We start from the raw sequence: 71,929 nt of genomic DNA, 5'->3' as shown, positions 1-71,929 counted from the left end.
CTGAGTTTCCTGTGGGCTAAGGTTCCAGACCCTATCCATTTTCAAGTATTCTACTTATTTGTATAGGATTAAAAGTTGTCTTTTTTCCCTTAGAAATGCTCTTGATTTAGTACACAGAAAGGTCTGTTCATCATCCTCCCTTTGACCATTGCTACAATACCAGATTTTTGGTGTCCACCCTTATTCAAAGATACTTCAAAGAATAAAGTACTCTATTCTAATTTTTTTTTGAAGTTGAATAAAGGGAAAAAATTAGCCCACAACAGCAGGCATTGTCTAAAAAAAAAAAAAAAAAAAAAGTAAATGAATTCTTGCATGACTTAGGAAGTCATTTGAAGGAACCATAACCTTATTACTAACTTACCTTTAAAAATAGATCGATGGCAGGGGTATTTTTTCAAAAAAACAGCAGTGTCGAAGCTTTTTCTCAAGCATCCTATGGTTGTGTTTCTTTGTCACCATCACAGCTGTCGCTCTCGGTTAAAAAATCTTGCCTTCTTAACATTCAGCAGCATTATTTGGTTATTGATAAGTGCTTGTTGAATGAAAGAAGAGATGGTCAATTTAATAACAAGTTATGAAAAATTTTGAGAGCCATTTTCTTGGGCCCCGGAGTTTCTATATGTATTCCAGCCTCTGTGGCTCTAAGGTCTCTGACTGAAGAACTCTCTGTTTCAGCTTTGTCCATCCCTTTTCCTGAAGTACAAACACTACTTAAACAACCTCACTCCTTGGTCTCTCATTTCCAGGCAGTGCTTCAAGGAGATCGCCACAGGTTCCAGGGAAGATTCTTTGTTAATAATATTCATTTTAGTATTCTAAATTGTATGCTTTTAATGTACTCATCAATAATCTAAAGATATGAGTTTTTGTGGTACACACACACATTCACACACACAGTGATCAGTCACCTGTAAACATCCTTTTCCCCCCCTATCTCCTATGCTTATTTGAAACCATTTCATCCCCTTCCTTCCCCTGGGCTGTCAGAAAACAGGATGGTCACTTGTGAGTGTTAGAACATCCTCTCTCTTCCAAGCCATCTGATCCCAAAAAACGTGGGACAAAGCTGGAAAATCCTTGTATTTTACTGACCATAAGTGATTGTCCCTGTGCATTCTTTGATTACTCTCATGCTGTATATGCTATTTACTTTTTAAAAATTGTATATAGGTTGGTAAACATGATTGCCTGAGATATTTGTATATAACTTAGGATTTGTAGCTTTTATTCTTCAGAATTCTTATGGCATGTTAATGACAGTGTCCTACCCTGGGCAGCTGAATAAGATCATTGTGTGGTTAGGGTTAGCTTAGACACACATAATGTCACTTCTTCCCAGCCCACCACTGTTACTTCACAGTGACCCACTGCCCCCAGGAGAAGCATCCTCGTGGATCGGGGCTCCTGCCGTCCTTTCCACAGAGTACAAAACAACTTGATGAGCCCAATAATGAAATAAAAAGTGAACCCAGTCCTGTTGTTACATGTGGAATGTGTTTTCTGTTTACATTTTCATTTTTTTTTAATTAGAGTTAAATATCCATAACATGAAATTTACCATTTAACCATTTTTAAAATGTGTGGCATGAAGTATATTCACACTGTTGTGCAACCATCACCACCATCCATCTCCAGAACTTTTTCATCTTCCCCAGCTGAAGCTCTATACCCACTAAACACTAGCTCTCCACTCCCCTAATTTATTTTTCTTCTTTCCAGTTTTATTGAGATGTAATTGACATACAGCACTGTATGGTTTCAGGTGTACAGCATAGTGCTTTGGCTTTACATACGTCATGAAACGATTACCACAGAAAGTTTAGTGGACATTCATCATCTCATATAGATATAAAAGAAAAGAAAAAATATGTTTTCCTTGTGATGAGAACTCTTAGGGTTTACTCTCTTAACAACTTTCATATATAACGTACAGCAGTGTTCATTATATTTATCACGTTGTACGTTACATCCCTAGGACTTATTAATCTTATAACTGGAAGTTGGTACCTTTTAACCACCTTCCTCCAATTCCCCCTCCTCCCACCCCTGCCTCTGGTAACCAGAAATCTGATCTCTTTTTCTAGGAGTTTGGTTAGGTTTGTTTTTCGTTTTTTGTTTTTTGAAGTATAATTGATCTACAACACTATGTTAGTTCCTATGTTAGTACACAACATAGTGATTCAATATTTCTATACATTACAAAATGATCACCACCTGTTTGTTTATTTTTAATACATAGGGAAAGCAAGGAAATGCGAGCACACCAGGCTAAGATTTCTATGGAAAATAGCAAAGCCATCAGCCAAGATAAATCTATCAAGAATAAAGCAGAACGGGAAAGGTGAGTCAGAACGCTCACTGCCGGAATATAACATTGACTTGAAGACACAGACTCGACAATATTTCTGTGTGTATACACATACTCACATTTGAGATATAAAAAAAACCTGTGAGTTCTGGTTTAGAATCCTGCTATTATAACTTCTAGAAGATGTATTATTATTGCTGTAAAACATCTTCTGATTGTTTACTACCACTAGTAAAACAGATTTACATTCAATATATATGTGCTAATTTACAAACAAAATTATATAAAATATGGCATAAACAAAATTATATAAAATATGGCAAGATATCCTTCCCACATCCCATTGGGTCATCCTTAAGCATCTCATCTGCTCAGGTGTTAAGCCCATTCTGAATGGACTTACAGTCTATATAACAGCATGTAGGATAGTCTTCTTCCCTTGACTGGCCTTGTGCTGTCCTTGACACCAGGCATCATCTCAAACCACCCCCCCCCCAACACACACACAGGTTTTCTGGTTCATCCTTGTCTTAGAATGGGTTTCTAGAAACAAAGACAGGAATTTGCTTGCATATGATTTACTGAGGAAAGGATCTTCAGCGAAGGGGAGAGGAGGAAGCAGGAGGGAGCCAGGGCAGGGGATAAGTAAGGATATGGTCTCGGCTAGAGTTCCTCTTCAGCCTGATCCCAAGCTCTGGATTGTAAACTGTACCATGCATGATCTGTCCCTTTGAACCACAGGTGTCTGGCTTTTGTACTTCTATGTTAATCAGTCATTGGCCACATAGAGTTGGGGGAAGGTTTGTGTAACCTCCAGAGAAGATCCCAGGTGCAAGCCTTTTAACCAAAACTGGTAAAGGGGATCTGAGAGGGCATCAGTAGTCATAGTATCCAAGAGAGGGAGTTAGCAGCACTTGATTCCCAGTGATCCCAAAAAGCATCTTCACCTGTGATGCTCATGGCTGCCCTGAAAGCCTCTAAGAACACAGATGCTGGTTGCTCCAGGACTGAGAGCTAGGTTCATACAGCAGTGGTCAAGCATGGCAGGATTGCGTCTCTTGGAGAAATAGACTTGGATAGAATGTGGCTGCCAGCTGAGTTCACCACCCACACAAAGGCTGTGTTTTATGCTCAACAAAATTCAGAGCAAAGTGAAGATTAGCTTTGGGGATTAAAACGTGAGCATGAAGTTTAGGGCTTCACGTCATTCAGCTGTTGACCATAGGCTGAGCTGTTAGGAGACTTTGCAGCTACAAGCAAAGTACCCCTGTTTCAATTCCCCTGTCTACACGGGTTTTTTTGGATGCTTGGTTGATACCTGATGTTTCCTCCTTGTCTTGAACACAGCAGTAACTGCTGTCCAACTACTTCAATACTGTTGATTTTTAAAATGCATCTCATTTATTAACCATAATTAAAGTTAAACCATCCAGTGTATTTTTATGCTGAAGTTTTGTTGGATTAAATATGGTTTGGAATTAACTGGCCAGCAATAGGATCTGGAATTCCACAGTAATTTGACCTGGAAATGAATTGCCTTTTCAACACTTTGGCCAAGAAATTTCCCAGTAAACATGGAGTGTCATTTGTGTCTCTCTAGGGAGATTATTACTCAATTTAATCAATGCTCATTTACACCATCATTTTGGGGTAGTTATCTGGTTCTTGTTTATTTTAACAAAGTGCCACCCTCTGGACGTTATTCTCAGACAAGGAACTTTGCTTAATGGCCTTGTGTACATGGAAATGACATTGTCCACTTTAGCTGAAAAACACAAAATATTCATGCCATGATGAAACCTCGTTAAACTATTTTAGACTGTCCAAACTGAAATATAGAATTCAACATGATAAATGTGCTAATTATTAAATAGCTCTTTATCATATTTTTTCAATTATGTTGCAAAATGGACTTTAACCCAGTTGAGATCAAGTTATCTTAAATTATGAGTTACTGATAACCAGAAAAGTTTTTTATTTAATTTCCTTATTTTGACTTATTATACTTATTTATTATAACTCACTACCCAGTGGTTAGGTGACTCTCAAACATCTACAAATGGCTGGTCTCTTGAAAAATAATTTCTCTATGCCAAATGGTTACCTTTTTAAACACATGCTGTGTGTATCCACCTTATCAAACTACTGAGAAATAAAATTAAAAATTTATAATCAGAGAGCTAAGAAAGACATGCAGAAGCTGAAAAATACTTCTATTCTTGGGTCAAAGAAGACATTTCAACATAAATGACATGATATTTATAACTGAATGACAACATAAACACTGTTGATCAATGTGTCAGTTAGCTGAAGTACACAGGAAGAGAAATAATCAGCAAAATAAAGAGGCAACCTACCAGATGCGTGAAAATGTTTGCAAACATATATCAGGTAAGGGAATAATATCCAAAATATATAAGCAAATCAACAAATCAATAACAAAAAACAAATAACCTGATTTTAAAAGTGGGCAGAGGACCTGAATAGACTTTTTCTAAAGAAGACATGCAAATGGCCAACAGTATATGAAAAGATGTTCAACACTACTAATCGTCAGGGAATGCAAATCAAAACCACAATAAGATATCACCTCACATCTGTTAGAATGGCAATTATCAAAAAGACAAGAGATAATAAGTGTTGGCAAGGATGTGGAGAAAAGGGGACCCTTGTGTACTCTTGGTGGGATTGTAGATTGGTGGTGCAACCACTATGGAGAACAGTATGGAGGAAGTTCCTCAAAACATTAAAAATAGAACTACCATATGATCCAGCAATTCCACTTCTGGGTATATATCTGAAGGAAATGAAAACACTATCTAGAAGAGATGCCTACATCCCCATGTTCATCACAGTATTATTCGCAATAGCCAAGACATAGAAACAACCTAAGTGTCTATGAACAGATGAATGGTTAAAGAAAATTTGAGATGTCTGTTCAATGAAATATTATTTAGCCATAAAAAGAAGGAAATCCTGCCATTTGGGACAACATGGATGAACTTTGAGAACATTATCCTAAGTGAACTAAATTGGACAGAGAAAAATACTGTATATTTGTGGAGTCTAAAAAAAAGCCAAATTCATAGAAACAGGGTGGAATGGTGATTGCCAGGGGCTGACAGTAGGGGAGTCAATGGGGAGACATTGATTAAAAGATACAAACTTGCAATTATAAGATTAATAAGTTTTAGGCATCTAATTTCAGCATGGTGACTGTAGCTCACACTGTATATAACTTGAAAGTTGCTAAGAGAGTAGATCTTTTTTTTTTTAACATCTTTATTGGAGTATAATTGCTTTACATTGCTGTGTTAGTTGCTGCTGTATAACAAAGTGAATTAGCTATACGTATACATATATCCCCATATACCCTCCGTCTTGCGTCTCCCTCCCACCCTCCCTATCTCACCCCTCTGGGTGGTCACAAAGCACCGAGCTGATCTCCCTGTGCTATGCGGCTGCTTCCCACTAGCTATCTGTTTTATATTTGGTAGTGTATACATGTCAGTGCTACTCTCTCCCTTTGTCCCAGCTTACCCTTCCCCTTCCCCGTGTCCTCAAGTCCATTCTCTATGTCTGTGTCTTTATTCCTTTCCTGCCCCTAGATCTTAAAGTGATATTTACAGTGAAAATTATAGCCTAGATGCATATATTTTTTTTAAGAAATGAAAATTAATAAGAAAATGCTCAAAGAAGACATAAAATTAGAAAAATAAACTGAATCCAAAGATGTCAGATGGGAAGAAATAAAAATTTAAGAAGCAAAAAATATTAAAATAGAAAACAAAAAGCAATGGAAGTAAAAAAAGTGAAAAAAGCAAAAGTGAAAGCTTGTTATTTGAAAAAAAAAAAAAAAATCAGTGAACCTCCAGCAAGACTGATAAAGAAGAAAGAGATACCACAAATTAGTAATATTGGGGATGAAAAGGGAAATAACTACAAATACAGTAAATATTTTTGAAAACCAAGACTACTATAAACAATACTACTAATGAATTTGAAAACCTAGATGGAATGGACAATTGCTTAGAAAAACTAAAATATCTAAAACTGACTGTAAAAGAAAGAGAAGACCTGAATAGACATATAACTATTATAGAAATTCAATCAGTTATACGTCTATTCAGTCATGGAAAACACTTTACCTCACCAATAATCAGGGGAAATGTGAGTTAAAACAACAGCATGATGCCATTTCAAAAAACCAGCAATTGACAGAAAAGGAAATGTCTGATAGTAACAAGAGTAGGCAAAGATATGGAGAAAGGGTAACACCCAGACACCATGGGTGGGAGTGCAAACTGGGACAGGTACTTTGGAGTAAAGATGAAGTTGTTCACTCCCTACCAACCTGCAAGTCTCGGTTTACACCCTGGAGAAACCTATGCTCATATGCACAAGAGGATATGTCCTACACTTCATTTATTTAGCCAACAGATGGTGTGCCAAGCATTTCAGGACCCTATGCACCAAACCATTGTGCATTGTTGGGAAATAACCTACTTTCTGTTAATGGCAAAATGAAAATACTGTAATCTACTCATAAATGGAAAAATCCATGCAGCAGATGAAAATAATGGAATCGTTTGAAACATAGCTGTATCTCTTAATCATAAGGCTAAGTTTCAAGTTATAGAAAGAAACCCAGAGTATGTTAGCATTTAGGTTAATTTGGAAACCATACAAAACAGTATATGTGTAGTCCAGAAGCATCAGCATCACCTGGGAGCTTATTAGAAATGCAGAATCTCAGGTCCACCCCAGACCCACTGAATCAGACCCTCTGGGGGTGGGTTCAGAAATCCGTGTTTTTGATAGTATCTCCATGTGATTTGTGTGCATGTGAAAGTTTGAGAAACATTTGTGTATATTACATACGGATACATCCATATGTAATAAAAATATTAAAACACGGATAGGAAGGTCCACACCAAATTCAGAATAGTGGTTACCTCTGGAGAGAGAGAAAGGAGGGAAGTGGAGTGAGGAAGAATACAAAGGGGGGTTTATTTATATCTGCAATGCTTTATTTCCTTTAAAAATATGAGACAAGCATGGTAAAACATAATGTTGACTAATCTGAGTGATGGGTACACAGATGTTTTTTTGTCTTTTTCTCTGTACATTGTACATTTCAAAATTCCTCAATAAAAATTAGGAAAAGGAAGTGATAATCCCATCCAAATAATTAAATGGAATATGATCCTTTCTTATTTAATATCATGTAATCCCAACCAACGTCATACCAACTGTTGTTTGTACCTGTTGCTTTTAGGCGGGTCAGGGAGTTAAACAGCAGCAACACTAAAAAGTTTCTGGAAGAAAGAAAGCGAGTAAGTATTTTATAATTTTCTTGACACTTTTCCTTTAAAAAACTATAAACAGTAGCTCATGCTTAGAAATCAGACTACTAGCTAATTTGCTTAATTTGATTTTTCTGTACGTTAAACATTCTAGCTTCTCTTCTCCGCTCCCTGAAAGCTAAATTAATCTCTCACTAAAATCTTTAAGGTAATTATTTGTGCCATTTTATACAGAAAATGAAGCCAGATTTTAATCGTGCACAAGTACTCTTTTGTTTTCTAAGATTTTGGCAGGAACTATCTTGCCAGTAAAAATTACGGGTTTAAACTCTCCCAGTTTTCAGGCTATTTTTCTTTTTTCTTTTTTCTTTATTTTTTTTATATCCGTCCCTTACATTGCAAACTACCAACCTTCATCCATAAGTTTTAAGATTACAACCCAAAGTTGATCAGATTTTTTTTTTGCAGCTCGCAATGAAGCAGTCCAAAGAAATGGACCAGTTGAAAAAAGTCCAACTTGAGCACCTTGAATTCCTAGAGAAACAGAACGAGCAGGTATTTCACCTAAAAAGCATAAAAAGTTGTAGGCAGCCAACCAGCTTCGGGAGGCAAATGCCGTGGGCCAGAGTCACCCTTCTGCTAAAGCCCGTGGCCTGAGTAGTGGCACAGAAAGATAGCTAGAAAAATTTGGTGCCTACTGTACTTTCCCCATTTCATCCACCAAGAACAAAAAGTATTCTTTTTAGGAGTGGGAGAGGAATGTGGCTGTGGGGAGAAAAGAATCAAAAGTCATGTTTTGATTAGATTATGGGGATTCTAAGAATGACATTACTGAGAGGAGGAGAAAACAGGTTACAAATTGTTTCTTCATTTTCACGTAGAGTTTTATCACTTGTACCCTAGAGACAAGTGAGGTTGTATTTAAAAGCAAATGAGAGAGACCACCTACTTTCAACCTCAATCTAAAAATGAAGTTATAAAACCTTCTTAGGCCTTACAAGTGAAACCTAGAGGCATGAGCCACCATAACTCTACAAACCACTGAAAGTGAGTGGATACCATACTCTTGGTGCTAAACGCTAAATATACACAAATAAAAATAAACACAAAAAATATACACAAATAAAAAGAGTTATCCAAAATCCAACTATTTAGTAGCTATCAGGCATATACCAACACCAGGATAAATGTGTGTTTACCTCGAGCAGTACAGATAGATGGGCTATAGCCCATCGGCCATCCACACTCTCATTTCAATTTGATGGAAATACCTCTAGCTTATGTGGCAAAATGACCCTCAGCAGCAGTTAAAATTTCAGTCTGTCTCAGTCCAAATACATCTCTTTAGGTGTAGCTGGTTTGGAATTTTCTAGATAATTTACTTCAGTATAGAAGCTGTAAAGAGGTTTTGCTGAAATACGTACGTGTACTACATTATTCTTTCCTATTTCCTTTCATATATAAAGTAATCCTATTTAAGGTATATTTTTAAAGAGTAAACGGCTTCCGTTGAAGAACACCTAAGTGGAAATTACACTGAAAACTACCTTTGAGAAAGTAAAACAAAACCATAAAATCTTTTTTCTTTTCTTTTTTTTTTTTTTTTTTTTGTATTGCAATTGGGTAACAAATAAATCCAACTTCTGGTTTCAGATTCTTTACTTTTTGGTTGATAGAAGTTTTACTCATGGGCATACTTCTGAGTTATGTTTCCCATTTCCTTTCCAGCTAAATGCTTCTATTCATGAACAGTCCACAGATCCCTAAGGGGGACAATAAGTGTTTATTGTCCCATGGTCCAACTCATTTGACCAACTCATAGATACATCACCTTCTGGTACAAGTTACTAATGATTTTGCTCCTAAAGCATTTCTCAGAAAGTGCTCCTGGCAGGGGGAAATGGGACAATGGGTAAGGGTAGAGCCACCATCTCCAAAACAATAGAATCCACTTTAGTGAATCAGGACTGGGTGGGGATAAGGATGCCTTAGAAGAAGGCACAATGGAGGTGAGATGCAGTTATGTTTCAGTTAGCTAAATTAAGAAACTACTTAGAAATCATTGTGTTGCTTGGCAACAAGTTTGACTAAAGAATATAAATGTGCTAAAAATTACTCATCACTACAATAGTGGTGTATATCAGAGCTAGAGAATACAGTTACCTAGTGTTTTTAGTTTGAGAGCTAAAGTGCATAATTTAAAAATCACTTTGGGCTTTTATCCTAATACACGTGTAACTCAAATCACACCAGAGTTCTTGCATTGAAATACTGGATTAGTGATAACTGTATTGATTGGATCATATTGGGAGAATGTGACTTTCTGTTCCAAAAATTCATATAATGCCTTTCAATGGGTCACAGGTAATGTCTACCACCCACACCTGATACTTTGAGTCACAGAAGCTTAGGAAAGAACATGAGAAGGCTTGAGATTTGATGAAGATTTTATGAGATTCCATGAAAAGAAATTCAAGATATAGTGACACTTCCAGCAAATGCAGAATGTGGACTTGAATTTCTTTGTTAAGCTTTGCTTTACAAATATGGCCTATTCTATAGCAAATTCAATCTCAGGTATTTCTGGTATACTTTTTTTTTTTGGAATTTAAAGGTCAGAGACCTCTCAATTCAGTTACTCGGTGTGTTTCAACACTGTCATAGACACAGGGCAAAAGACATAGTGACTCTGTTTCTTCCCTCATAATAGGCGAGGTCTGGAACCATTTGGAGAGCTCCCTTTATAACCAATATTTCATTGGCAGAAAACAGTTTCCTGTCTCCAGGCAATCCCAAACTTGTATAACAATCTCCCAAACTACTGTTAAACCCCAAGACTTATTTCTGTTTCTAAGCCAAAAATAAATGAATTTTAACATTCTCCCATAATATCTCCCTTTAAGGTTTCTTACCTGCTTCCCTGTGACCCTAATCACCTAAATTCTCCCAGTCACTCCCAAAGAAAAGCCTGGAATCAATCTACTTCATTAGCTAGACAGTGTTGAGGGCATTGGTAGAAACAACTCAAGTTTTAATATATTTGGGTCCTGACTCTGGATCCTGACTTCATATGGCCTTTTAAAGCCTCCTAATGGCCATGTCTACTTGGTCAGCCAGTTATTCATTTAAAACTCCAAAGGGTTTTTGCTGCTGTTTCCCATCGACCTCCCAGCCACACAGGAGCTCATCCATCTTGACATGCACCATTTCAAACATGAAATGCTCCATTACTGTCACACCCAAGTTTTAAAAATTGATTTTTGCCATCAATCCTATCATTTAATAAAGAGAGGTGAGGGGGTCTTGCTCAAGGGGGGGTTCCCCCACTCACTGCCCCACAAGAGAAGCACAGTCTGGGCTAATAGGCATCGGTCGTTTGTTTTGTTCTTTTTTTTTCTGTTGAGATCAACTTGGGGGAAGTTTGTCACTGACAGTTGTATACATGTTTTACTCTTAGCTTTTTGCTTTTCTGTATATGGTTTTGCATTCATTTTTCAAAGTCACTTCAGTATTCATTTATTTTCTTTGTTTTGTATGTATGACTCAATTTTGACATTACTATTTTTGTACAAACAGCTTTTGAAATCCTGTCATGCAGTGTCCCAAACGCAAGGTAGGACTGAAAACTCTGATAAGCAAGACATTGCCTTCCTGCTCAACTACATCCGTATTCTTGGTGCTTTGATGATTCACATCTGCTCATGACTAGTTAAGATCGCAAGGGTTTGATTTAAAAGTTTGACTATTTGATGCTTGGATTTCTGATGTAATATTCAAACCAAAATGGCCAACATCTTGAGAGAATTATTTCTGATGGAGTTTTAGTAGCCTTTCCAGTTGCAGACCTGGGAAACTCAAGTCATGCTAATGAAGATGTACCCAGGCATCAAAAACAGTGATATATGGTTGTTGTTTGGACAGACCACAGCTAAGACTGGGTCACAGAGTCAGATCTTTCACAAACATTAATATGACTGCCATTAATTTTTAAAGCACCCCGGTAAAAATTCATTGGTGGTTTTTAATGACAAAGAGTTATGGTCTGCCTGCAGAAACATTATACAATGACTCTTGGCATGCTTTGTGTTAGACCCAATCTACCAGGGACCTTAATCACCCCTTATAAGTGACCATATAATTTATTGTTTGAACAAGATAGTTTTGAAAGTAAAAGGGGAAGCTGTTCATAATAGCCAAGACCATGGGCATTAATTGGAACCGTCCCTGACAATTGGGCATGAATGGTCACCCTGCTCATACGAGAAGTTGGCTCTTGGAATCCTTTTTTAGTGTTAATATAATCCTTCTTTCTAAACAGTGTTCAATATTGTCTTTAAATGCTAGAGGGGGAGAAGCATAGGGAATCCTTTATTACTACTTAGTGAATATAAAAGTATTTAATTTCCAGTGCTGATAATGTTTCACTGTCATCTCTTATGAATACTGTTTGTGTCATAGTTTCATGTTTGTATATTTTTCTCCATTTCTTCATTTCTCTATTAGAGCATTGTTATATTTCAGGCATAAAAAAAATCTGGGGAGGGGGAACCGTCCATCCCAAATGTAAGCAGAAAGTTATCATCTTTGATGTTATTATATCCATCCTCACCAAAATGAAATTTAAAGCCACAATATAAAAATAACGACAAGAAGGAAATCATTCTATGGTCTGTGGGTTAAACTAATTTTGTAGCAGGACTTCATTTGGGACACTTAGATGCTCATAGTATGATCTGCAGAGTTGACCAAATTCTCCCACTGACCTTCCATTTGGTTGGAATACCTAAGTAGACATGAATAGTAACATCAGAGCTCATGAGAGTCCTCCTCTTGAGTTATATCTTTCTATATCCATGTTTCCATTCTTAAATGCCCTTTATTTCAAAATGATGTGTCACTAAAAGAGGACAGGGTGCTTTATTGTTCCTCTGAAAGATCCGTGTATTGGGTTGGAAAAAAGCATATGGTTGGAAAGTAAAATATAAAATGAACCAATTGATTTTCCCTATTTTGCCAGGCAATGATTTGTCATCAGAACCTGTCCCCATATGACGCCTTTCCACCTCCCAAATCAGCTGGTTGTCTTCTTGACAGTCTTAATTCATGAAATTGAGTTCACCGTGGCTTACTTCCTGGGGTGGACCATAAAAAATGAATTACTCCAGAGAAGTGAGAGCCTATAAGGATAGTTTTTGGACAATAGCATTCCAGGAACCCTACATATTCCTGTAACGTTCTTTTTGCAGCATACTCCAACCAAACCAATGTGATATGCTCCCACCTGAACTTCCCCATCAGTGAAATTCTTAGGCAACTACTTTTAATTAAATTTCAGGCTATTTGGGGAATAAATCGTGCATAAGCAATGCTTATTCTAAAAGTGATCAAATTATCTACACACAGTCAAGGCATGTCAATCTGTAGAAACGAAATCAAACAGTTAGACATGACATAATCTATGAGTAACAGGCGTAGCCTCTTCTCAAGTTGTCTTCCTGGTACTGTGTGGACTAGTCCTTCTCAGACTTTAACGTGCATAAAAATTTCCTGGGGATCTTATTAAAATGCAGATTCTGGATCAGTAGGTCTGGGGTGGAGTCCAAGATCCCGCATTTCTCACAAGATCCCAGGCGATGCTGATGCTGCTGGTCCATGGACCACACTTTAAGTAGCCAGGACATAGTGACAAGCATCAAATTTACGGGAGAAGAGAGGCTGGGTTTTGCTCTATGGCTTCAGGAGAGGATTTCAACATGTAAGGTCACGTTTCTGATGTTACAGGCGAAGGAGATGCAGCAGATGGTGAAATTGGAAGCCGAGATGGACCGCAGACCAGCAACAGTTGTGTGAAACTGCAGGATGCAAACTGAAACCGCAGAACCACCACATCAAAAGAGCACTCCCAAAGTTCTGAACACAAATTCCGCAGAAGAAAGCTGATGTCTTTTGCGTTTCCTTTATGTGTAGACAAGATGTCACCTGAAACCACAGAGACTTACGTACTTCTCTTAAATGTTTTGAATACTGAATTTCCTTGGCCAACCAAAAGTAGCTACAAATCCCCAAAAATTACGATTCCAATAAGGCAGAGTTTACCCATTGATCATACCACTTAAACATGTTTGCTATAAAGTACCATCACAAATAAATGAGCTTGGTGTTAACACCTCTGCTTTGTGATGCATTAGGACATGTTTGAGCAACAGCAAAAATAGTGTATTAGCCATGTGACAGTAAGTGCATGCGCTAGGGGGAAAAAAAATCTCTGTCTACAAATTTATCAGCAGAAGTGGTGATCTGCTAGACAAATAATTTGGGGGAATTTTTCTACATCTAAGTTACCTCATCAGTAAGTGCCATGTCTCCACCATGCCATAAGAAGCTAACTTCCTGTAACAGTTGTAGAAATTATTAGAACAATAGAAAAAAATAAAAAAAGAACAGTGTCCCTGTGGCAAAACCCATCAGTGCTCAAAAGGAGAACTCCGTCAGGCACCTTTAAGAAAGTTGACATCTGACATTGCTTTCTAAGAATTGCTTCTGCCAATTCCAGATTATTACAGCTCACTCTTACACCATAAAGATTGTGAAGTGGTTATTGGCAAACGTTTGTAAATGTGACCGTGTATAAAGTATTTATACTCCTAATTCTCACTGTCAGAGAGCAAAATCATCTAAGTATTGCCACATGACAAGATTAGTAAACAGGAATACTAGAACTATGTTTGCATGATACACAAGCACCAATTACGACTAATCCGTACACGGTTAACTAATGCAAATAAATACCGGTTAAGTAAATGTATGGCACAGAATATAATTTGACTCTCAAGACTTTTAGCATAATGAAGAAGTCTATATATATGTGTATATGAATTATGTGGGCATTCTTGATACTTCAAGTTCTAGTTTCAAAAAAAATACATAACTAATTTAATTTTACACAAAAATATTTATGCAGATTTTCAGAATTTCATATCAGGAAATAACCTTTTTATGTCTGTTAAATATCAAAACAATTTGCTACAGTGTTAATCTGCATGGTCTTTAAGCCTGTTGTAGTTGTGTTGCAGAGAGTGCATGAAGAAGTCCCCCCTGGGAATGGAGCCATGCCCCAAAGCCCAGAGGAGTGCATGGAAACCGTAATCTAGAGCTAATCAGATTACTGATTATAGGGCACAAACCACCGACTGAATTGTTGTATATGCTTGTACAGATTGATTCTGTGTGTTCCTCTGAATAAAGCAGAGAAAATTATGTTACCATCAATATTGAAATTAAACTTCCAACTTCTCTAATAAAAAAATGAAAACACATCTAACACCCGTCAGAGTATTTGCTCCCAAGGATGCTTTCCAGTGTACTTTTCCTGTTTCATAAAAGATCCCTTCATTGAAGGGGGCTTATGCATGACCCAACACATTTTGCTCCTGACACAAAACAGGCTGATTCTAGTTGACTCCCAATGTAAAGTACTTGTTTTTTCTTTTTCTCATATTTATCCTTTGAACTGGCTTCTGTGAAATTCTCTGGTTCCAAATTTCCTTATCTGTAAGACAGTGGAGTTAGTTAGACTATGTATCTTTCAACACTAACATCCCATGAAAAATGATGGCTATTAAAATGGTACCACATTTGGATGACCAGTTTTCAGAGATTCCAAATGCCTCCCTCATCAAATCAAATAGCTTCTTCCCAGCGCTCAGCTGAGCTCACCATTCTGTAGCACTTGACTGAATCCATCACTCCCCTGCTCTTTGCTTCTGAGAGAGAAGCAGAAAAAGTAGGCGCAAACTCCTACTTTTCCCATTTTTCTGATTATTTCTTCTCTGGCTTTTCATCCTCCTACACTGCCATAAATATTTCTGTGGTCCAGCTTAAATCCAGAGCCAGTTTTTTTCTTTAACCCAGATTACTTTCAGTATTTGAGACATCTTACTCCCTGAAAGGATCCATTGTAATAGGATGAAAATGTACGCACAGCTCAAATGTACAACAAAAAGATGTGTTTATTTTCCATTGTAAGTTCATATTGCACTCAAATCCTGCATTCTCACTTATTATGAAGGAAAAAAAATCTTGCCAATTACAGTTACTCAGTCTCTTCCAACTTAAAAATAAAAAACAAATGCCTATTTCAGAGGCATATTAAATTACTTCAAAGTCAAACCCCCAGTTAGAGTTCCCTCCCCATTAAGGAGGTCTCCCTGCTTCTTTCCCCAGGTGGCCTCTTGTGTGTCCTTCTGACAATGGGGAGGAGCATCTGGTCTCCTCTGTTGGGTGGTCCTAACTGCCTGCAAGGTGGGCCCTTCCATCCCAGTGTCTCAAGGTTTCTGCTCTGAGGAGTTTTCACCCGGGGCTCAGTTTTTCCAACATTCTTCAGGGATACACAGAAACTTCTGGATTTTGTTGGGAGTGGGAACCAGAGGTGCTAGCTCAGGTCCATCCATTTAAATACCTCCTTTGGCCATTGTCAGCTGCTAACGCCATGCTGTTCCAATACCACGGGGGTTTCTCCAGGAGGCTTGTAATTTTCTAGAGCTATGCCACAAGAAGCAAGAAGCAAGCCTATAGAGGTTCTACTACATCTTCCTTCAGCCACCTCCAGGACTTTTTGTCCCAATCTGGGGATCAAGGCACTTGACTCAATTCTTACCTTTCTCCCTCCTATCAGCCCTGAAAGGATATTCAGCCGCTCATGGATGATTGATTGGAATGCTCATACTGGACTGGACTTCTTCCCTAAGTAGATTGTTCTTCCCCTTTTGGGGGGATAAAAGCCTTCATGGAAAAAAAAGCAGATTGACAAGATAGGGAAACCCATCGGGAAGTACCATATTTCATCAAACCCAAGACATCTTTGATTAGAACATGCCCATTACTATTTTATATTCCACAAAGAATGAAAGCATGCTGCCAGTTAAACTATGACACACCATCCAGTGATTATAAGACACATCTCAATTTCAGGGATGTTAAAATGTAGAAAATATGTGAAGCTTGGAATCCATGAAATATATAGTATTTCAAAAAATACTGTACAAGCTACTCAAATCCCAAGTCTTAATGGGGGTCGGGGGAGACTTCTTAGTTTTAAAGATAGAGCACAAGAGAAACCTTATATCAGAAAACCTAAACTAAAGGGCACTTACACTATTGGGTTTGAACTTTAGCAGTGAGCTTCCTGGAAAGCAGTTCAAAAGTGGAAAGAAATCTATTTCTCACCATCAATTCGAAGAATGTTCTTTATGTGTATTTTCCCTTAGCTGTTTCATTCAGTCACATGCCTTCAATTTCTACTTCTCTGCACATAATTCTTACTTTCCCTAAGCTCTGGTTCTTCCTCTTAGATTTTCAAACAAGTGGCCCACATGCACATTGTATGTAATTAATCAAAAAAGAGACCATCCCTCCATCTGTCCTCCCTGTTTAACAGTCCATAACAGGCGCTAAACCTTGGGTGCTTCCACACTCTATCTGTTTATAAAACGCATGAATTCTACCCTGTCTTGGAAGTTGCCTTCTCCCTTACAACTTTTCTCATTCTTCAACACCCAGAATTTTTAGTAACTTCCTACTGAATTTCTTTGCCCCTCAAATCTCTTCTACATCTAGGTTAATTTTCCCCAACAGCAGCTCTGATCATATTACTATCTGGCTGGTAAAGCCTGATTTCCTATCCACTACCTAAAGAATAATGTTGAGATTACTGATATCAGCATTCAGCTTTGGCCCCAGCCTGCACCCTCACTTAGCCAATCTGGATTATCACTATTCTCCGTTCACACACGTAGCACACCTCCTTTCTAGCCACATCACATGATGATGTTCTATCAATTCTTAAAAGCAACCTCCAAAAATGCCACCTCCAAAACTTCCCTCATTCCCCCAAGCAAGAAATCATCTGCCCTTCTGAATGTATCCATTTATACTTTTCTTTTTAAATTAATTAATTAATTTATTTATTTATTTTTATTTTTTTTTTTGGCTGTGTTGGGTCTTCGTTTCGGCGCGAGGGCCTTCTCCAGTTGCGGCAAGTGGGGGCCACTCTTCATTGCGGTGCGCGGGCCTCTCACTATCGTGGCCTCTCTTGTTGCGGAGCACAGGCTCCAGACGCGCAGGCTCAGTAGTTGTGGCTCACAGGCCCAGTCGCTCCGTGGCATGTGGGATCTTCCCAGACCAGGGCTCGAACCCGTGTCCCCCGCATTGGCAGGCAGATTCTCAACCACTGCGCCACCAGGGAAGCCCTCCATTTATACTTTAAAAGTTGTTTAAGCATAGACTTTTCCACCAGCCCAGACTAATTTCTTTTCAGGCTTTGTTTATTTGATTTGCAGAGACCAGGTAGTCAGGAACTACCTAATGACCATTTAAGTTGTTTTCTATGAATGAAGGGTTTGTAACTATCTGTTTGGCCTCTTGTGCAATGTCTTTCAATGAAAGGCGAAAGTAAGTTTCCTTCCCAATTTCAAGAAAAACAATTCTCCTCAGTTCATATTGTTAGCATCCTTTCAAAGCAGTAGGACTCTTACAATAGTTAACAGGCAACGTGGCTCTATCAACACTGTGTGATTACGGAAAGTGAAGAGGGAACACCCTGCATTATTTCAGTGCTGAGGTTGTCTTAGAGATGCCTCATTCCAAGCCCTCAATAGCTTCTCTTTATCATCACATGTGAAAGTTTAGCAGAAGACCACTCTTCCGTACAACTTTCCCTTGATGCTTGGCATTTAACAGAATCCCAAGCACAACTTTAATGTCATAATAAATCCTGGGTAGTGCCTCTGGGATGAATTTTTATGAGCCATCTTCTTTAATAATATATCATGAAAAACGTTCTGCTCCATAGGTTAGAATAATGCAAAAATATTAGGAAGGGAGCAGGGAGATGATTAAAAATAGCAGTATTATTGCTTTTACATTAAAAGAAAAAATAGGTGGCAGCACTTTACTTGATTAACGAAGCAATGCCTCTTCCTCTCCTCTCCTCATGATATTTCCTTGGAAATTTGGGGCAAGGGACAGTCCCCAAGCTACTTCGCCCTGGAAATTTTTGAGACTACTTAAAGTCTCCACCAAGATAAAATTTGGAAAACTTTTCCAAAGGAGGCCAGTTTAATATTGTATACCTAATCATTCGCACCATGACCCAATAGCTTTAGGTGAGTCAAATGTATTTAAAACATAACAAGGGAGATAAAAGAATTTGACCCTTGATTGTTTCTAAACTTATATAACTTGAATGAGGAAATGTTATACTTATTGCTCAAAATACTTATTGTTTACCCTTTTCAAGCAATATATATGCTTAATTTTCTCACACACAGCTTTTAAACTCTACCTTTTGCTTCTCCGTAGAAAAAACTTGCTGTTTGTGTTAGAGAGTGGTGCTCATAATGCAGCATATTGAACCATATAGACTATGACTAAATTACGAATTCTTATATACCTTGACTGACACATGAATGGTTGTAGTGGACACATTCTCAGCATTGAACTAACTTTATTCATCGATCAAATATTTATTAGGAGCCCACTGTAGTCCTCTACATGTGCAAATATTGGATTGGCCAAAAAGTTCGTTCAGGTTTTCCATAAGATGTTGCAGAAAACCCTGAACGATATTTTTGGCCAATCCAATAGTTTTTAACTAGTAATATACTATTTTTTAAATTATCTGTAATTATAGTTTTAGGCCATGCCAGTATGACAGATGGGTTGCATTAATGGCCCCAATTTGTCATGCCTTCCTGTATCCCTGCCTTTGGTAGCACCCTGCTGCACTGACTTTGGGCTTGGTCATGTAATTTGCTTCCGCCACTGGGATGGCAGCAAACTTGTCAAAGCAGAGGCGCATTTTTGTTTCTTCCCTTGGATCTCTTCCACTGTCATGAGAACGAATGCAGGCTGGCCTGCTGGTGGTGGGGGAGACGCACAGAGAGTTGAGTCATCTTGTCTACCTTACTAGCTGACAGCTGATGGTGAGCTTGCATCTAAGACCAGCCAAACTTTTCCCAAACCGGTAGAACCACCCAGCCAGCCTACAAACTCATGAGAAACAGTAAACAGATGTTATTTGGGGTTAGTCTGTTATGTGGCAATAGTTAATACATCCAAGTCTTGGGAATATGAAGATGATAAAAAAGTGTCATCTCAGAATTCCAGAGACTGCACATAAATAAAGCCACTGTAATCACTGATGTGAGTGGGACATAGTTTTCTCTTCCACTGAACCATGCCATCTATTAAGCTGCCATGTTTGGTGTCTCACATCTCATTGTGTCTGGATCTATTTTCTTTTGGAACGTTCTGAGGGTCTGTTGTTCACTTCTTCTAACTTGGACTGCTGATGCTTTCAACCTTGTCATTTGACATACACCTCTTTCTTCTTCTTTTACTTCCCCCTCCTTCTTTTCTTATTTTTTGTTGTTTGTTTTTAAACCTTCTTTTTCTTTCGTTTGGGCTCCTCGGTCAATAAAATTATATCATGTGAACAACCCTAGCTACTGATATTCATTAGTTGTTTTTAGATATGTTGTCTGAGTTATGAATCCTAAAGTTTCCAGAAAAATGGAAGACATTCAGGTAAATGGGGAGCTACTTTACTACATAACCTTGTCCATAAAATAAAGGAAACAGGTTTTTTTTTAATTTAATAGTCTAGCAATGGAATTGTATAGTATTGGGAAATTACATGGATTTTTAAAGCAACATTTTAAAAGAAAGATATAGAAGAATAGATTATATATTAATAGGAAAATTATGAAATAATTTGTTAAATGATATATACTGAAATAAAAATATTTTCTATCGCTTTGAAATCTATTAAGCTAAACATCCACCTGCTTATCTTATGTTTCAGCAATTCCGCTCCAAGAGAAATGAGTGCATATGTTCACCAAAAAATATGTTCTTCACTCATAATAGTAAAAGACTAGAAACAATTCAAATGTGCACCAATAGGAGAATGGATCAGTAACATCTGGTATATCTGATGCACAGTGGAACGCACAAAAGTGCTCACATTGTGATTCCATGTATATGAAACTCAAGAAGAGGTAATCCCAATCTTGAAGGCCAGGATAGTGGTTCCTGTGGGAACCTTCTGGAATGATGGGAATAGTCTCTACAACTAGTTCTTAAAGTGTGCATCAAGGACCTCTTTGTGGACCAGTGTGTCCCCAAGAGCCCTTCAGAGGGTCTGGCAGGTCATCTTGTATCAAACCCATCTCTGTGGGAAACCAAATTTTCTTCATATACTTCAATGAAAACGGCAAATCACAACAGACTGAATGAAGAAAAAGACACCAGAACTCAGATAACTTCTATGAAGCCCGACATTAAAGAGATTTGCAATAACGTAAAACAATGTCACCCTTCCCACCAATATTTAGAAAACATAGTTATTTTTATTGAAATATGCTATTTTAATAATACATTAGTTATATCTTAACATATGATGGCTTTATTATTTTTACTTTGACTTTTCTCTGTTTCCCTTTCTAACATGGTAATATTGACATTTAATTGACATAAATAAAAATCCTTTGAGTTTCTTAAAAATTTAAAGGGGTCTGAGACCAAATGGTAAAGTTAAATCTTACATGTTTATAGCATTTAACAATCTCTCATTTAATTGCCATGTTACAGGCAAATCAAGAACATTATCACCATTGCACAGATGGAGAAATTATTGAATCCAAGGTCACAAAGCCACATAATGGGAGATTAAGGAATAAAATACATTTATTCTCCAGCTTCCAAATTCCTCTTGCCTACAGAATCACCACCCTGTAACAGAGATCATCATATCTTATACCTAAAAAGCATGATCACAATACCACCTGACATTTTACAATTACAATTAACAAAGCGTTGCCACAGACACAATGTCATTTAATTGTCATGGCAACCTATTACTGTGGGTTTTATCATCTTTTCTTCAAATGAGAAAATGATTGAGTGAGTCCCACAGCACAGTGTATAGCACAATAAAGAACAAATAATAAGCTCTCTGCTTTGGTGCTATTATAAATTAATTTATGTATACAACCACAAGGGGTGCTCTGGGAAAAATGCAAAGGATATTTCCCTGACCTAGAAGGATTTATTTGTTGATAATACATCAAAGCTTGATAAATCCAATAAATCCAATGCATTCCTAACCTTAATTAGATTCAAATAATATCAATCAAAAAGGAGCTTAGCTGCATAAAAAAATCTAAACAGGATTTTTCTTTGAAAGTCTAGCCTACAAGCCAGCAAACTATGCCCCTGGCCAAACTGGTCAAATCCAGTCTGCTACCTGATTTTGGATGATCTACGAGCTAAGAATGCTTTTACATTTCTAAGTGGTTGGGGGAAAAAATTAAAGAAAACCATTTTTGACTTGCAAAAATTATATGAAATGAAAATTTCTGGGTCCATAAATAAAGTTGTATTGGAACACAGCCACACTTGTCAATTTATGTATGACCTATGGCTGCTCTCATGCTACATACAACAGCAAGGTTAAACAGAGACTGCATAGCCCACAAAGTCTACAAGAGTTACCATCTTCTCCTTTACAGAGGAAATTTGCCAGCCCTTGATGTAGCCCACTGGAGCTGAGTAAACAAGAGGGAAGGGGATTGAAGTACCCCAGAGTTGAGGAGCAGAGTGGTGAAAACACAGCTCTCTAGCTTTTGGAGAAGAGAAGCAATAAAGGGCCCTTGGAGCCCCCAAAGAACAGGCTTTTTGAAACCTAGGGTCTGGGCAGGGGCAGAACCTCAGATGGGAAGGCTACCTGACTGCTTTGCCAGCCTTTATAGAAGGAAAGGAGCTAACAAGAAAGATGGCTGCCTTGGACATGTAGCCCAGTCCATGTTGGCTGGGACAAGAAACAATGGCAGCAGTGCCCTCTGGGACTGAGGAGTGGGTGCCTCCCTCACTCCTCAGGGTCTCCCAGTGTCTTTGCATTGTTCAAAAGAAGGGGAAAAAGGCAATTAGGTGATGCTGGATGTCTCAACTTGTGGTCTCCAAAAAGTAGGCCCTCAGACAAGAATTTGGGTACAAGTATTCTATTTTGGAGGTGATCTCAGGAAACATAATAAGAGATTGGAGTGGGGGTGGATAGAACACTAGCAGTATAATAATGGTCACTGTTACTGCTGTGGGCAACTGGGGCTCCATCCCGCTGGGGACTCTGTGATGGAGAGAGTGTAGCACTCCTCTCAGGATTGTCCCACCATGGGTGAAGACAAGGCTATTCATCCTCTAACTTTCTCGTCTTGTTGGGTGAGAGTTGTTCCTGAGGGTAGTAACTCCTCACAATTCCAGCCTGCCCCTTGTGAGCTGAGCAAGTTCCAGGGGCCAGAGAAAGCCCTCAGGAAAAAGCCACGGGTTCTTGAGGCAGGAGGCACGAACACCACCATGTCCTTAAGCTGCCGGGGGCCACAGAGGAATAAATGGACACCAAGAGTATCTGCTGCACTGGACTTCCCCTCAACCTTGGAAAGTTTATGGGATTGGGGGAGGACATTCAGATTAGAATTGTTTTGATTTTAAAAAATAAAGAAATGGTACTTCCAGCTGCCAGAGTGTGCCAGATGCCCACGTATGTGTCTTAACTTTATTATGAGACAGCAAAGTCCTCAATGTCATGCAAAAGATGAGTCTTGACCTTTGCTTAATGGATTAGTCAATCAAGAAAAAATATTAAGAAGGTTTTGCTTTGTCTTTTCTCTTTCACTGCCTGTATTCTGGTATGGAGGCGACTGCTGAGAAATGTAAACAACAATAATAACGATGAAAGTCATGAATAGCCTGCAATATGTTATTCTTAAATGATCAACGTTGATCACCAAAACCGGTGAGAACTAATCAGCACTGGATCTAATCTCGAATGTTTTAACAAATAGGACAAAAAACATGACAGGTACACAGATGCTATCATATGCACTATATTTTAGTAGCAACAGATCTCTAGAGATATGAGTGGGTGTGTCGTGAGGGGTATTTTTTGTTTTGTTTTGTTTCGTCTTATGATTTAAAAATAAATACAAAAGATGACAGTGTGTCCAGTTGGAATGGAATCCAGCCAGCCTTCCAGATTTCAAAGGGTTTATAATGGAAGCAACAGCCCATAAGTGGGTCACGAACAGTCTCATCCATTGATCACCCCAGGTCTGCGGCATGTGCATGCCAGGTGCCAAGGAAGCCATGAGACTGTCTCAAAGACGGTGTGCTTTTCTAAATTTACTTTTCAGTGTGAAAGACTACTATTTGGGTTCACTAATATTTTGCATTTGTATGAGAAGGTGGACCTTGCACAAGAGGGCGGGGCAAAGCAACACAGCCCTCCCTCGAAGTAGCAAAAATGATCCCTAGTAATCAGACTCACAAGTTTATATGTCTGGCAGTTCCTCCTCATTGATCCCCACATAAACCTGCCATTGGGTATATAATAGGCATTTCAAAGTTAGCTCATTCAAAACAGAATTCCTGTTGTTGTTTTTTTTAACCCACTTTTCAGTTACTAATGATATCTCCACCTTCTCAGGCTCAGGTTAAAATTCTAAGAATAATTTTTGATTATCTCTTTTTCTCATCCACTTGGTCTAATCAATAAGTATTATTGGCTCTTTCTGCAAGCTATTTCTGGAATGGAACTACTTCTCAACACTACTGGGAAAACCACCCTGGTTGTAGCCTCCATCACCCCTCACTTTGACAACTGTCACAGCCTCCTGGTTTCATTTCCATTCACTCTTGAGCCCCTACAGCCCTTTCTCCACACATTAGCAGAGTGAGCCTCTTGAAGTGTAAATCAGATGGTGTAACTCATCTGCTTAAAATCCTCTAATTCTTCCCTCTGCATTAAAAATAAAAGCCATATTTCTTTCCTGAGCCTATATACCTTCCCATGATCTGGCCCCTGCTAGTTCATTTATCTATGGTTGCATAACAAACCATCCCAAAACAATGCTTGAAACAACAACAGTGTATTATTCCTCATGATGTTCAGCAGAACAGCTGGCCAGTTCTGCTCCATTTGGTATTGGCTGAGGTCACTTGTATGGCTGCGTTTGGTTGGGAACCCAACTGAGGCTGAAATGTCTAATATGCTTTACTCACATGTCTGGTGCCTCAGCCAGGATGGCTACCTGGGCCTCTCCCTCTCCCCATGGTCTCTCAGCATTTAGTGGTCAAGTTCAAGCTTCTTTTCCTGGAAGCTGAATCTCCAGAGTACATCAGAGGAAGTTGCCAGTATTTTTTAAAGCCTAAGCCAAAACACACAACATCACTTTCACCACATTCTACTGATCAAAGCAAGTCACAAGGGTAGCCCAGACTCAAGGGAGAAGAAGATAGACCTGCCTCTTGATCAGAGGGATATAAATGTTCAACAATGGGAAGAATTTGGGGCAACCATCTTTGAAATAATCTTCCACACCTTCCTATCTCTCCAGACAACCACTCTGCACTTTTTTCAGTCTGCCCAAGCCACACTGGACATCTTTGTCTTTGTAATAGATGCTGAGATAGAGACTGCTGTCATTCTTTCTAATATCCTTCTGCCCATCTTCTTCAGAAATAGAACTTATGAATTTGAGCAAGGTGCATGACTTCCCAGAATAAATATTGCATTTCCCAGGTTCCTTTGAAGCAAGGTAGGACCACGTGATTACATCCTTGGCAACGGAATGTCAGGAGCCCAGGGGAAGTTTTAGTGCATCTTCTTAAAAGACAACAGTTGTCTCTCCTTTGACCTTGACCCATTTTCTTCCTGTGTCTTTTGCTCCTTACTGGTTGGACTATGAGGGGTCATTGAGAATGAAGGCCTTTCCAGGTTGGAGAAGTCTGAATCTCTGAGACCATGGAACAGCCTACCAACCCTGGAGCAATGGCTCCTGGACTTTTCTTTGAGAAAAATATACTGCTATCTTGTTTAAGTCACTGTTATTTTGGGTTTTCCATTCTTCACAGCCAAATGTAATCCTTAATTAGCTCCCAGCAAAGGGATCAGCTAGAGCAAAGGGCCTGAGGCAGCAGCATGTCCAGAATGTGAGCAGAGTGAAGGGGGTAAGGGATTGTAGAAGATGTAACAGTTGCCACAACATAGACAGCCTTACAGGTTTGGCTTTTTCATCTGAATGAAAGAGGAAACCACTGCAGAGTTTGGAGGAAGGAGTGACTGACATGGTCTTATCTACACTGTGGAATCACTCTTGACTGCATGTGAAGAAAAAGCCACAAGAGGGCCAAGGAAGAAACAGAAGACTAACTAGAAGTTTTTTAACTAGATAAGAGGAGCAAAAACCAGGGTGAGAGCAATAAGGATGATGAGAAGTTGTCAGATCATGGATCTGGTTTAAAGGGAAGGATGGCAGGATTTTCTGATGAATTAGTTGTGGGGCATGAGGGGATGGGAGAAGTCAGTGGTGGTTTAGAAGCTCTTGGTCTGAACAACTGGAATTTCTGCTAACTGTAACGGCTGAAAAGAAGCAGGGTTTTGGGAGGTGGAGGCAGGGGATAAATGAGAAGTTTGGTTTTGGACATTGTATTAATCAAGGTTATCCAGAGAAACAGAACCAATAGAATGTGTGTAGAGAGAGATTTATTTTAAGGAACTGGCTCATGTGATTATGGACGCTGGCAAGTCTGCATTCTGCAGAGCAGGCTGGCAGGTGGGACATCCAAGAAAGAGTTGATTTTGCTGCTCAAGTCTGAAGGCAGTCTGAAGGTAGACTCCTTCCTTTCTTGGAGGACCTCAGTCTTTTCTCTTAAGTGCCTCAACTGATTGGATGAGGATCACCCACATTAATGAAGGGTAACCTATTTACTCAAAGTCTACTGATTTAAAAGTTGATCACATTTTAAAAATACCTCCACAGCAACATCTAACCTGGTTTTGACCAAAAATCTGGGCACCATAGCCTAGCCAAGTTGCTACATAAAATTAACAATCATGGACTTGTTAAGTTGGAAATATCTTTATATATCCCAGTGGAGATACTAAGCAGTTGATTTATTTGAGGGGAGAATTTTGGATAATCAACATATGCAGTTCATTTAAAGAGACAAGACTAAATGATTTAATCAAGTTCAGGAAGAGAAGAGAAGAGGTTTGAGAACTGGGCATTCTAACTTTAAGAGTTAAGACAATACTACTCAGTCATTAAAAAACAATAATATCTTGCCATTCGTAACAGCATGGATGGACCTTGAGGGTATTGTGCTAAGTGAAATAAGTCAGACAGAGAAAAACAAATACCATATGATTTCATTCATATGTGGAAAACATACAAAACACCATTGACACAAAAACAAACACAGATGCAGAGAACAGCGTAGTGGTTACCAGAAAGGGGGAGGGGGACAAAATGGGTAAAGGGGATCAACTGTATGGTGATAGATTGAAACCAAATTTTTAGTGGTGAGCCTGCTGTAGTGTATTCAGAAATATGATGTTGTAGAAATACAATGTTGTACACATGAAACATATAATGTTATAAACCAATGTTACCTAGATTTAAAATAAAAAGGAGTAAGGACAGGTGAGGAGGAACCACAAAAGGGAACTGGGAAGTAGCCAGTGATCCATTAGAGTCACCAGGAGAGCCAAGGAACAAAGTGCTTCCAAGATGAGGAAAAGATCACTGTGTCAAAGAATCTAGGAATTCATCTTTGGATTTGGCAACTTGGAAATCATGAATAACCTCATGTATGAGTTAAGGTTTAACCAGAGAAGCAGAACTGGTAGGCAATATATATTAAGAGATTTATAGCAAAGAATTGGCTAATGTAATTGTGGAGCTTGGCTAGGTAGGCCACCAGGTAGGACAAGCTGGAACTCTCAGCCATGGGCAGAGGCTGCAGGAGAGAAGAAATTAACACATCCCCTCTGGAGGCCAGCCAGAACCAGGAAGTATTTGCAACAACTTCTTGGTTTTTTACTCTACCTCCTCACCTCCCCCACCCTTTGTGCTATAAAAGAAACTAGCATCCAAACCCAGGCAAGGTGGTTCTTTGGGACACTAGTCCACCATCTTCTTGGTCTGCTGGCTTTCCGAATAAAGTCACTATTCCTTGCCCCAATAATTCATCTCTCAGATTTACTGGCTTGTCGTGCAGTGAGCAGTACGAGCTTGGACTTGGTAACAGTCCCAGTGCCTTGGTCTCACCTTTACTGATGGGGATGTAAAAGCTGGAAGCATGGGGGTTTGCTCCAGCATTTAATTCTTACAGACCTTGGTTTCCTCATGGGAATGACAATTTGGCTAGAGAAATTCTTCCTTCCAGCTGTGTGACCCCATGATTCTAAATCAGCCTTTAAAACAGTTCCATAACTTTTGTTTGGCATAAACATTTGGTTCTCAGAACATTTACTTTTTTAAACTCCTTGGCCTTTGTCAAAATCACATTTAACCCCATCTTGGCCTCTTCCCATGACAAGACTGAAAGAACAAACCTAGTACATTTTGTCTACCCCAGGCTCCTCTAAGGAAAGAGAGAGCAGCCTTAGATAGAAAATGTGTTTACTTTCCCCTGGGCTTATGTAGCTATATAAAAGTTTCTTTATTCTATTTCATTCACATCTTAGAAAGCTATATTCAGGAAATTAAAAGCCCCTTGCTGTCCTCTCCTCACCCCCAATCACCTCTAAGCCTTGTGTCAGCTTACGTCATCCCTCCAAGGCTGAGCCCACAATATACACGAGCTGAAATGCTGATCCCCTCTCTAACCATCCAACCTCATCTCCCTAGACCAGCGGTTCTTAAAGTGTGGTCCCTGGACCTGCAGCATCAGGATCACCTAGGAACCCAGTAGAAACACAATTCTCTTGCTGCTGCCCAGACCTACTGAATCAGAATCCCTGTCCCTTCCCCAAGGTGATCCTGATGCATGCTGAAGTTTGAGAATCACAGCTTCAGACATAACATCCGGTTCTCCTAACTTTTCATACTCATATCCCTGGGCCTCGATGCTGTTCCTTCTGCTTGGAAAATTGCCCCTTACAGTGCCTGCCTCTCACTCCCTCTAGACCATCTTGGCCATCATCTCCCCGGGAGGCCTCCCACCAGGAGAAGGGACATACACCCCTCTCAGCTTGCAAAGAAAATTTCCTACCACCTTCTATTTAAGCATTTATTATATTGTTTAATAACTATTTACTGGATCTCTGGTCTCATTCCTGAAGACATGAATTTTATCCTCCACATTCAACAAAATTTTAAATGTCTGTTATATTTCATGGAGTATTCAAGACCATGAGGAATTAGAAGTTTAAAAAAAAGATTGAAATCTTTTTCTCTACTGAAAGGGGCCAGACAAATAACATAAATGAATGCACTTTATAGTATTATAGTGTTCATTCTAAGCCAGGTATGGCTTTTTTTTTTTTTAATTTATTTATTTATTTATTTATTTTTGGGTGTGTTGGGTCTTCGTTTCTGTGCGAGGGCTTTCTCCAGTTCCAGCGAGCGGGGTCCACTCTTCATCGCGGTGCGCGGGCCTCTCACTGTCGCGGCCTCTCTTGTTGCGGAGCACGGGCTCCAGACGTGCAGGCTCAGTAGTCGTGGCTCACAGGCCTAGCCGCTCTGCGGCATGTGGGATCTCCCCAGACCAGGGCTCGAACCCGCGTCCCCTGCACTGGCAGGCAGACTCTCAACCACTACGCCACCAGGGAAGCCCCTGGTATGGCTTTTTTTTCTCCCACTTTTAGTATTCTGAAGTCAAAATGAGTCTTAGTTGATGCCATATCATGGCTTAATGGGCAGCATTTTTTCCTTCCTTAGTAGTACATAAAATAATGGTGTGTCTTACAATAAGGTGGCACCTTAGATTTGATGAAATACAGAAAGGTTAAAAACATGATATGTTATAAAGGGGGAAAAAAATCAAACAAGAAGAAAGGATGGGGAATGTAACTATGAGGGCAGAGAGGGTATCTTTAGAAATAGGATGCCCAGGGAAGATCTCATTGAGAAGATGACATGTGAAGACAGACTTGAGGGAGGTGGGGATATGGAGGGGGTAGGAAAAGGCTTCCAGGCAGAAGGAACAGCAGGGGCAAAGTTCTAAGGACAGGAAAATGCCTGGTGTCTCAATCTATTTAGAACAGAGCTTAGAATAGTGTCTGATAAATACCCATAAACATTTGTTTATATTGATATAACGAACCTCAACCATTGGTAATGTATGGATACCTGTAGACATGATGATTACAAAATATTTTAACTTCATGCACATGTGGGCAATAGTGACTCCTGGAAATAACAAAGCCTTAACAAGTAGGTGTGAATTCGGGAAAGGAAACCTTACTTTGCATTGGTGGTGTTCCAAACCTTGTGATAGGTGTTTGGGAGACATATAAAAATACAGACGTAGGGCTTCTCTGGTGGCACAGTGGTTGAGAATCTGCCTGTCAATGCAGGAGACACGGGTTCGAGCCCTGGCCTGGGAAGATCCCACATGCCGCAGAGCAACTAGGCCTGTGAGCCACAACTACTGAGCCTGCGCATCTGGAGCCTGTGCTTCGCAACAAGAGAGGCCGTGATAGTGAGAGGCCCGCACATCGTGATGAAGAGTGGCCCTTGCTCGCCGCAACTAGAGAAAGCCCTCGCACAGAAATGAAGACCCAACACAACCAAAAAAAAAAAAAAAAAAAAAAAAAAATACAGACATATTAAATGTGACCCTTGGGCTTCCCTGTGTAGCACAGTGGATAAGAATCCTCCTGCCAACGCAGAGGACATGGGTTTGAGCCCTGGTCCGGAAAGATCCCACAGGCCGTGGAGCAACTAAGCCCATGCGCCACAACTACTGAGCCTGTGCTCTAGAGCCCGCAAGCCGCAAGTACTGAAGCTCGCATGCCACAACTACTGAAGCCCACGCGCCTAGAACCTGTGCTCCACAACAAGAGAAGCCACCACAATGAGAAGCCTGCGCACCAGAACGAAGAGTAACCCCCACTCAATGCAACTAGAGAAAGCCTGGGAGCAGCAGTGAAGATGCAACACAGCCAAAAAAATAATAATAAAATAATTAATTAATTTTTAAAAATGTGACCCTTGCCCTCAAGGAGTCCTCCACTAGCAGGGAAAACAGAAAAATAACCACAAAATAATGCTATTAAGGTATAGTCAGAGGAGTGTGAAATGTGTTGTTATAGCCACTTAAGAAGGAACAATATCTGTGTTCATTCATACTCCCATCAAGGTCTATTTCATATTTCATGCTCTTGGAGGGAAGTTAAGACCAGCCTTTTAGCAGCACTTGGGTTGAACTATTTGCTGTGAGAAGTACATCTACCATACTGTTTGTAGACCCTGACCTTTTATCAAGTCTCCAATGTCAAAGTACTATAGATTGCAGGACATTCTTACAAAACGAGATCCAAAAAATGGGCTGCTACTGTAAAAGTTATGTGTCCTGCTACCAATGTTGTTTAAAAATAATAATGCATCAAAAAGCTTGAATGCTAGAACAAGCTGTCCAACAAATGCAAATTGCCACTCTGGTCCGACTTGTGATACCTACTAATCCATGAAATGGATCTCCTCCTCTCCCATCTTTTAAGAGGTAAGGGATTCGGGCTGATTCACAGCTGCCTTTAAGTGCACCTGAGTCAGGGACCCAAGGCCTGTGGTGCTGGCTTCTCTCTCTCTCAGTTCTGATCTTCTCCATGTTACCAGAAAGTCTGTTTCCTCATGGTGGAAGTTGAAGTTTTCACCTTCTAGTAGCGCCAGAACTTACATCCTCTTAGCCAAGTCCAGTCCAAGAATACCTTTCCTGCAAGCCCTGGGAAACACCTCATCCTGCCTCATAAGGTCAGATATTGATCCCTAAATCAAGGATCAACAGCAGATTCAATATTGCAAGAGTTCTATGGTCAGAGAACTGGACATAGGGTTTCCTCCAAGGGAAACAGGGTATAGTTATAGGAAGTAGAAGTGGATGCTGGGGGTGGGTGGAGCAAAGCAAGACATGTCCACTAAACTTTCTTTCAAAGCATGAACCGGATTGATCATCACACCAGTTAGGGTGATGGCCCCATACCTCACAGCTCCCAAATGACTCCTACCCTAGTATCCCTTCTTCCTTCTCCTTAAAACCCCTGTGTCCCATCTACACACAAAGAAACACCATACAAAGACAAAACTATTTGGACATTCTGGCTTTTGTGCATCTCTGGGCCATTTCTAAGGGAACAATGAAATTCATGTCTTCTACTTTCCAGTTGAAAGAATTATCTAGACCTGCATCATGTACTACAGAAGCCGCCAGACATTTGTGGCTCTTAAGCAGTTGAAATGTGGCTATTGCAGGTTAAAATGACCAGAATTCAAAGATTTAATACAAAATGTTCAATAGATAATCACTTTTTGTTACTGATTAAATGTTGAAATATTAATATGCTGAATATATTAGGTTAAATAAAATTTATTATTAACATGAATTTTACCCATTTCTTCTTACTTTTTAAGAATGTGCTACCAAACTCATTAAAACAGAGAATAAAATGGTGTTACCAGAGGCTGGAGGAATAGGAAAGATATCGTTTAAGGGTACAAACTTGCAACTGTTAGGTAAATGTCTCGTTGATCTAATGGAATATGTAGTGAATATAGACAACAATATTGTATTATAATCATAAAACTTGCGAAGAGACTAGATCTTAACTATCTCCACCAAAAAGAAAAAAAAAAGAAAGAAAGAAATGATAATTGTGTGATAGAGGTGCTATCACTACAATAGCAATCATATTACAATATTACATATTACAATAAATTATCAAATCAACATGCTCTACTCCTTAAATGTGCACCATGTTATATGTCAGATATATTTCAATAAAAATATATACATAAAAATAAATAAATAAAATGTGGCTACCAGAATATTTAAAATTACAATTGTGATTTGCTTTTCATTTCTATTGGACAGTGCTGCTGTTGAGATTTCTGTGATGCTCTGAGCAGACCATTACTGTGGTTCTCAAAGAGGTTTCCTTTGACCAGAAGCATCCACACTACTGGGGGGCTTGTCATATATGCAATTACTCTGCCCCTTCCCAAACCTACAGAAGCAGCATCTCTGGGCAGGGCCCTTCCTCTGTGTCTTAACAAGCCCTCCAGGTATCTTAATTCTGTGGCTGCCTTGGCAAGACACGGAACTAGAAGCACACTTCAGTAGTGTTTCTAGAACTAATGGCTTAGGAATGGACCCATCTTTGCATAGGGTCAAGTTTACTAAATTGCTAAGCAATTAAAAGTATTGGTTTTCACGTTGAAAATGTTGAAAAATAACATGAATATTTAAGCAAAAACAAGCTCTACAAGAGGACTGCTTGTGGCAGGCAGGAAAAGGAGTGAGATAAGTTTTCTGCCATTCTGGGTTAAAACAAGATAGAGGGACTTGGCTTATAAGTGAACATTTATTGACTTTGATTCTAAACATTTGATTCTAAATCTGCACCACACCCTTTGTGGAAGGCATTATTAACTCCATTTTACAGGTAAGGAAATTGAGGCACAGAGAGATTAATTAGCTGCCTCAAGGCCACACTTGCTGGAGCCAGAATGAATCGGGCTACAGAGCCCAGGGGCCTTAACTGTCTTGCATAGAGCCCAGACCTATCTCAGCTAATCTGTAAAGTGGGTACTTCTATGCTAGTTATTCCTGGCTGCTGTTAAAATCATCTGAGGAGGGGCTTCCCTGGTGGCGCAGTGGTTGAGAGTCTGCCTGCCAATGCAGGGGACACGGGTTCGAGCCCTGGTCTGGGAAGATCCCATATGCCGCGGAGCAACTAGGCCCGTGAGCCACAACTACTGAGCCTGCGCGTCTGGAGCCTGTGCTCCACAATAGGAGAGGCCGCGACAGTGAGAGGCCCGCGCACCGCGATGAAGAGTGGCCCCCGCTTGCCGCAACTGGAGAAAGCCCTCACACAGAAACGAAGACCCAACACAGCCAAAAATAAATAAATAAATAAATAAATATTAAAAAAAAAAAATCATCTGAGGACACTTAAAACCATATTCCTGCCTGGACTCCCCCAACTACAGATTCCAATTTCACTGGTCTGAAGTGGCTCCAGGGGTGCTTAAGAGTTCCCCAGGACCTCAGACACAACTCCCATTTGACAGATGATGGAGATGAGGCTAGGAGACAAAAGGTGGAAGAACTGGGCAGTGGCTAAACTGAGGTTCTATAAATTAGGCTTCTCCAGCTTAGATGTTCGTAAGCCCCCTAGACCCCCTTTTTCAAAGGAGCTTCTGATGCAGGAGGCCTGGGTGGGGCCTGAGATTCTGCAGTAGCCAGGTGAGGGTGACGTTACTGGTCCATGGACCACACTTCAGTCTCTGGGCAGTGCACTGTCCAGACGCCCTGACCCTTGTGATGCTTTCCTGGCTCCCCAGAGAGTGGCCACTTTCCCAGAAAGCAGCTGGGGAGTGGGTGGGTTACTTTGCCCAGGTGCACACCCGGCTGGGGACTCCTTGAGATCCCAGGCCTGATCCTCTCAGGCCTCTCCAAGGCCCAGCCTAGGATGAATGCTTCCAAGTAGAGTCAGAGTTCAAGTTCCCGGAGACCTGGGGGAAGATTCTGGATTCCCGGAAGCTGAAAAAGAAAACCCCACACTTACGGCCTAGAAACAGGAACCCCAGTGTCTGACCCTTCTTTGGTTCAGCTGTCCTCTCATCTGAGCTCAGCCTCTGGCTCCCTCCTGGGTTTCTCTCCTCCTCCCAGCTCCTTCCTGAGTTGAGGGCGAGGTGCTGGGACAGGGACCAGCAACCTTGCCCACCCCAGGGGCACACAGGGCTTTGTTGTACTCGCTGGAGTGTCCAACCGCCCCGGAAGCGAGCGTTCCAATGTGCATTTTCCCACCCACCTTTCTACAGCATTCCTCACCGCTGCCTGACTCTCAAGGCCAGTCCCCTGTCTCCCTCCAAGTTTCCCAGAGAGGCGGACCTTAGATGGACCCAGAATGGAGGCTTCCCCACCCCCTCCACACTGCGGCTTTCATGACCTGTTCCCCCATCCACAGCCCTTTCCGGGGACTGGACTGAAGGCCAAGTCCTGCTCTCCTCAGCTTCCCGCGGAAAAGGATGCTGCCAGCACGGTGCAAGGGGACACCTGGAGCTCTGACAACCGCCACTGCACTGGCAGCCCCGCGGTCCTCGGAGGCCGGGGCCAAGGTGCTTGTGTCCAGAACAGAAAACCGGAGGAGGGATAACTTCGCGTTGGGGGAGGGAGGGTATTGGGGGTCTTTCTCTGAGATACGTATCACACACACACACACACACACACACACACACGCCTATGCGCCCGTGCGGCTGGCTGGGTCCCTACGTCCCCCCGCTCCCCCCGGCCAGCCCGGCCAGCCCAGGTTCCGGCCCATCAAGTCAGGAAATGAGATGATCCATCAGCTGGCCCTGAGTGCCGGCCCGAGGCGTTCCCCATCTGTGCACCTCCCCACAAAGTCACTGGCGATGAAGCGCGTAGCGGCGGGCGGTACCCAGGCTCCTGACCTCCGGGTGACAGGGGTTGGGGTGCGTTGCTCGCGGTGGCTTCAGCGCCCTAAGCTCGAAAGCCCGTGTGACTTGAGTTGTGACTCCGGAGACTGGACGAGGCGGGGCTACCCCCTCTACAGACCCTGCTGTTTTGCTGACAAGCAACAAAAAAGGCGGTGTGGGGGGAGAATTAGAAACACAAAGAACATCCGGGGGCGGGGATGGGGGCGCGGCAGTGAGATAGATTTGGGCCTAGACCGCACGTGCAGGTGCCACCGGGGCTGCTGGGCCGGGGACATCTCTGGCAGACAGACCTGGGGCAGCAGAGGCCTGCACGCACAAATTTGCTTTTGAGCTAAAAAGTAACCATGGAGCCGTCATGGAGAAAAACCCCGAGCGTTACTGGGTTTTTTTTAGTGTTAGAATGCGAGATTTAGTGTTATTTGAATCTTGGATTTAATGTTATTTTTGTTTCAAAGGGAATATCGGGAGGGTCCCCACAGTGTTTCTCAGGGGTGGGGCCTCCCAGAGTCCGTATCTGGTCTTGTCACCGGAGAAGAGCAGAGCCGCAGGTCCCCGGCTCCGCGTTCTGCCAGCTGCGTGGCACCGCACCCCCGGGGGCGCGGGATCAGTCTCGGAAACTGGGGCTTTCCGCAGAGAGGCGGCCCCTGGTTTGTCCCTGGACTTTTTCTCTCATTTGCGACCTAGAGTACAGAATAACCTCCGCTCCCGCTCCCAGCCCCAGATTGGAAAACAAAAACAAACAAACAAACAAAAAATCTCTCATCCTAACCTCACAGGCCTGGGCCTCCAGCAGCCCGGGGCGCCCCGAGGGGGCAGAAGACTCGTGCGTGGGAGGAGGAGAGCATTTCGGTCCCACTTCTCCACCAGGTCAGGAGTCTCACTTAGCGACCAGGGACCCTAGCAGAAGGCCCCAGGGGGTCAGTCCACCCTCCCACCGTCCTGTCCCCGGGCCCGGACCCGCCCGGTTCCCAGGCCGCCAGCCCCGCAGGCAGAGCCGTTTCCCCCTGAGTGCGCGCCCTCTGAGCCTCTTCGGCCACCTCAGCCTCGATCTCCTCTCGGCAGAGTCTCAAAACCTTGCCCACGTCTCAGAGCGGTCCAAGGACCGCGCGCCGCGAGGATGCCCGAGCGCCCCTGGCCCTGCGGCGCAGCGTCCTCCCGACTTCTGCCCTGGAAGCTGGACCTCTGGGGCCCATCGGGGGCATTTTCCTCCGATGCGGATGCCACCCTGGAGGGTTAGAAAGGAAAAGAAAAAAGAAGAGAAAAGAAGAGACGCGAAGCCTCTGCAACCTGGCCCCTTCCCCCTCCTCTGTGTAACACCGCCCCCCCGGCTCAAACCCCCTCCCGCCGGCTTTCCTCCGGGCGGGGAGGGACCCGAGAGGCGCGAGGCCGGCAGAGCGCCGGGGTCTCACCGCCCAACCTCCCCGCCCCAGCGTGGGGTTTGCCAACGCTTCCCGGCCTTGGAAGCTCCAAAGAAAGTCGCGGGGAGCCAGAGAACACTCTCTGCCAGGAACTTACTTCCTCCCTTTCTAGTCCTAATTCCCCTCGACACCAGAACACAAAAGAGCCCGGAGCTTCTGTCCAGCAGCCGAGGCCCGAACCCGCCCAACTCCAGCACCCTCGGAATTGATCCTTCTTACCCGGCTTTGGAGACGGCTTGGACCACACATCTGCAAGATTCCTCTCTCACCTCCACACCGGGAGCAGCTTCGCGAACGTAAGGTGAAGTCCAATCCGGGTGCCTGGCGCCGACGTCTTCCCCTGCTGAGGTCGCCGCGAACTCCGCGTGCGGGCCGCGGGGCGCACCGCCGCAGCGCGCATCTCTTGTCTCTCTGGCAGAAGCAGACAGGTCTGGAGTCCGCAGCCCCAGCCCCGCCAAGCTCCAGACCGCGAGCAACCGGGCCCATGTGCCTCGGTGTCACCCAAAGGTAACGCCGAGGGCCGCAAACCGTGAGTCTAGATCTGTGCAGGCTTCTTGCACGTTGGGATAGAAAGCTTGAGTAATGGAAATCCTCAGCGGTTTTTTTTGTTTGTTTGTTTGTTTTGGTTTTTTGGTTTTGCTTTTGTTTTTTTGTTTTTCCTAGAAAGAATTGCTCAGATCACTTCCTAACTAAGGTCACCCATAGAAGCGGGGCATGCAGTCCTGGAAGGATCCTGTAGGAAAGGCATGCTGAAGACCAGAGAGGTGAAGCCATTCCTCCCAGAAGTTTTTGTTAGTGGAGTAATAAAGCTAACATATTGCTTCCTAGATTCCCACAACAGTCGTCTTTCCAATACACTGAAGACTCTTTCCTCTTTCCCTTTCTTGGTTACCAGAGCGAGCGTCTTGCAATGGTTTCAAATAAACAGCCATAGAAACATCCCAAACTTACAACATCAGAACACCCCAGGGCAACTCCGGGGCTCCAGGTCTGCACCAGCAAAGCTTCCAAGCTCAGCTGACTGGCCGCCCCACTCTCACCCTCCCCCTCATGGCAATTAATATAAATTTCCCTTAGTTCCAACACATCTTCAGGTGAATATGCAGAAAACTGCAAATAGAGAACTTAAAGAGTAGTTAACTAGGAATAAGGAACCCCTGTGATACACGATAAAAGAAATTTTAAAGAAGTGCATTATCTCAGAACTCACATAGCAAACTGTTGTAAATGAGCCACAGCTTGTCTAACCTTAAGCCCACTGGGATAGCTGTTAGCATTTCTTGGAGAAAAAAACTTCTTAAAGGACTTTTAAAAATTCTCAATTGACTCTTGTCTTTTACAGAAAAGTCCCGGTTCCCCCGTGTTAAGACTTTCCTCACAGCCAGGAAAGCCAAGAGGACTGATTGTACTCAGTAGCCTAAAATTTTACACATTGAAGCTAGCGGTAGCTATCATAAACTGTTTTAAAAACAGTTAACTAATTACTGGCTCAAGAGAGAAAAATAATTCCTTTGCTCTTGAACCTTTCAGGAATGATTACCTGGCGTCACCATCTGCTTATTCGGGTATTTTTTAAGAGAGACTTTGTCCCCTGCATTCCCTCCTATGTGAAGGCATTTATCCTAAATGAGCTCATAAAAGGACATTTTCTAAGAACTTAGCAAGAAGATACATTGCCAATGAAAGGGCTATTATTCTGGTGCCTTGTCTTCTCCACTGGTTACCGTCATTGCAGAAATAGCTTGGTTTCTTTAAAGTAGCTGCAGGAGAGACCAATGACAGAAAGGATGAGGGAAATTTCATCAAGGTCATGCAAGCTGAGTACATCAGAGGGCCAAACTTAATTTTCTGATTCTTTCCACATATTCTAGGGTTTGCCAATATATGCACAAAATATTCTTATGTTTACTTATTTTTCAGTTCCTATCCCAAAAGGATTTCAAAGGTTTTCAAAGGCAGTGATTAAATTAAATGAAATAATTGTTCAGTGATTAAGTTGAACACAGAAAAGGTTTTGGTAACTAGTAATTTGGGCTTAAGTGCTGTGTGCGTCTTGTCCAGTTCAGTTATCCCTGCTTCTTTTATCCATGTGTGCTTCCTTATCTGTGTGTGTGTGTGTGTGTGTGTGTGTGTGTGTGTGTGTGTGTGTGTGCTGGGTCAGGGGAGAGCATTAGTGGTGGTGGGAAAAGCAGCACCAGAGTACATTTTTACATTTCACTGTAAAGTGGATTAAAACATCAACAAGCCAAATTTCAGCTGCAACAAAGCTTAGCTTTCCACTTTCCACTTTTGATTCTACAGATACAAGTCAATTGCTTGTGCAACCAAGTATAAAGAGATACACCTAATAATTTGAATATTTAATTTTATTTAGAATGTTTTGCATATGCCATTCTTTTGCATATACCATATATGTGTAAATTACCAAATAAAGAAGTTAAATAAAGGTTATGTATCAATGCTATAAGACATTGTGGATTTGGGGGTCTAATTTCTTCTTTATTGCAAATTGATAAATATGGAGGAATGAAGAGTTACATCTTTGCACTGACTCTCCTACTTAATATATTTTTCTTCCATCTGCATTGCCCTTATCTTTTACCTTAGATCAATTTGTCCACTTCTTTAAGATCTCCTTCTCCAAGAGGCCTCCTTGGTCAATTCCACCCCACCCTGGGATGGCTACCTTACTTTTTCTTTCCTTAAACATCTGTGCACACATTGTGCCAGGCAACCATACATCTTCATGTTTCTTCTCATTTTCTTTCATCCAAACTAACAGTTCTATACATGCAGTGGGTCTTTTCTTCCACATCCATGAAACAAACACTCAATGACATGCATGAGATTCATAAAGACTAATTCAATAAGTAAAAACAAGAATTGAAGAGAATCCTTTGAAGGACTTAGAGGATCTAGAAGAGATTCAAAAGCCAGTGTACTTGGGTGACATTTGTATTGACTGCCAGCAGCATTGATGAAAATTGACCCAGCTATCATCCACATGAGTGTACATGTTTATGTCATTTTTTTCTCCTACTTTCTCTCCCACTCAAGAAATGAAGAATGGAATGGATCCTGGAAAACTTTGTTACTATGATTTAATGGTAAGTTTTTCTCCTTTATTATCTCTTTAGTAATTTTAAAGAACTGAAGTTTTTTTAAGGATGATTAGAAAGTATTTAATTGATGTTGGTGAAAGTTGTAGGTATAATGACCCGAATCCTATTGCAACGTAAGAGTCACTACAGATAGACAAATAAGTTAATGGGTGTTTGTAAAGCTATGTTTAAGATTAAATACCTAAAGGGATTTTAAATTAATTATGCTTTGAAGATGATTCTCCCAAGAAGAGGAGTTAAAATTGCTTCCTTTTTTTTTCTTTTGACTCATTCAAGTGCTGGTCAACAAATAGATCATTTATGTCAGGTATGGAAAGAAACCATTTTCCAAAGGAACCACCATTTGATTTGTAAATCAGCTACAACAACTTAAGATTCATGACCAATGCTATGTCCCATCTAATATTTTATTATTAAAGCAGCTAATCATCAATTAATTCAGTTGCTCTTTTAACAACTTATAATTTAAGATATCTGCAATAATGTGTCACAAGAGAAAGTGTCCTAACTTTTACAGATATCTCTTCTACTTTATAATGGTATTTGTTTATCTTTGGGTTTCCAAATTACCAAACATAGTGCAAGTAGTGGGTACTCAGTTAATGCTTATGGTCTAAATTAATTTGTCTTTTTTTAAAATGCTTTTATAATCATTGGCTCACTTTGCCTAACCAGACATCCCCTGAGCTATTATCCCAGCTTCTTAGGTGAGGAACACTAAAATCTGTACAAGGTTATAAAAAATAAATAGTGAATCCTGGACTGAAACCCATTCATTTCTTTCCTCATTTAACTACTAAAGGGAGAGAGGGAAAGAGAATATATAAATGTTCCATTACCTATATCTCATTGCTTTCTAATTTTTACAGTGCTACAGGAAAATAAGTGTTTATTAACAATTGCTAACATGACAAATCATTAGGCATACATAAATTTTACAAATTCCACTCTCAACTGATAATAATTGCCTTTGTATCAATCACAATTTTGCCTCAGTGCTTCTATATATATTCAGTTATGTAAAGTTATTGAGAAATGTTTGGATGAAATATCAAAATAGAGATAAAAATAAAAATGTAAAAATATAGTATTGATTTAAACATTACTTCATAATTTGAACTGCTATTGATCTAATTATTGATATAGGAATAGGTTTGAAAAAATAATTGTATAAACACTTTGTGGCAAGCATAATGTCAGAATATTATTATACTTAAAACAATACTCTATACATTTCAGGAATGTGAGCTAGAGATCTTAGGTGTTAGCTTGTTATTTGGTCACTGAATAAAGATTTTTTAATGGAAATCAACATATGGTATATTTTAGAGCCAAAGTATTATATAAGGAAAAATGAAAATGATCCCTATGAAGTTTAATCATGTGATTTTTCTATTTTAATTTTACGAACATGTGACATTGAGGAAGGTCATTTAATTTCTCTGAGCCTCAATTTTGGGGTATGTACAACCACAATAAGGTATATCTTCCCTTGCCTACCTTCTAAGGTTGTAAGGGGGATCAAATTTGACAGTGCACATGAAAATACTTTGCAATTTGCCCCTTATTATGACATTGTTTGTTTTATGACATTATATTGTTGATTTTTCATATAATGAAATAGCCGCTAAGAAATAAAATATTTGGACATCACTACAATTGATTAGGACAGTATGCCTATTGCTGAAAGTGCTGTATTCTGATTTATGGAGCAAAAAATTTAAAAATCAAGCAAGCTACTAAAAGTGTAAATATATGAATTAGCCCAGTAGTAGTTGTTTTTTCTGTCCCAGTAGAGGCTGTAGAGTAATATATGTGTGCATGCGTGTGTGTGTGTGTATAACTATGACTGTCCTAAAAGATGCTACATAACCCTCACAAACTTCGGGTTCACTTACATTCCTCTTAGCAGAGTAGTCACAGTATAATGAGCGAGGGTAGGTGACCCCAGAGTTCAAAGTCCTCATGCAGTCAGAGAACAGAACTCACAAGAAACAAGCCCAAATAGATATACTGCATTGACTAACCGCCTCGTTTGAGGAGGCATCAGTTTAACTTTAAACCCTGAACTCGTGAGAGCAGGGGAGAGAAGGGGATGTCTCTAAATGCAGGAAGCTGTTGCCATAGCATTTTCCTTCTCTATTCCTGCCTACGCCTCCTCCCCCAAAGCAGCAACAATTTGTGCTCCACCGTTTTCCTTCAGGAACTGGATGCATTTTCAGAAGCCAGGACTCCAGTGGTGTGATGTCTTCACCACCTAATCACTGTACTGGTAGGGATATTGAATAAGTCAGAGGGTGCTATTAAGTTTCTCAGGATAGAATCATCTTTGCGGATGCAATTGCAGCGCAGGAAACAGACTCAGGGAGAATTTTAGCCTTCCCAAATCTCATTGGAGCTCTGCACAAGCCCAGCCACAATCACTCCAGCAATACAACCGAATCCTTTCAGCACTCGCAGCCGTGGACAGCTCCCTCGCCACGCGGTCCTTTCCTCTGCAGTGAGCACACTCGCGTTCACCCTGCCCGGGTCGGTGCGGTACTCCATCCACACCAAGTCCGCCAGCGCGTAAGGAACGCGCGCTCCCTCCCTCCGCCCTCTCGGTGCCCCCGCCCCTCGCTCACTCTGGCTCACTCCAGCGGCGACTTTGAGGGATTCCCTCTCAGGCGGCCTCTGCAGCAGCACCACTGGCCTTATTCGCTGCTCCGCGAGGATGGATCTCCGAGGAAGAGCCGTTCTCCGCGTGAATAGACTTCGAGTTCTTCTGATGCTCTTCCGTGAGTAGCGTTTCGGCAACCGCCAGAGCAGGGTGCACTCTTTGCAGAGAATAGAACTGGCAGAGTAAAGCCATTAGCTTAAGGCCAAAACGTGGCCCTAATGTTTAGCGGGTTTGTTCTTTTTTGGGCGGAGGAGGGGAGGACCTTCCCTTCAGTGGCAGGGAATTCCCCAGAGAGCCACACACCTGTATGCCAATCTCAGACACGATGCTGCACAGGCCTGCTTCGTGGGCTCAGAGCACGGGCGAGAAAGCTTTGGTTTAAAAGCCTAAGATGAAGAAAAAGGCCAGTCGGATTACAAATTAGTAACGCTTTAAATGTTTTTTAATTTTATTTTTATTATAAATTAACAGCAACGAAGTCGAATTTGTTGGCGCTAGGTCAGCGAAATGGCTCGCAGAGCGCCCTGCAGCCGGCAAGGAACTTTGTCAGCCCAAAGCCCGCAGACCACGATGACTCTCCACCCTTGTGCCCGAGACGCGTGGGCTCGCTGAGCCCCTAACCGATAGGATTTTTTGTTTGTTTTCTGCAGATACAATGGCTCGAATCATTGCAGAACAAGAAGTGGAGAATCTCTCAGGCCTTTCCACTAACCCTGAAAAAGATATATTTGTGGTGCGGGAAAATGGGACGACGTGTCTCATGGCAGAGTTTGCAGCCAAATTTATTGTCCCTTATGATGTGTGGGCCAGCAATTATGTAGATGTAAGGCACTTTTTCCCTCCCAGCTTGCTCCTAGGGCTCCAGGGACGAAGGGCACCTTCCCTCAAGACCTTGGTCACCCGCCTTCCCCCCTGCACCCTGCAGGCTGCTCCCAAATGCTGCATGGGGGTTCCGGCTTGTAATGCCTTCTGTTCGCCCCGCCTGCTTTGAAAGTAAATCCCTCTCTCTGCTTCCCTAACGGCCGGGTCTGCACGCAAAGCATCTAACCGCATGTTCCTGGACCTGGGAATGCGCGCTCAAAGGAGTGCCCAGGCGTGCGACCCGGAGTTTGGACGCGCTGCCCTTTACAGCCCCCACTGGGGCTCTCGCGCTGAGGGGGTGCGGGGCGTCTGTGTTCCCAGCTAATCACGGAACAGGCTGATATCTCACTGACCCGGGGAGCTGAGGTGAAGGGCCATTGTGGCCACAACGAGTCGGAGCTGCAGGTGTTCTGGGTGGATCGCGCGTACGCGCTCAAAATGCTGTTTGTAAAGGTAACTGCTAGTGGGGCGCTCAGAGGGGTTGCAGACTCCGGGTGGGTGTGGGTAGGGTCCGCCCCTCCGTTTCCCCACCCAGATCTGCTCGGGCGGTTAACGCGCGCCTCCCCCGCTCGGCAGGAAAGTCACAACACGTCCAAGGGACCCGAGGCAACGTGGAGGCTGAGCAAGGTCCAGTTTGTCTATGACTCCTCGGAGAAGACCCATTTTAAAGACGCGGTCAGTGGTGAGTAGAGAACAGCAGGGCTGGGGAAGGAGCTCGGGAAGCGCAGACACTGCAGGGATCTCAGGCTTGGAGGCCGAATTCCTCAGGGTCAGGGCCTTTCGCTCCCAGGCCAAGTTAGCCCTGGGCTTGCTCTGCAAGGTGGAGGAAGCAAGCGGGAGTGCGGGTGAGTCCTCTGGCCTTCAGGCCTTGTAGATGCGCAAGAAACCCAGGGCCTGAGGACCAGCCTGTCACCCAACACCTGATCCTGGATGAGATGTCTCTTGAGGGACTGTCTTCCTGTGGCTGCTTCAGGATGGCTTTCTTATGATTTGTCCTTTAAAGAAGCACGGAGAAGGACAAAGCTGTATTTTTATTTTCTTCTGCACCCCGGTTTTTATTCTTATGCGCTAAAACTTCAAGGGGGACAGCATGACTTTCATTTTGGGTCAGAATCTGATGGCCTTCAGATCTTTTGGCGCATTGCTCAGGCCTCACCGCAAGCTTCAGTCATCCACTGCAGCCACCCCAGAGTGGATTCTGAACCATGCCCTTATTTATTAGCTTTTCATGCCCATCACTCCAACAACTACCCAGATCCTCCAAAAATATTGTGTCAAGGGATATCCAGACTCCAAATAACAATGCTGGGATCTGCAGGCACCATCAAAGACCACATTTTAATTTAGGTATTTGTTTTGTAAATTGTCTGATCTACTCATAATGAAGCCTTCCATCACCTGGGCACCTGAGTTGGGAAAAGATTTTTTTTTTTTTTTTATAAAGAAACATGAGGCTATGTTTCTCAGGGAACTTTCTTTTTTTTTTTTTTTTTTTTTTTTTTTTTTTTTTAATGAGGATCTTGAATCAGATGCGTATGTTTGATTGATTGATTGATTGATTGATTTTGGCTGTGTTGGGTCTTCGTTTCTGTGCGAGGGCTTTCTCCAGTTGTGGCAAGCGGGGGCCACTCTTCATCGCGATGCGCGGGCCTCTCTCGTTGCGGAGCACAGGCTCCAGACGCGCAGGCTCAGCAGTTGTGGCTCACGGGCCCAGCCGCTCTGCGGCATGTGGGATCTTCCCAGGCCAGGGCTCGAACCCTTGTCCCCTGCATTAGCAGGCAGATTCTCAACCACTGCGCCACCAGGGAAGCCCGGGAAAAGATTTTTATTGAACATGTACAAGAATACATATGTCATCTTTTCCATTTCACCCCTTATCATCGCAGTAAAAAGGGCAATTTTGTCTCTTCATCAAAATTCATATTCAAACATTTCCCACAGTTAAATTAGACCAACAAAAAGGAAAAAAAAACAAAAACAGAAACAAAAAAACCTTAATCCAGAAAAGGAGGAAAAGGGGTGAGGCAGGCTTCCAAAGAATATGTATGCGTACAAGGGCATCTGCTCAGAGCAGACATGCTTTGCTGAGGAAGATATTTTATATTTTGCAGGCCAGTGTGAGGTGTAGGATACCAAGTCACTGTTCACTGTGGATCTTTGGAATCTCTGTTGTTAGGTCTTATATAGTAAAAAGGGTTGGGGTTTTATGTATCACTTTATTCTTCCAAAAGGAAATTCCAAATTAATATTTAAGAAATCCATGCTCATGAAAGAATGGGTGCATTCACATTTGCATAGCCCCAGCCGGGCAAGGCAACGGGGCATGTCAGCAGGGGATCAGAGTGGGGTGTCTGGGCTAAGAGGCAAAGGTCAACTATCTGGATCACCATAAGGAGGGTTCTGCCAGCCCTAGGGGCGTAACCATTGTTTTGGGCCTTCCCTGCAGCCGGGAAGCACACAGCCAACTCGCATCATCTCTCTGCCTTGGTCACCCCAGCTGGAAAGTCCTATGAATGTCAAGCTCAGCAGACCATTTCACTAGCCTCCAGTGATCCGCAGAAGACAGTCACCATGATCCTGTCTGCGGTCCACATCCAGCCCTTTGACATCATCTCTGATTTTGTCTTCAGTGAAGGTAGGTCGGTGGGGAGGCAGGAGGAGAGGAAGAGGAAGGAAGCAAAGGCTGACCTCAAGATGGATGTGGAAGGCAACCTGCCAGGGTACCAGGCTGTTACCACTTGGACTTTCTCTAGGATATCATGGCTCTGCCTCCCTCTATAATATTTTTCAAAGACTAAAGGCAACAAACTGAATTGTATCAACTTCAATGGTTTTCTCTTTCATCTTCCCTCTCTCTCTTCCTCCTTCACTTCCTTCTTTTCCTCTCTCTTTCTCTCCCTCCCTTCTTTTTCTCTGTTTTCTTCCTTCCTCCCTCCCTTCCTTTTTTCCCTTATTTTTTCATCTTTCCCTTCCTCCCCTCCATTGCCAAAAAAGGAAACTGGATAGGGAGAAAGATAAGAAAGTCAGCTGAAAAAAATATATAATTTTGATGCAAGTTTCCCAAGGAAAAGGCAGCTAAAAATCCCAAGCAGCTATCGAGAGAGCCATGGATTGGAGAAGGACCTTTGCTTGTGTGGGCCTCAGTTTCACCATGGTCTCTAGACACTTCCAGCCCTAGGTTCCACCACTGTGAGTCTAAGTTTTTGTGTGAACAGAATGCAATAGAGGTGTGTGTGTGTGTATGTGTGTGTGTGTGTGTGTACAGGTTACAGAGAGAGACTCATGAAGACCTGCCTCTGTCCAGCTCTCACCTGTGTGTGGAGAGACACCCATGAGGTTCCAAGGAGGCAAGGTCCCTGATCTGCTCCCTCTGGGGCATACAAGAAGGCTTCTTCTCAGTCTGTGCGAGCCCTGGAAGGGGATCAGGCAGGATCCAGCTGGGGCAGGTTCAGGGCATCCATATCCTCCTGGTTCTCTGCATTCCAGAAGAAGGGCAGGAGAGGAACTCACATTCTGCAATTTGTCCAAATCTAGCAACAATTTACTCTGGTCAAGTGGAGTAAGTGAATTCTTCCATTCATTTTTTTTTTCTCTCCCTCTCTCTATTATCTGGAGGAGGTTGTTAAAGGCAGTTTGATATTTTCATTTATTCCTTGTGGTTAAGAAATAGGGAGAGATTCTGACTGCTTTATGGATGCCTACCTTTGGTCTGGTGATCCCCAGGTGAATACAACCATTCGAATGTGTAGGATATGAGGAAATCCCCACCTGGGTCACACACAAATCATTAAATCAGTCCCAAGGAGTCCAGCTTTCATTAAATGCCCCTCCCATTCAAAGTATACGGAATAGAATCCCTCCCCCCATGATTTATTCAGAAGGCATTTAGGAATTCCTAAGTTAAACTGTCCTTAAGAGAAAGGCCTCCTTCTTATTCATCTTTGTATTTTTAGCACCAAATACAGTGCTTGGCACATTGCAGATGCCCTGTTAACTTTGGCTGAATTGATATTCCGAAACTGTGGGCTCAATTAATAGAGACTTGCAAATGCTTCAAAGCCAAACAAATCAGAATTTAATAGATTTAGTACAGCAGTGCTATACCTACCTGTTATGGCTCTTACCTGTATGGGCTATTCCATCTTAATGTGTTTTCTACAAAATTTAAACTAAACTAAATGCCAAGATCTTAACACTAAAAAATACTGTTGATTATGAAAGTATTTATAAAATGTAACAGTGTCTTTCTTAATCTGAAAATATTAAATGTAATTAAAAGTAATTGGACTTAAGATTATGGATGGCCCAGAATTCATTTTGAAAATATTGGATCACGTAGTCCCCAGGGTCCCTACCATAGATGCTTTTGAGTTTGTATAGGTACTTTCAGTAGTCTCTAGTTACTCTTTGTGTTTCTCTGGTCAACTGTTTTTAGACACTTCTTCACTTCTTGGTACTGCTGGTGCTATAATTGCTGCTTTTACTAGTTCCTTATCACAATCTCACCTTAATCCTCTCTGTGTTATTTCTAAGTTGTTGCTTATAGTCATTTATGAATGGAGAAATCAGATCTCATAGATGTTAGAACTGTGTACAAAATAAGAGTAAATGAGTACTGAATAAGGACCAGAGCTATTTTCCTAAAAATCAGTGATATTCTTGGCATAGATTTAATGATGTTTTTGCATAAAAAGCAGTTTTTATCCACTTCCAGGGCTTAAATGGATAGATTTAGACAGTTTGTAAGCATGTATAACTTCCTAAATGCAGATATATTAAGCACAAGCAAATTGCACTTGTCTCACCCAGGCTTTTCTAGGGAATAATTAGGGTGTTGCCTCCTGTATGGTGCCCTGGGGCGCAAGCCTTCACACTCCTGGGAGGAGGCAAGCCTCATTCAGGATCACTCACTGAATCAATGTGCCTTTGTATGGCAGGGCTCCTTTTGTTCCTGGTTCCTCCTGTCTGTGCCTCTCAGCACCTACCCCCAGTGTGTTTTGTAAGAGATCATTTTATTTGATTTGGTGGAATCTGAAAGATTCCTTTTGGAGTGCCTTTTCGGGACCTGGCACTTGGACCCCACTCCCCAGAATAGAAAGAGGCTCTGATGTGTTGCTAATGCCTGTGTGGGTGAGTGAAGCCTGCCTGCGTGGCGCTGGGGAGGGCATCTGGTCATATGTCTGACGCCCACTGCAGGGCTGTGTACATGCGTTCTGTCATGTGCAAGCAGGACCTGCAGCATAAGGGCTTCCAATGAAGAGCTTATTCCCTGTGTAAGGGGGTCATGCCTGGCAGTCTGCAGTCTCCCACCTGCCTCCTTCATAGATTCTGAGAAAAGGAAGGAAGGGTCAGTGAAATGGGTTAGTGGACACCCATAGAGGCTGAGAGCAGCCCAAATGGGGATGACATCTTTATCACACAAATCCCTTTAGACCGTTGAGCTTGGCTACTACGCTGATCCCCAGTGAAAGTAGCCCAGAGACCCCAGATCACTGTGCACAGCTCTGGTGATCTTGTTAACATGCCAAGTCAAGTCTGGTCCCGTAGGTCTGGGGGCAGGGCCCAAGAGGCTCCATTTCTAGCAAGCTCCTTGCTGATACCGCTGGTCCATGGCAAACTGTCGGTAGGGGGATTTGAGGGATTTTGAGCTGATCAAGGAATATGATATGACCATGAGAGGCAGAAACACACAAGCTTCGTTGGGTGACACTTGGGTAGGTTGAGTAAGGAGAGCCCCTCACAGCATGGGACTGTCCAGAAGAAGGCTTACAACACCCTGGGGACCACTATCCCAAAGGAAAGGAGGATAAGGGATCTCCTGGCAGGGAGAGGGGTGTCAAGAGGGGGCTTATGGGTCTAGGTGATGTCACCCAGCAGCACGGGGAGGAGTCTTTGGGTCAGAGAGCTTGGGGGGCAGCAGAAGCTTAGGGCCTTATCTATCCTATCAGTGGGTAACAGCTGTTGGGTGAGATCTGTATGCAAAGCAGACAAGCCCTAAATGGCTAAACGTGTCTGTTTGGGCTGTTTATTTTTTTAAATAATTGGATGTGGGTCTCAGTCTGCAGTGAAAATATAAACCACTGAGGGGCCAATCCATGGAGGCCAGCTTATTTCTATAGCAGGTACACTTGGTGTGGCAACTCTCAGCCTGCAGCTCAAGGCAGCCCATGTGTCTCAGCTGGCGTTGGGTAACTTGTCCTTCCACAATTCATTCCTGGTAGTGAATCCCTTTGAGGCCCCAGGAGAATTCTGACTGTGATAGCATGGAGGATGCATCACTGGGAGGGAACAGAGCAGCCTGAGTATTTTAATGGCTTGAATTAAAGGCAACTCTCACACATAAAGACAAACGAAACATAATAGAACACGAAGGTGCCTCTGTGCCCCTTTGTTAAACACTCAGGTTTAATGGGCATTTAAGTTGCCACATATAGACTGGGCCCGTCTTAATTCTCAAGGGGGGGAAAGAAACAAATAAAGAGACCTGTGAAGAAGGTACTGAGATCCCTGTTTACAGTGGAGAAGCTGAGGCTTAGGGGTGAAGTTACTGGCCAAGACTGCGCTCCTTGTGGCTGCCAGGGCTGGGGCAGGAACCTGTCTTTGGGTATCAGATCCTGTGCTCTTAGCCTCTCCGAACCTCAGCTGCTGCAGCTGAACAACTGTACCAAACATGTGAATGCAGGGGGCCATCTTCAGAAAGGTTGTCGGGTGCTCTGAATTCATGAACTTACCATTGTTTCTAGCAGTGTGTTTGGGAGATACCACCTGATCTGTATTATTCCCAGATCTATAGGACAAATGATCTGTGTTTTAGTGGAAATGAATGTACATCACCCCCAGCTGAGCGCCCCAAGACTGGCTGCCGTGCTGCAAACCAGGGCGAGCTGTGCCGATGCTGATCCAGAGTGCCGTGTACACCTGTGGTTTGCATGGCACCTCCGAGCCAGGAAACATGCCACCTGAGTAGTTGCTCCTTCTCAGAGCCTCCTGGGGAAGCATCCAGAGGGAGACAATCCTGTTATTAACACCACAGAGAACTGCGTCGAGGGCTGGAATGCGGAGGCCCAGCGCAGGGCCACGTAGCCAGCCAGTCGTAGAATTCTGTGTTCTTGCTACTGCCCTGGAGCCTAGTGTTTTAGGTGGGGTTCCCCAAGAAGCACATCCTCTATAAGTATGTAAGGGCAAGTAGTTTATTTAGGTGGTTCTAGAAGGCACTGCTAGGGGAGTGGGGAAGTGAGGTGGGAAGGCAAGGAAGCTAGTACAGGTGCGTAAGTGAGCAGGTTACCACTGTGGGCACCGGGGCTTACACTGCTGGAACTTCTGGGAAAGAGTGTGGTACCCACTTCAGTTACCCTCCAACTCCCATCCGCCACTGATGGCTACTGGGGTGGGGAAGGGGGGGCGTTGACTTTCCAGGATGTCTAACCTGCCTTGTAGTCAAAGCCCATTGGAATGGGTGGGAATGGTGAACACCAAGGTCATAGGACCCTGTTGGTGTCTGTACACCAGTACACCCAGTACTGGGATATAGGAACTTTCCCTGCCCTGGTGGAGCTTACAGGCTAGGGGGAAAGAGTTTATACAGCTCTTCCTTGTGCGCAGGGATGTTCCTGGCACACAGTGGCATCAATCAGTAATTGTTTTCTTATTTACTGTTGTGCTTGCATCTTGGTGAGAGTATCTGCTTGTCTCCAGCCAAAGATCTCCAAAGCCCACTCATCTTAACAGCTTCTCAGTACACAAAATACATTTTGCTGAGGTTACAGGAGTCCCAAGCCAGTCCAGAGAAGATATGGGAAGAGGGGCAAACCCCTCCCTCCAGTTGCCCTATCATACAGCAGAGGGAAGCACGGCCAGCAAAAGGCTTGCCCACCTTCTCCAACAAGAAAATTCTGTGGCACTAGCAGAGCTGGAGAAAGCAATCAGCTTGCCTCCTGGTCCGTGGCCCATCTCAGTGCTGTTTGTTTGGAGCTGCTTTTCATTAAGAGCTTTTACAGTTTGTTTGCCTCAGGGAGTAAATACAACTTTAAAATGCTGTGGTCATCAAACAAAGCAAAATAGAACACATGTCTAGAAAACAGAACCTAAGATGATTCAGGATTACAATGGGCACACCAGGTTTATGGTTGAGGGGACTTGAACTGGCAGCTGGCAGTTACACAATTTTGTCTGATCTGTCTTCATCTGGTTCTTCGCAATGACTGGGCTGGTTGTTGCTTTTTCCAATCATGGGCCATCCACCCTGGGCCTCTGTTTTGTGTTCTCTAGAACTGTAAGTACAGCCAGGGCAGAGATGTGAGGGACTCCAAGACCTGTGGAGATGAACAGGGAGTCAGGGGTCTCCGAGCACCCAAAGCCAGATGCTGAGCTGGACTAAGCCAAGGGATGCTCTTCTCCCAGGCAGAGATCGAGGCCAGCCATCCTTGCTCTATAATCTGTGGGTTGTATAATCAGTTTATTGCACAGGATCTTAACCCTGGAGTCCATAGGGTTTGTGTATAGAATTCAGGGGGTCTGTAAATTTCAATGGGAAACATTTACATCTTTATTTTCATTAATTTCTAATTAATGTTTAACATTTCCTTTGATTATAAATAAAGGTAACAACCCACAGTAGTATTAGTCATACCTATGACTTTGTCAGCAATAGAAATAATAGTCTTTCTCTTCCCACATGTTTGTCCAGATCTTGCAAAGTAACAATTATGCTTCTCCCTACTTTGCAATCACAGCCAGTATACCTGTGTACTAATAAATATATATATAACTGTCCCTCACATTATTTTAAAATATTTTAATAGCTGAACTTCAGTGTAGTTTGCTTTCTTTGTAATCTTATGTATTTTATTTTTATGCAATTATAAGTATTCTGAGAAGGGTGGACAGTTTCATCACACTGACACTAAAAAGATTATAACCTCTGCTTTAGTGGGTCATGACCAGCACTATTTTAAATGAAAGAGAATAGAATAGAGGATAAATTATTAGAGGCACAAAGTAAGGAAAACCATTGTTTTATAAAACTTTGGTTTTAGTTATGTATGTGTACGTATGTTCTGGGTTGTAATGTAAAATATTGTTTTTCCTGGGGGTCAAAGGCAGAGTTTGAAGACAGTGGCTTAAGCCTGAGAGGGGAATGAGTGTCTTTTTTTTTATGGGTTCTCAATCTCTCACCTAAAACCCTTGGGGCTAGATGTTTTTCAGAATTCAGAATAATTTTGGACTTTAGGAAGATAATACAGTGCAGTGTCCATATATTATACAAGACCCAGAAGACTCAGGGAAGCTCCTGTAATCAAACAGGTTAATGAATCTGTTTCCTGCAGTGAAACACATGAATCTTCATGCTAAGGAGGAGAAATGAGAATCAGAGCAGCCAGCTTTTGCTGCCAAATGAATAATACAAAGTACTTGTGGTTTCTAGAGCTTTGTGGATTTTGGAATGGTGGGTAAGGGAAAGAGAACTCAGGAATCCGCCTTTGACCACCTAATGAATGGGGATGGGTGGGGAAGGGGATTCAGTATTTTTCATGATAATTTTTGACATCCCCTTATTTTCCCATAAGTACATTTGACTTGTCCATAGTTTAATACTCCCTTTATATTCTTCTTCTGGTGGTGTGTTTAGTTCAGGTTTTCTCCTAAGGCAACAAAACAATTTTTAAAGAAATAAACTATAATAATATTTTAACCATAATTTTTTTGCCAAAATACTCCATGCTTTTCTCCTCTATCTTCTTTAAAGGATGGTGTATTAGATGTTATTCCCCATAACTATACCCAAGTAATTATCCATTTAAAGCTAATACTTTTGGCACCACAATTCTGATACCAGTTCTGATGTGTGTGGTGTAAATCCATCAAACTCTACACTTTCTTTTTTAAATGGTGGTATAATTTACATACATCAAAATACACAAATCTGAAGTGTTACCTCAATATGTTTTTACCTATACTTGCAGCCACATAACCCTCACCTAAATCAACATTCAGACCATTTCCATCACGCCTGAAGTTTGTGTCCTGTTCTCCAAGACACACTGTTCCCCACTTCTCTGACTTCAATCACCATAGACTTAGTTTTGCCTGCTCTTGAACTTCATATAAATGGAGTCATACAACATGTAACCTTTTGTGTCTGACAGTTTTCACTCAACATAATATTTTTGAGATGCATCCATTTTGTTACGTGTAACCATAGTTCATTCCTTTGTATTGTTGATTAATATTCCATTGTATGAATACACCACAGTTTATTTATCCATTCTACTCTGAAGGACATTTTGGTTATTTCTGGTTTTAAGCTATTATGAATACAGCTTCTATGAACATTTATGTTCAAGGCTTTTTGTGTCCATATGTTTTCACTGTTCTTGGGTAAATTCCTAGGAGTGGAATGCTGGGTTATAAGTTAGGTGTATATTTACCCTTACCTTATTACAAAGTGATTGTACCATTTCCCACCAATGGTGGACAAGAGCTCCAATTGCTCTGTATCATTGACAACACTTGGTAATTTCAGACTTTCTAAAAGGTGTATTTTGTCTGCGATTCTATGTACATTATACACCAATAAAAAGTTTAAAAAATTAAATAAACAATAAAAATGATGGTGGTTGTGCCTAATGCCCAAACTCTGAAAATTTGCATAAATCATTTGGAAGTTTTATTGACATCAGCCAAGAATCCAATAACCTGAATGTTGCCCTATTTAACTGATGTATTTTTATTTTACACTATGCAGAGATTTTAAGGGATTAGGCCTTAAGTTTGGTTGGGAAATATTGTTTCTGAAAAAGAAAATATCTCTGAAGTTTCCTTGAGAAATCTTCTCATCTCTATCTGCCTTTTAGTTTTCTTGAGCAGACTTATGATTCAGAATATTTTGGCAGGAGCTCATTGCTTTTCTTCTTCTTTCCCATTTCAGAGCATAAATGCCCAGTGGATGAGCGGGAGCAGTTGGAGGAAACCTTGCCTCTGATTTTGGGGCTCATCTTGGGCCTCGTCATTGTGGTAACACTGGTGATTTACCATCTCCACCACAAAATGACTGCCAACCAGGTCCAGATCCCTAGGGACCGATCCCAATATAAGCACATGGGCTAGAAACTATTAGGCAGACAGCCCCCAGCCCCCCTCCACTGGCTGGATCAGGTAGGGAAACAAAAGCACTTTCCACCTGTACATGGGGTATACCAACATAGCTGCAATCAAACAGACCTGGGTATTCAAGGCTTGCTTGGGCTGCATCCATGCTTAAACCCCAGGACGGGGGGATTCTTTCGGATTCATGGGGTGAAGGACAGTTGCTGGGGAATGGGAGGGAGGGGTCAGCCAGCTTTCACACTCATGGTGGCTTGGCTTTGACTCTCCAAGGAGCAACTCATAAAACTCAGAGGGGTATCTGACTCTGAAGTTTAGAGATTGAAACCACACTTCGTTTGGAAAGACACCCCTTAAGTTTCAAGAGGAATATTGGAGGCTTTGCTCCCTTGAACACAGATGGCTTACCCTATACTGTTGTCAACGTACACAAAATACAGCCTCATGCTCGCTGCAGCAAGACCCTTGAAAGTGATCCATGCTTCTGGCTGGCGTTCTGCATGTCTAGTGATTGTCTTGGGAATGTTTCACTGCTACCTGCACCCAGTGAATTCACAGCACAAGAACTTGTTTAATGTAACTAGGCAGAGTTGTGTGGACTTCATAGTGTGTCAGGTCCAAGTAAGGGGACCTGAAGAATCAATCCATGTGAGTTTGTTTTTCAAAATGAATTAAAACACACTACTGTCTAACATTTGAATGCTTTCTTGAAACAAGAAAACAAACTAAAATGGTTTCTGGGGCATCCAGAGGAGAGAGGGGAATGATGAAGACGGGATTTCATTTCTGCAAGAGGAAAAGCAAAGAAAGAGCAAGGAAACAATGGAGGGGGGGAGTTGGCTTTTCCAGGTGAAAAAACATGGATTTATTTTGGCAAATATAAGTAGTTTTAATAAGGGCACCTCTTGAACGATTGGTCTAATATAGCTTCTGGTGCTTCTTGGTCTTGAGTCTGGCATTTCACTTTGGATTAAAAAGCTGGACTGAACATAGTAGCTTAGGTTGAGTTTTTTGTGATAAAATGTAATTTACTGAAATTCCCTAGAGAAATGTACATAGTTTGGATTTCACGCACTTTCTACATAGTCATTTTTCAGAAGATCTGAGCAGGGGTAGGGGAAATCCTTTTCTTTGGTGTTAGGGTAGGAATCCCCTTACCCCTGTAAAATCATCACCATATGAGAGGAAGCTCATGAGTTATCTCCCCAAGTCTTCAATTGTTGACAGTAGCACATCCTTAGAAGTTCATTATACCAGCAAATCTTGATAACTATTAGCCAGTTGCTCTCCTATTATCCATTTGTTTGCTGCTCTGGCAACCTCAGTCTTTCCCTGCATGACTTATTCTCAGTGCCTGCCTGGTCAGTGAGGAACAAGTCCTGATTCCTCATGAAAGTTGCCTGTTGCACAAGAAAAAAGAGACGCCTTTGGTGCCAGGGGAGGCAGACAACCCCCACCCCACCCACGTGTCCTCCAACCTTCTGTCATCTGTGATCATCTCACCCCCACGCCCCAGATATGACAAGCCCTTTCCTTTTTAGCATCTCATGTATTTTTAGGAAACTTCCTCTTTATCTGGAACCATCCAAGGATCTGGGGAGAAACAGACACTTAGATGTATTCCCTTTAGAAAACATTTTTAGGCTTTCTGAGTCGTACTTCTGAAAACTCCATCTTTACTTAATTTAATCTACTTTTACAAAAGTAAATTCATATTTTTAAAAAATTTTGCTTTCACAAGACCGGACTCATTACTATTTTTGGAATTGTCATTCATTCATTCAACAAACAGTTTTTGAGCACCTACTGAGTGCAGGCTCAGTGCTGGGTGTACAGTAGTAAACGACAACTGGGGGTCTATAGGGGGAGAACAGACAAGAAGACACACACACATACATGTGTGTACACACATGCATACATGTGTGTACACACACACACACACACATCATTCTAAACAGAACAAAGTGCCTTGGTGCTTTACAAAGTGTTTCCATATGGCCACGTCCCTGTGTCTAAGCTAACTAAATCTTCTAGAATCCAAATTTCTTAATTCTCAAAATTAAGAGTGATTTTTTTTTCCACCTGTGATATGCAGTGCATATAAAACGCCTTATTACTACGGCTGTTATTGTTATTATTAATCGCGGCATCTTTATTTAGCAGTCCTAAAATTAGGTCTCAAGTTCAGCCTTATTTCTATGAACCTCGCCTTATTTTTTCTTAGCCCTTTTTTATCTTCATCATCAACTAAGCAGAATAAAAGGGGGCCTCCTGATGAGGGCAGGGCCAGTGGTCTATGGGTGGACAAGGCAAGGTGTCCAGAGGGATGACTCATGTTCATTGCCATTGTCCTGCATTTCACCCAGGCTCCTGCAGCAGGAACAAGCTGGGGAGTGGCTCGTCTATTTGCATTGTTTCCCAAGCTCAGAGACGGGAAAGAAAACAAACAAACAGATAATCCACAGATGCTCAATTACCCATTTAACTGTCATTTTTCTTTTTTACTGGAGTTTTAAACACAAACGCCTCTGGGCACAAAAGGATGCTGTTTCTGGTTGCTGCTCTGCTGGCCTGGAAGAGCCAGGCTGGATGAACCATATGCATGTTTCTTTGGGGGAAGGAGGAGTTTGATTTCAATTCTGAGCGTGGTTCTTTGCAGGGTTCCCCCATTCTCAGCAAATAGCTCCCAGTGAAGCTGCCTCAGGGAACAAGGAAGACTGTTCCCCAGTCCAAGAAAGCCCTCTAAACTATAACCACTCTTTTCTCACCAATTCTAATCTTTCCATTAACAAAAGCTTGGCAAAGCCACATGGATGGGGAGACAGCAGAGATATGAGAATGGAGAAGTGGGAGGAAGATGGAAGGAATGACCTGCAGCGCCTGGTGGAGGTAGCAGGCAGTGTGTGCACTGGGGTTGTTTACAGGGGAGGGTAGTCCAAACCAGCACTGGGCACAGACACCTCCCTGGAACAAACACCCAAGCAACCTGAACCAGACAGACACAGCTTTCAATGTGTGTCTCAAAGTGCAGTTTGCAAGCAGCCTGCATCAGAATCATCTCAGGGGGTCATTGAAAAATGTCAGTTCTAGGGCATCAACCCAATGATTGAGAATCTCTATGGTGAGACCCTAGAATTGGTATTCTGACTACTTGCTCTCTTCAGGTAATTCTGATTTAGCGGTATGACAACTTCTGGTTAAAAAAGCCTTTGCTATCAGCCTACCTGCAACATTAGCCAAATTACTGGGCTTCTCTGTGCTCATTTTCTCATCTGAAAATGGAGTTCACTGCCCTCTCCTTGCAAAGTTATTTGAGGATGCATGATAGTACATTTAAGTCCCTAGTACAGCGCCTGGAACACTGGAAATGCTCCATAAGAGGTATTACTAATGATACTTTTCTAGCATCCTTCTTAAAATGTGTGTTCAAATTTTACCTGCCATACATGTTCATGAAAGACCCAAAAAGACTAATGCAGGGTTTGTTTGTTTGTTTGTTTTATCTGGCATCCAGTTTTCTGTATCAGTTTATTTTGAATTCAGAGTATGTTTCTATGCAAGGATTCTCTCCATCCCCAGCCCAGTGAACTGCTCAGGAGGTTGTCAGTTTGGGGGTGTCGGGGAGACGGTTGGAGTCCATGAATTTGGATGAGAAAAAACTACACCTTCAGTTTTACTAACCTCAAATGAAAGGTAGCATCTCCTTCAATTATGAACATAGACACCAAACCACCATAGTATAAGCAGGACCTAGGTATAGGTCATCAGCAGAAATTACCACATTATACTTGTTGGAGATCCCTCCAAAAATCATTTATATTCCTTACTTGAAATTATGGCAGTTATTAGACCCATCACAGATCTTGTTATTTAATGCATTATAACCATAACATTAAAAAATATATTTTGATAACTATGCTTTAATTGGTTTCCTTTGTAAGCCTATGTATTTTACTTTATGCATTTTAAAACATTTTTCTGAGGACTCCATAGGCGTCAGACAGCCAAGAGGGTCCAGGGTGCAAAATTAGGCTATGAACTCCAGGGCTGATGGCTACTTCAGTTGTCATTTAAAGTGACGGAACCTGTCAGGTTGTCTTCTGGGGGAGGTCACAAAGGCTTATGTGACAAATGAGATAAGTATTTGTTAGCACCGATCTTGTGTTTTATAGACCATGGTCTGGGTGCTGGGGACACATCAGTGAACGAAATAAGTAAGAATCCCTGCCCTCATGGAACAGAACTCTGTGTGTGTGTGTGTGTGTGTGTGTGTGTGTGTGTGTGTGTGTGTGTGTGTGTGTGTGGTGTATTCAGGTATCATGATTCATGTGCTGTCATTGAACAAGCTGTTGGGGACTTGGCTAGGCTCAGTTAAGGTGGATCATATGTGACCTTGAAGTCCTTTTTAGCTTTAATTTTTTTTTTAAATGCTGCCAATGATGATGAAGCATAATTATCAAAGCAGTTGCTATGTGGGCAAACCTTTCAGGATAAGGAATCCCTTCGCTTTTAAAATAGTATATTTTGATTCAGAAATCAGGAACCTTCAGACTTTGTCAAGTCCCCTTTTTATCCTTCGTCAGATTTATTTATATAGGAGACGTTGCTGGGGTCCCACCCATGTTCCCTCGGTCCTTCCTGGAGCTCATTTGCTGACAGTTTCTGTACATGCCCACGGCTCCCCATGTTTCCCTCCCTCTTAGTTGGAGGGAAGAAACTTTGCCACGTACAGGACAAGATGGACCTTCTGGGGGATGATGCCCTAGGAGCAGCTCTCAACAAACCAGGGATAGGAGATTGTAGATAAATGCCCCAGCCACTTCACTGCTAGAAGGACGATTCTGGAGCATCTCTCCCAGAAGGTCTCCAGTGGGACTGAGCCTCAGGCACCCATAGTGGTGACCCATTCATTAATACCCACCTTTTTTTCAAATTTCTGTCCCTTTTGGTCTCATGTCTCTACTCTGCAATGTTGAATGAGCTTCCTGGCATCATCTTCCAGGAAGTACTTGTGTGTCTGTCTTAGGTTCTCCTTTTGGCAGAACCCACACTAAGGTCATCTATTCACTTAACTCAAAATGCACACATTTCAAGGCTTACATTGATGGGTTTGCTGCACAATTTGGATTTGTACTGTATCGTGTCACTTTCACAGAACTGCTCCTGCTTTGTACATTTCGTAGCTGCTTCAGACCAAATCAATCGTTTCTCTGCCTGGAATCTCATTACCGTTTCTTTGATGACACAGTGACATTCACTTGATTGGTTTGCCCAACGAGTCTGAACTCATTGAGTTGATAACTTCATGGAATGATTTTATTATTCTAGTAATTGCTACTGAGTGTGTTTGTCCCAGTGGGTAATGGGGACACAACCATAACTCAGACTGATTCCATCTGCCTAATCCATTAAAAAAAATCAATCTCATTCAAAATCAAAATATCTCCCCTCCCCTTTGCTTGAGCTAAACTTGTATCAGAGAGATAGAAGTAGAGTGGATAGGCAGTGGCAGGGGACAAGGTGTGCTTTCTTACCCTCCCTTTCTTTCTTCTGAGTCCCTCCCTCAAATCATGGAGTCTCAGACTAACACCTGGCTCAAACCTCTGGGGAGCTGTGGGGAAGGGAGATTCCAGTAACCCAGCTGACTGCAGTCAGCTGCCTTGGAAATGCTGTTGAGGAAGAGGAGATGCCTGAGTTTCATTTGTGTCCACCTGAAGACTACAGCCTCTGCTTTTAGAGTGGTCGTGGTGTAGATGATATATGTGGTTTTTAGAGTAAGGTTCAGCTCCTCCCTGACCCTGCCCACTGTAGAAAAGCAGCCATATTTCCCTTTGTTTTCCCCCATGGTGCATACCTCCAAAGCACTCTTCAAGTTGGGCATCACCCCATTACTTAGTTAAGTGGTTGCCGTGTTCCCTGCTCTCTCTCTATGCACTGTCGTAAGCAGAAGAAATTAGTGTATTCTTCTGTGCCTTCCAGTGGCTTCAGGGACCTGCCTGGGGAAGGTTGCCTTCATCTTTCTCTTCCCTGGCACACAATATACTACTATTAGGAGGTCTCATCCTGCTATCTCAGGCTATTTCCTGAGGGTTTTCACTTTCTGAAATTTCCAGATGAGAAATGAACTCTTTATTTGCCAGTATCACTCTCAACTTCATGGGATAAATGTTAATGTCTCCCTTGTCACCCAAACAGGAGGAGGGGGCCCAACATTTTCTTCCAGTCTACCAGAGAGCTTCTCTAATCCAGAACAACCTCCTTTTTATATCTTTCGTGGGTGAAAGCATTCAGATCAGTTCATCATCTTTGGAACAGCAGAGTAGGAATCTTTAGCCATGAATCTGGCTTTCCCTGAATTTGGCCTTCCAGAATTTAATTTTTTTTTTTTTTTCTCAATAGTGGTATCTACATCATAGTCTTACACTGCTTGTAACCTGTGGGGATGGGAATATTTATCTTTGCTTCATGTCAACATGATATTACACATAATTTTATAGCAACTCATTTGCATTCCCCAAGATCATAAAGACACCATTCTTGTTATTCAAGAAGCAAATTCAGGAAATTACCAGAGTTTCCAATAACACGATGGGAAAAAAGGCAAACATTTATTTTTATTTGCAAGTGCAGTTTCTGCCAATAGTGCTCACACAACCTTTTAAGCTACAGTAACTTTTGGTAAATTCAATGAAGACTTTAAAAAAGAGGCAGTGATAAGAAAATTACAGAAAAATTTCTATTACACTGTCGAAAATGTTTGGAATCCAAAATCCACTATTTTCTGCAATGGTTTTTAATATTTTCTCTGGTTAAGAAAAGATTTTTTTTTCTTTCCTTTCTATTTCTACATAGTCCTGGTTAAATGAATACAATCTGTTCCATGAACTTTTAGGACTGCCATTTTCTGGATTTAGATTATTTTCATTCATACATACTTATATTAATATTATAATATTTTACATAAAACATTGATTTGTTGTGTTTTATGAAACAAAATTATAGATCCTATTTATAATGAGGCATTTCCAGTTTAGGGAAAAACTGAAAATCTAATCAGTAGAAGGTCATTTTATGCCTTTATTTTCCTTTTTAACCTTAATAAATAATTAGGAACCTATTAATTACAAACATTCTTAATTAGGCTTAGAGCAACCAGAGCATTTTCAAAAATTTAAATTCATATTTGTTACAGTATGTGAAATTAAGAAAAGCCTCTGGTTTTCCAGTTTGGTAAAAAATGGCTTTCGTTGGATGCAGAAGTAATAGAAACTAATGATGACTATGTAGCTTTTCCAGAGTTTTAAAGGCAAATCTATATTGGCCTACAGTTAACATGCAAATTCATCCAACAAGCAACACAAAATGTATTGTAGTAGTCATTCGTGTTTATCAACATTCAAGAAGATCTAGTCAGCAGCACAACTCTCCTATGTCGGAAACACAGAACATGGTCACAACTGAATTCGGGTCACACCCGGGAAAATCCCCGCTTCCTAATTCATTCTCTAGAATCCAGACTTCCAGTATGATACAGAAACAATAGCGACGAAGGTAAATTACAGACAAGAGTTTGGTGTGCTAGCACACAGAGTTTTAAAAACAGTGACGAACAAAACCAAACATCTTGCCCTCTTCTTTCTTTTTTCCCTTTGTGAGACTGGAATTCTCACAGCCTTCTTGAAACATTCAGTTTGGGGAACGGAGTCCAAATGATCCTAGCACTGAGTTGTCGGATCAAGATGGCGGAGGAGTAGGACGTGGAGCTCACAGCCTCCTACAAGTACATCACATGATCCTAGCACTAAAATTGTTCCTTGGAGGGGAAATTTGACCCCAAGGGGACATCGTACCCCTTTAAGAGAAGGTACTAGGGAAAACATCCTACTGTGCAAAAGATGGTTTGCTACTAATAGGCTTGAAGGAAAATGTGATTTTTCAGAATATTTAGCTTTCTCCCAAGGAGTACTTTTGGTGGTATACTGTGGCTCACATTTTATTGTACTGTATTATTTTTGGCTGGATAAATGGAATGTGCACCCCCATCACCATCACTCTTAAGTCTTCTTCCATCACATAAGACACTTGTTAAGATAAGAAAGATATTCTACTAAAGCTGACGGTGACTGAGAGTCATTCAGTATTCAAAGTTCCTAAAGAATTGTTGGTTCTCTGAAAGGGATAAAAAAGTAGGAAAGACTTTGTTCAAACTCTTGCTAGTAAACAGGTATTACTTCAACTGATACAATGGCTACGTGACATCAAAGTACTATAAATTATCAAAACTATTGTACAGAAAAATTACAAATTCATTGCAAAATACATTACACTGCTACCATTAAGAAAAAAGTGCTTTTTGTTATCCTTTCTTTTTTTTTGCCAGAAAAGTATTCTTTCAATATAGAAAATCCTGTGCGTTACCCTGCATGTGGCTAGGATATATCATAACGGAGTTTGTACTGAGTCATTCTGATTTGCTGGATGAAAGGCTGAAAAATATAATAATGACTTATTAAAGCCGTGTTCCAAATGACCACACCAGCTGTTAGTGGAGAGATGCCTGTTTAAGACACAAGAAGATGCCCTGGTCTGCCAAACCCTGCTGGTCATCACACTGTCCCATCAATCAGCTGGTCTGGAATATACAGGTCTGTTACACGTTATCTGGTTTCCTTGTGTTCTCCTGAATTATTCTCAGGTCCTCATCTAGCTTTGTCACCTCTATGAATCCTCTGCTCAGTGATGCCTGTATTGTCTCATGAGGGGAACAATGCAAGATGGCGGACCTGCCAATTTCAAGAATGGATGTCCGAGGAGTTCCTGGGCTGTGGCTCTTTGAGAGGGTTCCCTCACCAACATCAGGTCTAGGAATCCCCGGAGCACTGAAGAAACCTGTGAAAACGCAAGATACCATCTTGAGGACTAACACAGACACCCAACCCAGTTCCCCTAAAATGGGTTCCCAGCGAATTCCCAGGAAAGTCATTCTATCAACAACATCAAATTCCAGAATGTCAGCTTGAGGAGAAAGAGGTTATGGAAGCAAAAGCAGGAATTGCCTTTCTTAACATATGCTGTTTTCCTTACCTTCTTCAAGTCTGAAATAATAGGATTAAATGATGGTACAACAAAGAATATTTACTAAATAAAATAATAATGGTATAATAGTGACAGTAGCAGGTATTCTGAAGTGCCTACTGTGTATAGGTGCTGGCCACACATGTTTGATGAACAATGGTGTCAACATGGAATGAGTTTTCTTTGTATAACCACTGAAACCATCTAGGCTTTGTGGAATCCCTTTCTTGAAGAGAAACAAAATTCTGTAAGGATATCTGACACAGACAGCATTTTTCCTTTAATTTCGTGTAATTTACTTTTTGAGGTATAGCTTACATACATTCGAGCGTGTAAAAAGTTTATGTTCTACAGTAGTTTTTTAAAACACATATTTACACCTATATATTCCCAACCCCTATCAAAATATAGAACATCTCTCCCTCCACCCCCCTTCCAATCAATACCTGTCTCCCTGCAAAGGGTTACCACTATCCCGACTTCTGATAAGATAAATTTTTACCTTTTGTCCTTTATAGAAATGGAGTCATTGGCTGTCAACCCTTCTCTCTCTGGCTGCTTTCACTGGACATCGTGTCTGTGAGATGCATCCCTGATGTGTGTGGCAAAAGCTGCCTCCTTTGCATTGCTGTGTAGTATTCACTGCTGAATCATCCCACATATCACTTATCCCTTTGGGAAACAACCTTGGAAGCTTTCCAGTTTTTGACCATTAGGATGAAAGCTGCTCTTGTCTGTGACTTTGAAGAACATCACACTCCTTCGTATTGGGTGTGGGACTATTTGAGACCATACTATTTTAGCCACTTTTTATTATTTAAACCCGGTCCAATGCAGTACAAATTTCAATCTCCTGTTCAATTCAAGCAGTCTCCCATCTTTTTGGTAGATCCACACAACCTATATGAGTGATTCTATTGGGGCTCTTCCCTAAGGTTTAGGGGTGAGGGAAGAGGAGAAGCAACCATTACAAACTATCCCCTCACCTAAGGCAGCCTCACTCCCTCTCTTATTGTCAGGAGGCTGACGGGAGGGGTCAGCATTTATAGAGCTGATCTGTGGAGACGGCACCTCTCAGCAAGCTCTGCCCCCACTGGTGGCCCCCACAGTGGCAGTTCTTTGACTTAGCATCATATGTTCTGAGCTTGGCCCTACTTGACAATCTTTGGAAAACAGGAAAGACCCTACTTGGTCCGTTAACCATGTTGCTCTTTGCCCTGCACAATCTAGCCCCTGCCTACCCTCTGACATGCCTCACCCTTTTCCCGTGCCCACTTTGCTCTGGCTGAGGGTCTTCACACTGCTCCTCCCTCTGCCTGGGACATTTTTCTCCCAGATCTTTTTGCATAACTAGTTCCTTCTTTCCAATCAGGCTCCAGTCCCTTGACAGGGCCTCCTTCACCCCTCAGCCAGTACTAGCTCCCAGCCCCCTCTCTGGCCCCTTCCATCACATCACAGTGTTCTACTCGCTTCATAGCAGGTACAACTCTCTGAAATTATTTTATTCATCCATCTGTGTGTGGTTTATTAACTGCTTCCTCAACTAGAATGCAACCTCTATGAGAGTCAGGAAACGTGGGGTTTTGAGCTGCTATATTCCGGCCATTAGAACAGTCCCCAGCATGCAATAGATTCTCAAGGAGGGAGTGCAGAGTAGAGCCAACCCCATGAAAGACAAGCAGGTGTACCCCATTTTACAGATGAGCTTCAGAGATGGAGGGGCTGACTCACTTGCCCAAGCGAGTGAACAAGAATAGCAGAGCTCTGAATGCAAGCAGCTCGAATTCCAAAGTCCATGCCCATAAACCAGGATCTACTCCTGGATGAGACATACCAGTCTTTAAAACTACAGAGAGACAGAAAAATCGAAGAACGATGTTGAACTTCAGCAACGGATGCTGCTTCTCACCTTGTGCAGGTCCTTCACTCTTGGAGGTAAACTGTCCCGGATCCGCCGCATGGCCTGGAGGGGAGGCTCATTGAAGTAGGGGGGCTCGCCATCAATCATCTCTATCACCATGATCCCGAGAGACCAGATGTCCACCTGTTAGGCACACCCCACTGATTATCTCAGGCAAAGAGAACCTTCTGAAAGGTTGGATGTGTCAGGGACCCCAACAGATTCATACTCATTCATAAATTAATATGGGATTTGTAACCTCTCAAAATATACAATTCATATTTATAGGCTGAATTGTTGAGTGACCAAGTGTTTGCTAATGGTCTTCGTCTGCTTTTAAAATACAACTTCAATGAAGATTCTGACAATTAGATACACGTGAATGTCTTAAGACTCTGAAGTTTAGAACTTTCTTTTAATCCTGTTAACTTGGGTGGTTCATGGTCCACAGGGCAGATGTGAAAACCATCCAAAGTTTTATGTTATGAACGGAGAGGAAAGTTGCCTTTAAACCATAAGAAAATAAAAGTTTTTGGCATATTCATAACAAACTCCAAAGAGCTACATTGCACAGCACAATATATCCTGATTCTTTTATTAATTTGATTTTTAAAAATAGTTCTTTGCCCCCATATATATATTTTTTTCCTTTGTGTTTTATCACTTTGAAGCAGTGTGCACAAAACCATGATCTATAAAACCACATTCAGGGAATGGAGGGAAAGAAAGGGAGAGACAACAAGCAATCCTTTCTGGGTAAAGAATGGGAAGTCAGGACAAGGAGGAGCCACAGCCGTGCTATAAATTCCCAGGCACTGTCGCCTCCTCCTCCCGGCCTCATTACACTTCTTATCAGTTATTCGCACTCCTGCTCTCACCTGCACAGTGACCTTCACTGAGAATTGATGCTCTTGGGACCACAGTGAGATAAACAAGTGGAGTATTCATCCAAGGGCAAGTAAACCGGGGAAAGAGAGCAGAGTCCGCTGAACTTCTGCCACTCTCCTTTGCTCACTAGTCTGTGCCACCACCTGCAGGCTTCTCTTCTCTTAGGATCACCTTCTGCACCATAATGTGTGGAAACACTGTGTGCGCAGGTGAAATGAGCTCCTTGCCTCTGTGTGTATGTGTGTATAATGTGCGTGTGTCTCAGAGCTTCTACTCACACTATTCTCCCCCTAGAAGGCCCTCCTCCACTTCTGGCCCCTTGTTTTATGTATCTAAACCTTGTCCCTTAATAGATTATGAGCAGGTATGGAAGCAACCTAAGTGTCCATCAACAGACGAATGGATAAAGAAGATGTGGTATATATATAATGGAATACTACTCAGCCATAAAAAAAGAATGAAATTTTGCCATTTACAGCAACATGGATGGACTTGGAGGGCATTATGCTAAGTGAAACAAGTCAGACAGAGAAAGACAAATACTGTATGATATCACTTATCTGTGGAATCTAAAAACTACAACAAACTAGTGAATAAAACAAAAAAGAAGCAGACTCACAGACACAGAGGACAAACTAGTGGTTACCAGTGGGGAGAGGGAAAGGAGGAAGGGCAATACAGGGATAGAGATTTTTTTAAAAAAGGGAAGGTTATTATGGAATTATATGAAATCATGTGTGTGAAACTTTAGAAAATTGTAAAGCACTGTAGAATTTAAAGAATCTTTCATTCAATAAAAAAAATCAAAAAATTTTTTGATTAAAAAAACAAAAAACAAAAGATAGATTATGAGTGATTATTTCCTTTTCAGAGGAAACAAATATTTTGCCATATTTTAAAATATGTTGCAATATTCATATATGATTTTTCCTATAGGAAAACATTATTTCTCATCCAAATATTAACACCAATCCTGTGGAGCTTTCTCTGACGTTCTATCCTTTGAATCATCACACCTACTCATTTGTGTGTCTCCGGCCACTTTTCAGGTTGCATTTTCTCGCTTTGTGCATGCCTGGCCCTGAGGGTAAGACCTAAGGGCCTGTCAACTTGGGACCTAAGTACGCTCCTGGATCAATATTGTGGCAATATCCCAGGGGTGGCCAGTCTCCCTTCTTCCACAACCTACTCTGTGACAAGCCTAGTGAATGGGGGTCAAATGTGGAGTTAAAAGTCATCACCCTGATTTCCTGTGGTCATTAACGATCTCAGAACCCCTGCATCCCAGAGCCTAACCAGACCCTGCCACTCCCCAACAATGACCATCACTCCCTTACCTCTGTCCCATAAGGCAGCCTAGAAATCACCTCAGGTGCCATCCAGTAGGGTGTGCCAACCAGTGATTTCCTCTTTGGCACCTCTTTGGAAACTTGAGCACAGAAACCAAAGTCAGACAACTTTATCTGAAAAGGAAAGGAATGCAACAAACTAACAATTTAAAAATACTGGCTCTGACATTTGCAGCAACATGGACGGACCTAGAGATTATCATACTAAGTGAAGAAAGTCAGAAAGAGAAGGACAGATACCATACAAAATCACTTATATGTGGAATCTAAAATATGACACAAATGAACTTATGTTCGAAGCAGAAACAGACTCGGAGACAAAGGGAAGAGACTGGTGGTTGCCAAGGGGGAGTGGGGGTGGGAGAGGGATGGACTGGGAGTTTGGGATTAGCAGATGCAAACCCTTATATTCATGTATAACCGAATCACTTTGCTGTACACCAGAAACTAACACAACATTGTAAATCAACTATGCTTCAATAAATTTAAAAAAATACTGGCTTCGAGATGTAGAAATTAGAAAGAGTTTCAAATTCAAAACAAAATCACCATCTCATTATTAACAGGCCTTGAAAATACCAGAGGAGGGGCTATCAGACCCTTTTATTGGAAAGGTACAATCCATTTTAGTGAAAAAACCTCTTATGGCTCCAGCAGGATTGACTTGCAAATGTTTAACTCCTGCTGCTGGTATCTTTTATAAAATTATGAAACCCCCAAATTTACAATACACCCAAAACAAATTCATTAAAATTCAAACCTACTACTTTCATTTAATGGAAGAGATGATGCTTTAGTGTAAGTAAACTGCTATTCTCAACACGAGTTTTCTACAAACTGCTGCAATTTAGGGTTTTTTTTTTTTTTTTTTTTTGCGCCAAAGACATTTAGATTTCTAAGTACCATGAGATGATTCAAATAACCAACCTCATTTCTATGTTTCAATTATTGCAAGGCTCCATTTATAAAGGATGCTGAGATAACACTTTACTGGCTCTCCTTTTCTTTTGGTTTTCCTCCTTTGCTCAGGACAATTGAAGTTGCCAATGTGAATATCAATGCAAGTGGAAATGTGGGCATAGAAACTGGGTGTGAGCAATTAGTTACCAGGGGTACAAGGTGGTCATCTTAATTACCCAATATACATATATGTTATTTACATTAGAGGTCATCAAAAAGAAAAACACCCTGAAATTTCTTGCCCAGAGCCTTTAAGAACACTCTTAGGAACATACTGCACCCTCAGGCACCCTGCCAGTTTATATATTCTAGGTGACCAGGATTCAGTTTATTTCTGGGAGGCTTGGTTCCTGTTCATGGTGACCTGGTATGAACTTCAGATAGCCTCATTGAAAAGGATTGCCACTTAGGATTATTGGTGATGACAGAATACATTAAATGAAAACAAAACAAAACAAAAAAAATCAATGATTCAGGCATTGGTTGGCAATGGTTCAGAATGGCCATTTGAAGTTAAAATTTCCATAGATCAAAGGTAAAGTCTCTAAGGCACAAATTCTCCCTTGATTCTCTTGAAACCTCTCTGAACGTTTTTCAAACTTTTTTTCTGGCTCTATCTCTGCTGCCCACAACTTAAATACTGGGGCTTCCAGGAGTTTGGCTCCCAACTCTCACCTCTTCTCTTTTTAGGTGCTCTTGCTAGATACTCTTTTTCCTCCCAGGCTTAATGCAGGTTTCTCTCCTTCATTCTAAACCTATACATCCATCGAGTATTTGTTTCCACATGGAGTTAATTTTTGCGAAGGTTATACAGTCTGTGTCTAAATTCATTTTTTTGGCATATGGATGTCCAGTTGTTCCAATACCACTTGTTGAAAAGACCATCTTTGCTCCATTGTACTGCCTTTACTCCCTTGTCAAAGATCAGTTGACTCTATTTATGTGGGTCTATTTCTGGGCTCTCTATTCTGTTTCGTTGGTCTATTTGTTGATTCTTTGCTAATACCACACTGTCTCAAAAAGTCCTAAAGTTAGGTAGTGTCAGTCTTGCACTTTGTTCTTCTTCTTCTTCAATATGTGTTGACGATTATGTTGGTCATTTGCCTCTCCATATAAACTTTAGAATCAATTTGTCAATATCCACAAAATAACTCACTGAGATTTTGACTGAGATTGCATTAAATCTATAGATCAAGTTGGGAAGAAGTAACATCTTGACAATACTGAGTTCTTCCTATCCAATGGAATATCTCTCCATTTATTTAGTTTTTTTAATTTTATTCATCTGAGTTTCATAGTTTCCCTCATATAGATGTAGTACATATTTTGCTTGATTTATACCTAAGTATTTAGTTTTGGAGGGTGATAATGTAAATGGCATTGTGTTTTTAATTTCAAATTCCACTTGTATTGCTGGTACATAGAAAAGTGATTGACTTCTGTATATTAACTAGATATCCTACAACCGTGTTATAATCACTTTTTAGCTCTAGATTTTCTTGTTGATTCTTTCAGATTTTCTGAATAGATGATCATGTCACCTGTGACCAAAGATAGTTTTATTTCTTATTTCCCAGTATGTATACATTTTATTCCTTCTCTTGTTTTATTGCATTAGCTAGTACTTCTAGTATGATGTTGAAAAGGAGTGGTGAGAGGGGATATCTTTGCCTTTTTCCTAATCTTAGTTGGAAAGTATATTCAATGCTTAATGATACTTCAAGGCCCTGATCACTTCTCAATTCCTCCAGAATTTTTCTCAGGAGCCCATATTGATCTCTCCCCTCACCAAATTTGAGAGAATTTAGCATTCATTTAATCTTGAACTGTTTTCTGATGCTGAGTTTTTCCCTCAGCTAGAAATGACATTGCTCAGGGACAATAGCTCTGCCTTTTAATTGTGAAGCCTCGCTGTGTTCCTTAAAGGCTGAGAAAACAGTAGATACTCAAAAAACTCATGCTACTAGATTGATATTATCTGATATTGACATATATATACATACATACATACATACATATATACATACATGGGACAACAGATCACGTGATAGAAAACACATTGGTGCTCCTTCTGAAACCATCATTGACTTACTGAAGACAAGTGTTTCTAGAATCAAAGTTGTAACACAGATGAAATGGAGGTAATGTTTTGGAAATTATTATTTTTTCTTTTTCCATTTCCTTGTTCATGATCTGCTCTCTAATCAGGTCAAGACTAGTAGGGTGTTGTTTGGGATGGGACTCCTTCAATTTGGATTGCACCAGATGGAATGCTAAAGAAAGATGGTTTAACAGAGAGATAATTTTTCTCAATTGCTTTGGCATATCAAGAATCAAGCCCAGAAGTGTCAGATCACAGAATTTCGATGTGATATAAAGAAGAGTGCCCTGGGAATTCCCTGGCAGTCCAGTGGTTAGGATTTGGCTCCTTCACTGCTGGGGCCCGGGTTCAATCCCTGGTTGGGAAACTAAGATCCCACAAGCTGCAAGACGCAGCCAAAAAAAGAAAAGAATAATACATTAAAAAAGAAAGAAGAGTGCCTTATGGCCATGGTAGCTGGTCCATAATCCTTGCTGCCCTATTGTAAAAGGCATCTACAATTCTGAGAAGTGAAAGCCCTACAGTCCATCCCTTTTAGACAAGTATTATTTGCAGAAGAGGACAAAGAGCAGTAACTTATGTCAGGTCCCAACTCTTTATTATACACTATTTCCTACCACCCCGAGCAGAGGGTGGTGCACTTCAGAAATATCTGAGTAGCATACATCCTCACACAAACAAGGGAGAGGAGAAGCCACATGCATCTGTGTTCAGAGGTAATATTAAAAATATTTAATAACCAGATTCATCTAGACCAATCAGAATCTAGACATAAAGTTGAACTTTGTTCTGGAGTTATCCTGTGGGCATTACCATCCTTAATGAGGCAAGGGGGGTCCTGGTAAAGGGCTGGGGTCATGGGGGATAATACTCCAATGACTGGAAACGTGACTATTAACCAACAAGCATGAGAATATTGCAACATTTTAACAATGGGTATAGATACACTGGTGAATACCAACTGCACATCAGCTTCGGCTATGCCCAACATGGCCTCCATGGAGAGATGGCAAAACAGAGTGGGTGGAAATGAACTTGAGGCAATGCTACTGGCCTCCATGGCCTTTGTGTGGTATGCAGGGCTCCTGAAGCTCCTCCAAATCTCAGTGAAGGAACCATAGGCACAAGGCTATGGTTGACATGAGAGGCAGTCTCAAGGATAGCTTTCAAGACTTGAGGAAAGAGGCTGGAGTAAAATACTGCAGAGAAGCCTCTTCCTGAAAAGACCAGCAGCTGATGGGACCAGCTAATGCTCACTGGTCATGAGTCCAGGTAGCAGAAGAGGCTGTCACGCCAAGGCAGGGACCAGCGAGGAGCAAGAAGATGGATCGTATCTCCTTCACCCGGAGGTCCCATAA

At 41.7% G+C, this 71,929-nt stretch overlaps 3 protein-coding genes across 21 annotated transcripts in view; 2 read left to right on the top strand and 1 right to left on the bottom strand.

Moving 5' to 3' along the window:
- Window positions 1–14,924, top strand: part of PLCB4 (phospholipase C beta 4) — a 414,289-nt gene extending 399,365 nt beyond the window's left edge. For all 15 annotated transcript variants that reach the window (XM_057529618.1, XM_057529611.1, XM_057529619.1 and 12 more), the window contains 5 exons: window positions 2,243–2,344; window positions 7,590–7,647; window positions 8,086–8,172; window positions 11,194–11,230; window positions 13,399–14,924. In XM_057529618.1, the coding sequence (XP_057385601.1) occupies window positions 2,243–2,344; window positions 7,590–7,647; window positions 8,086–8,172; window positions 11,194–11,230; window positions 13,399–13,487 (373 nt within the window). In that variant the 3' untranslated portion in view covers window positions 13,488–14,924. The remainder of the gene's footprint in view (window positions 1–2,242; window positions 2,345–7,589; window positions 7,648–8,085; window positions 8,173–11,193; window positions 11,231–13,398) is intronic.
- Window positions 14,925–36,501: 21,577 nt separating this feature from the next.
- On the top strand, window positions 36,502–54,970 carry LAMP5 (lysosomal associated membrane protein family member 5). Of its 4 annotated transcripts, none has more exons than XM_007165250.3 (9): window positions 36,502–36,849; window positions 36,972–37,060; window positions 39,611–39,660; window positions 42,127–42,452; window positions 42,985–43,157; window positions 43,517–43,648; window positions 43,772–43,877; window positions 45,642–45,830; window positions 54,123–54,970. In XM_007165250.3, exons 4-9 carry the CDS (start codon window positions 42,389–42,391, stop codon window positions 54,299–54,301), a joined length of 843 nt encoding a protein of 280 aa, XP_007165312.1. In that variant the 5' UTR covers window positions 36,502–36,849; window positions 36,972–37,060; window positions 39,611–39,660; window positions 42,127–42,388; the 3' UTR covers window positions 54,302–54,970. The 4 variants fall into 4 exon arrangements, with proteins under 4 accessions (XP_007165312.1, XP_057385367.1, XP_007165313.1 ...); XM_057529384.1 differs by having other exon boundaries at window positions 36,502–36,854; XM_007165251.3 differs by lacking the exon at window positions 36,502–36,849 and having other exon boundaries at window positions 36,973–37,060; window positions 42,985–43,067.
- Window positions 54,971–60,929: 5,959 nt separating this feature from the next.
- PAK5 (p21 (RAC1) activated kinase 5) overlaps window positions 60,930–71,929 on the bottom strand; it is a 317,560-nt gene continuing 306,560 nt past the window's right edge. For both annotated transcript variants that reach the window (XM_057528338.1, XM_007165252.3), the window contains 3 exons: window positions 67,499–67,624; window positions 65,283–65,417; window positions 60,930–63,187 (listed from right to left, as the gene is read on the bottom strand). In XM_057528338.1, coding sequence (XP_057384321.1) covers window positions 63,032–63,187; window positions 65,283–65,417; window positions 67,499–67,624 — 417 coding nt within the window. In that variant the 3' untranslated portion in view covers window positions 60,930–63,031. The remainder of the gene's footprint in view (window positions 63,188–65,282; window positions 65,418–67,498; window positions 67,625–71,929) is intronic.

Source organism: Balaenoptera acutorostrata, chromosome 15 (assembly GCF_949987535.1).
Source record: "Balaenoptera acutorostrata chromosome 15, mBalAcu1.1, whole genome shotgun sequence".
NCBI classification, from domain to species: domain Eukaryota; kingdom Metazoa; phylum Chordata; class Mammalia; order Artiodactyla; family Balaenopteridae; genus Balaenoptera; species Balaenoptera acutorostrata.
This window is presented reverse-complemented; position numbering and strand designations above follow the sequence as displayed.

Excerpts from the sequence above, each read along its gene's own strand:
- LAMP5 (XM_007165250.3), top strand. The coding sequence starts at position 42,389 with ATGGATCTCCGAGGAAGAGCCGTTCTCCGCGTGAATAGACTTCGAGTT. Across the intron at positions 43,878-45,641 it reads TTTTAAAGACGCGGTCAGTG|CCGGGAAGCACACAGCCAAC; the intron begins GTGAGTAGAGAA and ends CCTTCCCTGCAG. Across the intron at positions 45,831-54,122 it reads TGATTTTGTCTTCAGTGAAG|AGCATAAATGCCCAGTGGAT; the intron begins GTAGGTCGGTGG and ends TTCCCATTTCAG.